This window comes from Spermophilus citellus, assembly GCF_964194105.1.
Source record: "Spermophilus citellus genome assembly, chromosome: 5".
Lineage (NCBI taxonomy): Eukaryota > Metazoa > Chordata > Mammalia > Rodentia > Sciuridae > Spermophilus > Spermophilus citellus.
Genome location: NC_138186.1, coordinates 37,804,192 through 37,876,280, shown reverse-complemented (window position 1 = coordinate 37,876,280; position 72,089 = coordinate 37,804,192). Strand labels below are relative to the sequence as shown.

General features: G+C 35.3%; 1 protein-coding gene across 1 annotated transcript; it reads left to right on the top strand.

Annotated features, from left to right (window-relative positions):
- The first annotated feature begins 15,597 nt into the window (after nucleotides 1–15,597).
- LOC308649114 (uncharacterized protein) lies at nucleotides 15,598–47,904 on the top strand. Its single transcript, XM_081294486.1, has 3 exons — nucleotides 15,598–15,718; nucleotides 34,489–34,615; nucleotides 39,323–47,904. Exons 1-3 carry the CDS (start codon nucleotides 15,659–15,661, stop codon nucleotides 41,182–41,184), a joined length of 2,049 nt encoding a protein of 682 aa, XP_081150612.1. The 5' UTR covers nucleotides 15,598–15,658; the 3' UTR covers nucleotides 41,185–47,904.
- The last annotated feature ends 24,185 nt before the right edge of the window (nucleotides 47,905–72,089 follow it).

Below are 72,089 nucleotides of genomic sequence, written 5' to 3'. Positions count from 1 at the left end.
ATGCATTGAAATATGGGTTTCAATATTTAAACATTAGGAAGTAAGCCAGAATTAATAAAGGGGTGATTATAACAGCTGCTTCTCTGCTTAGCATTTCAAATTTGCCTATTCATAAACCAGGAAACAAGAGCCAATATTTTAATGCATGTCTGTAATTTCAGTGACTCAAGAGGCTGAGGAAGAAGGATTTTAAGTTCAAGGCTAGACTCAGCAACTCAGTGGGGCCTTAAGCATCTTAGTGAGAACTTGGCTTGTCTTTAAAAACAAATGGGCTGGAGATGTGATTTGTGATAAAGTGTTCTGAGTCCAGTCCTTGGTACAAAAAAAAAAAAACCCTCTGCTTTTTTGTGTCACTATCTAACTTCTAAGACAATAATGAAAGATTGATAATTTATGTAGTCTAGAGGATGTGAGTTGTGGCTTTGGGATCACATAGAATTGATCCTGAATTCCAGTAACATTGCTTAATATTCATGAGACCTTTCAAATATTCTTTCACACTGAACAGCTATGTAAACCTCATCTATTACAAAAAGCAGAATGATACCAAGTGTCAACATATTAGCAATTCTTTAGCCTTATCTGTACACATAATGTTGACAATGTGTTTTTACTCCTCTTGTAGCCAAAGTGCAGAGTATATTTCCCAAACTTTGGATCTGAGCTCTTATTTTTTGTGTGTGATTTATGTAAATCTGTGACTATGAAAGTGTATTAGTTAGGAAACATTTTGAATACTTTGTTTTTGCTTTCATAACACTGTCACCTCCATGAGAATGAGGCCACCTTAATTTATTTGATTCTGAGAAGAAGGGTGCTTTTTTTTGGCAACCATATCTCCCTCTGAAGTTCAGTAACCTTACCAACCATCACCTAATGCAGTAAAAAGATCCCATATGAACCCAGCCTTAATTGATGATAAGCCCACACTTGAGCCAATAATTTTTACATAGTTTCTTCTTATTCAGTGATAGATATCTAATTCACTAAACATAGGCTGAATGTCAGGATTTAATCATATGTGGAACAGAAGTTATGAGAAAAACATATTGTGCCTTTGAAAGGGTAAAGTTTCTTAGCTGCAAAGCCTGAGTTAAAAAGTAAAGGACTAGGTATTGTAAAGTTTCTGAACTGCACACAGAACCTGAAATTCCTGAGGCAGTTAAGACAATGCCCAGTACTGACCATTTAGTTGTTTAATAACCTAGGACCCTGTGAAGTTTGGCACTTAGGCATTCAGGGCCCAAACCAATCAGTTTGAATGTATCCCCCTCCTTAGAAATGACCTATCACTCCAGCCCAACCTGTTCCTGCCAATGAATGTGCTAATCATGTTTGAGAGTTGTTGTTCAATTTTTTCTGCGCCTCATGATGATTTGTTCTGATGTATGCAAAGCCCCCGCCCTCCCCAAAAAGTGTACTTAAGCACTGCTCAACCCCAGCTCTGGGATCTTGGCCGCTCTCCCTTCTTGAGGGAGCCTGGAGCCCCAGCACACTGGTTTGGATCCTCAATAAATCCCCTTTTGCTGATTGCATGAGCCGGTCTCTTGGTGGTCTCTTCCTCTGACATTCACCGGACCCTTACACCTTATAGGTACTGATTAAATTTTTATTAATTTAAATGTAAACTTTAATCTCTTGACAGGCTTTATTGAATTATATAGAAATATATGTAGACATCTATGCCTTTAATGTTTGATAATATTCTCAGCATACCCCATACTAAAGAAGAAAATTGAAATCACAACCCTGCATTAGGCTAAAGACAAAACTGCAAAATAATTTTTTTTAAAATGTTTAGATTCCAGTTTCTGGGTTACTGATGATCTGATGACCTAGAGTCCTCTCTCTGGTGATACCAGTCTCTTTTGGTTAAAGTATGATATTTAAAAAGAAAATGGATCTGTGCCCAGAATCCTGTGAGAAACAGAGTCCACTTTTGTACACTTATGAGATGTAGATGGCTGCTCTCTCAAAGTGCAGAGTCTGTCCTGTTCTTTGGCCCTGATAGAATGTTGTTTGGTATGTTTATTCCATAACCTATGACACAGAACTGAGTTGTCCACTTTTTTCACCTTGTTGAGGTCAGGGTATTTATGGATCTCAAACATGGAATATAGCTGTGGTGAACATAGATATCCCTGAGAGGTCAAGAGTAAATTTTAGGATGAAGCTTGAAAAATACATTTATTTATTAGTCAATTTATATTTTCAAAAATAATAATATTTTGGATATAGTGCTTTAAATTATTAAATTGATTTAAGCTGTCCTTGATTTTTATTATGAATACTAGAAATTTTTAAATGATACTAGTGCATTATATTGTTTTTCCCTCTGGGAAAATATTATTGCCTTAGGTCATTGCTTAGAAGTTTAAATAAAATTTGCTTTCTCATAAGACCAGACAGCACAAAAGTTAAATGAAATTTTAAAGTAATTTTGATAATTTTTTTTCATAAAAATATATATTTTGGGTGTGTGGGAGACCTTGCCTCTTGGTTTTATTTTCCCCATTGGGTTTCTCCCCACTGAAATTAAGTTTTCATCACATGAGAAGAACATCACATAGTCTTTTACCTTTCCCCCTCTCACTAAGGTGTGGCTGTAGAGGTTTAAGAGTGGTGAGGATAATGCAAATGATGAGAAGTGATGAGATGTCGTTCCAACTCCTCATCAGCCTCTCCAGCTCAGGTGCCTTTTTTATTGAGCTGGCTAAACAACTGTCCATTTGCTCTATTATTTATACTAAATGTATCGGTTTTTTAACCCTTTTTTCCATCCTTGTTAGTTACTGCCAGATTTTTCCATGACATCATTTACTCTAGGGCCAGAAACATCTGGTCTGGTGGTCTTCATCTTGGTCTTCTCACCCTTTCCTCTTACTAGGTGAGGACAACCTGCCAGAGGCCTCACTCTGTTTATCAAGTTGAGAGGAAGTAATTTGTTTATATCTGAGGGCAATATTGCAGGGATTCTTTAGGCATGCCTGGTGAGACTGCATGTTTCAAACTGAAGTTTTTAAAATGGAGTTTTTTAGGCCAGGCCTAAGGCCATCCTCACAATAGTGTAGTTAATTTGTCCAAAATTAAGGGTTTTTTTTTTGTTTGTTTGTTTAATGTATTTGTCCTCAATTGAGTTTTTTTCTTCTCTCTCTCTCTCTCTCTCTCTCTCTCTCTCTCTTAACCAGGTATTTAACTCAGGGGCACTGAGACACATCCCCAACCTTTTTTTTGTATTTATTTAGAGAGAGGGTCTCACTTAGTTGCTCAGTGCCTTGCTTTTGCTGAGGGTGGCTTTGAACTCATGATACCCATGTATAATTCTTCTGAACCACAAGGGTTATGGCCTGTGCCACCAAGTTTGCTTTCAACTGAGTTTTTAAATATGTAAGACAACTTTATTAAAATGACATTTAGAAGCATTCCTAATAATAAAGCAAACTCATTTGTCCTGGTGTGGCAGGAAATAAAAGTGGAACTGGACTTTAATTTAAATAACAAGAAAGTTCAGTTGCAAGGGCTTAATTAGAACACAGTTAATTAGAAGATTATAGGCCATAGCACTGTTGTACTTTTTTAAAATATTTTTTTCTTAGTTGTAGATGAACAAAGTATCTTTATCTTTATGATGATGATGATGATGATGATGATGATTAATGTGGGTCCAGTATCAAACAGACTGCCTCATGCATACTAGCCAAGCACTCTACTACTGAGCAATAACCCTGGACCCTTACCTGGTATTTTAAAAAATATTTATTTATATTTTATTTATTTATATATGGTGCTGAGAATTAAGCTCAGGGCCTCATATGTGCTAGGCAAGCACTGTACCACTGAGCCACACCTTCAGCTCTTTCTTGGTACTTTTTAAATACCTATTTTACATAAATTTTAATTAGTAGCTTTGACCCTTTTTCCAATATCTGTTTGGATTAAATCAATAACCTAGAAATCAGTCAAGCAAAGTCTAGTTTTATCTCAAACTCTGATTTTACTTCCTCTTTCTTCCCCAGACTCAGACACCTTATCACAGTGTCCGAATTAAGATTCCTGCTTGAGGAATTTACTGTATGTTGTTCACATTCCAAACTCCAAAATTTACCTATTCCTTAGTTTTAGAAAAGTCTTACACAATTTGTCCAGAGTTACCAAAATCTCTTGGAGTACTCAGAAATATCCTTATCTGAGTCTTTCCTTTTAGGGAGCAGTTTGAATTATAAGTATGCAGCCTTTAAGGCAAGTAGATAAAAGGAACCTTTTCATCAATACCTTGTATCTAAAATGCACTTCATTTGATTCCTTTTATTAGATACTGTGAATAAACCTACAGTAAAAATGGAAATAAAGTAATATCTTTAACAAAAATGCCCCAATTTCTTTAAATATATATCCAGAATTATAATTACTGGGTTATAGGATATTTTTAAACCAAGAATTGTTATTTATTTTTATTTATTTAGGCACTTATCCACTGTGATAATCCCTATTTTTTTTAATAAGACAGGATATCACTGAGTCACTTAAGCCATTGCCAAGTTTCTGAGGCTGGTCTTGCATTTAAGTTCCTCCTGTTTCATCCTCCAGAGCCACTGAGAGTACAGACATTCACAATAATACCCTGCTTTAAAAAATATTATTAGTGGATTATATGACATTTTTATTTTGAGCTCTTAAGAACCATGATAGGGGCTGGGGATGTGGCTAAAGCAGTAGCGTGCTCGCCTGGCATGCATGTGGCCCGGGTTCAATTCTCAGCACCACATACAAATAAAGATTTTGTATCTGCCAAAAACTAAAATGAATAAATAAATATTGAAATTCTCTCTGTCTCTCTCTTTCTTAAAAAAAAAAGAACCATGATAGTTTTTTCAAAAGTATCTTTATTAACTTTATATTGTAACCAAAATTTTTATCCATACATATACACATATACTCTGGAGTCCCTACTATCTTTCAGGTATTTGTTTGGTTTGGTATGGTTTGGTGGTAGGAATTGAACTCTGGGGGTGCTTACCACTGAGTTATGTCCCCAGCACCCCCCCTTTTTTTAGACAGGTGATATATCACTAATATCTCACTAAGTTGCTTATAGCCTTGCTATGTTGTTAAGGCTGTCTTTCAAATCACAATCCTCCTGACTCAGCCTCTCCAGCCAATAGTATATTTACCACCACACCTAGCTCTTTCATATTATCATAATAACCTTTTCAACAACACTACCCAGGCTACAGAAAATCTCTTTGACTTATGCATTTTATCCCTGTGGAAAGTTTATATGAAGTAGCCAATGTAGGACAATTCTGTCAAGATTTGTTGGAATAAACAGGGATCATTGGTTTTCTTTTTTTTTCTTTTGTTTAGGTAAATATATATTTTTATCTATTTATTTATTTATTTTTATTGGTTGTTCAAAACATTACAGAGCTCTTGACATATCATATTTCATACATTAGATTCAAGGGGGTTATGAACTCCCATTTTTACCCCAAATACAGATTGCAGAATCACATCGGTTACACATCCACATTTTTACATAATGCCATATTAATGACTGTTGTATTCTGCTACCTTTACTATCCTCAACTATCCCCCTCCCCTCCCCTCCCATCTTCTCTCTCTACCCCATCTACTGTAATTCATTTCTCTTCTTGTTTATTTTCCCATTCCCCTCACAACCTCTTATATGTAGTTTTGTATAACAATGATGGTCTCCTTCCATTTCCATGCAATTTCCCTTTTCTCTCCCTTTCCCTCCCACCTCATGTCTCTGTTTAATGTTAATCTTATCCTCCTGATCTTCCTCCCTAATCTGTTCTTAGTTGCTCTCATTATATCAAAGAAGACATTTGGCATTTGTTTTTTAGGGATTGGCTAGCTTCACTTAGCATAATCTGCTCTAGTGCCATCCATTTCCCTGCAAATTCCATGATTTTGTCATTTTTAAGTGCTGCATAATACTCCATGGTGTATAAATGCCACATTTTTTTTATCCATTCATCTATTGAAGGACATCTGGGTTGGTTCCACAGTCTAGAAATTGTGAATTGTGCTGCTATGAACATCGATGTGGCAGTATCCCTGTAGCATGCTCTTTTAAGGTCTTCAGGGAATAGTCCGAGAAGTGCAATAGCAGGGTCAAATGGTGGTTCCATTCCCAACTTTCCCAGGAATCTCCATACTGCTTTCCGAATTGGCCATGCCAATTTGCAGTCCCACCAACAATGTACAAGAGTACCCTTTTCCCCACATGGTATATTTTTTCCCAACCTTTCACCTTCAGCCTTTGTATGTCTTTTCCAATCAGATGTGTCTCCTGGAGGCAGCATATTGTTGGATTTGTTTTTTTAATCCATGTTACCAGCCGATGTTGCTTTATTGGAGAGTTTAAGCCATTAACGTTTAGAGTTACTATTGATATATGGTTTATAATTCCAGCCATGTTTGATTATTTATCTTTTTTTTTTTAATTTAGTTTGTTTCTCCATGATTAGCTTTTCCCCTGCCCTCTGTCTTTACTTAGGCACTTCCAACTGATGGTTTTGGTTATTGTTTTTCATTTCTTCCTCATGTAGTGTTTTGCTCAAGATGCTTTGCAATGCTGGCTTTCTGGCTGCAAATTCTTTTAACTTTTGTTTATCACGAAAGATTTTTATTTTGTTGTCGTACCTGAAGCTTAATTTTGCTGGATACAGAATTCTTGGTTGGCATCCATTGTCTTTCAGTGTTTTAAATACGTTATTCCAGGATCTTCTCGATTTCAGCGTCTGTGATGAAAAATCCGTTGTTAACCTTATTGGTTTACCCCTCAATGTAATCTGCTTCCTTTTCCTTGTAGCTTTTAATATTTTCTCTTTGTTCTGTATATTGGATATCTTCATAACAATGTGTCTTGGCATTGGTCTACTGTGATTTTGTATGCTCGGTGTCCTGTATGCATCTACAATTTGTATATCTGTTTCCTTTTTTATTTCTGGAAAGTTTTCTGTAATTATTTCATTCATCAGGTTACTCATTCCCTTGATTTGAATCTCTATACCTTCCTCTATCCCGATGACTCTTAAGTTTGGTTTTTTTATGTTATCCCATATCTCTTGGATGTTTTTCTCATGATTTTTTACCAGCCTTTCTGAGTTGGTTAGACTCTTTTCAAGATGATATATTTTGTCTTCATTATCTGATGTTCTGGCTTCTACTTGCTCCAATCTATTAGTGATACTCTCAATTGAGTTTTTAATTTGGTTTATAGTTTCATTCATTTCTAGAATTATTGTTTGATTTTTTTATAATCTCTATCTCCTGATAAAGATGTTTAACTTCTTCTTTTATCTGTTTATGTAATTCAATTTCAATATGTCCTTTCACTGTTTGAATTTGCTGTCTCATATCCTCTTTAAGGTTCCATTCCATCTGTCTAAGGTATTCCTTGAGTTCTTTATATGACTATTTTTCTGATGACTCTAGGTCCTCCTGAATATTTAGGCTGTCCTGCATTGTTTGTACTCCTTTTCTTCCTTGCTTTTCCATGCTGCTCATGTTACTTCTTGTTCTGTTTGACTGCTGAGTTACTGTTTACTCCTATAAATTTATTTGATGCTTGGGAGGAAAGGTATTAGAAGGGAAAGGAAGAAGTCACTACAGAGAATAAGAGTAAGCAGGTAGAAATCAAGGAAGGGGGAATAAGAAAATTGAAAAGAAATGAAAAGACAAAAGAAAAAAAAAATAGAAAAGAAAAAAAGAAAAAAAATTAAAAAAAAGAAAATAAAAATTTAAATTAAAAAAAAGAAATTTTAAAAACAACAACAACAACAACAACAAAATGAAAATGAAAAAAACCCACATTAAAAAAATTAATAAATGCAGTCTTAGAGTTTGATTAACTTCTCTTCCAGGAGGTGGAGCTGTGCCCACCGGGCCAAGCTTCTCCTCTTCGTTCGCGGGAACCAATCACTGTGCAGCAGCTCCTCCTCCCAGACTGGGCAGGTCTCCAATTTTGCCTAGGGCCTTCTCTTGTGTCTAGTCACTTCCCCACTTTTCCTCAAATCAGGGCCCGCTCACCGGTGACTCTCACCACCATACTGGCTACACGCCAGGTCTGCTGCTCCTGGGAGCCCTGTTTTCATGAACTCTTGGGCACACTCTCCCTGTTTGCCATTCCCTTAGACCCTAAGTTTGTAGAACTTGGGGCTGAGAACACTCAGCGAAATTTGCTTGCCCTCCGGTAGCCACGCCCTCGGTAGCTGGTGCATGAGACCTCAGTTGTCAGCACTGGTGGGAGCAGTAGCCAGGAGTTCTGGGCTGCGGGTCCCATGCCACTCCTGATTCCCTCGGTCTGGCTATCGCGCTCTTGGCAGAGCTGGGAGGGGCCCTTAATGTTTCCCCGCTGTATGGAGAGGGAAGGCTAGGGGATTACACACCTGTCACTGCTGGTTTCAATGAAGTCATCTCCTCCACCGCATTCTGGTGACATCAGTTCTCTTCCATAGTGGTATCCCATGCAAATGGCGACAGTTCGTTTCCCTTTGCCAGGTGGCCAATGCAACGCGTGGGTCCTGACTGGTTCTCCCAAGCCCCGTTTCAATCCTGTGGCCACTGTCTATGAAGGCTCGGTTGGCATTTACCTCCATAGGTGCAGAAAGGCCGACCAGTTGTTTCAGCGGGATTGTTTATTGCTGAGTCACAGCAGTTTGTCTGTGAGAAGCAGGCAAACGGGAGCTTGAATTCAGCCGATCCGGGCTCCGTGTGTGTTCTGAGAGGCCCAGACTGTTCGCCCCAGACCCATGTCAGCTCAGCATTGCTTCGGATCATTGGTTTTCAACCTCCTTTTTGAACTACTGTTTGGTATCATAGTTCATAAAAGTGCTGGGAAAAGAATGGAAATTCATTTGTTTGAAATCTACATAAGCTCAGTCACCTTTTGCTCCAGAGTTTGGAACTTCAGGACGTAGTAATGTAAACAAAATATGTTAAAGTTGAGACATTCAGTACACACATCCACACACATACACACACACACACACACACACACACACAAAACTTTCTAGGAACAATTGGTATTTCTGGCATTATTACTATTGTATCAGGGACATAGTAATATAAACAAAATATGTTAAATTTGAAACATTCAATACACATATACACACACCCACAAAAAAATCCAAAAAATTTTTCTAGGAGGAATTGGTAGTTCTGGCCTTATTACTAGTGTATCAGGGTGGGGGCAAGATTCAGGAAGTGCTAAGATCTCACTCAAGCTAAGAGTAGTTTACTGGAGGGCTGGGGATGTGGCTCAAGTGGTAGCGCGCTCGCCTGGCATGCGTGCGGCCCGGGTTCGATCCTCAGCACCACATACCAACAAAGATGTTGTGTCCGCCGAGAACTGAAAATAAATATTAAAAATTCTCTCTCTCTCTCTCTCAGTCTCTCTTAAAAATAAAAAAAAATTCTCTCTCTCTCTCTCTCTCACTCTATCTTAAAAAAAAAAAAGTAGTTTACTGGATTCCTCCCTATATCACCTATAATACAAGCTGGAGTGAACTTCGTCTGTCAGCAATAGCAGTTGGGAAAATATGTTGACAGATTTTTTTTTTTTTGAGATAAGTTGACAACTTTGGTATTTGGATATTTTTGTGTCTTGGTCACAGCTGATGAAACACTTGTGAAGGTTTTATGGCTCCTAGATATCACCACATTTTTTTTGGTATCATTTCTTTCATATTTCCTTCTTTTTTTTTCTTTTGTGGTGCTAGAGATTGAACCCAGGGCCTTGTGCATACAAGTCAAGCACTCTAAAAACTGAGCTATATCCTCAGCCCCTCTCTCACATTTCTGTTCACTAGAGGTGATGATGGTAATTGGGGATTTTGTCCCAAATGTGGTACATTTCTTAAGACAGGACTAATATCCAGTGTATGTAAATCTCTCTACTCATTCATGATTTTGCCAAAGAGACACTCATAGTAGTTTTCTCTTAAATGTATCTATAGATGGAGGGAGAGTGTCTCATTTAATATTCTGCTTTATTTTCAACATCATTCCCTCTTAATATTTGCTTTTTATAGTGTTGCTAAGGTTGAAACTGACTATCTTGCACATTCTGCATACACACTCTAACAGTGAACTTTGCCACTAACTCCCAATTCTAACTTTAGGTTGTATAGATTCATTCATTCACGTCTAATGTTATTTTTATATGATCAGTTTTATATATGCCTTTCTATTGCTCTTAACAATACTATTGATCTACATATGGTTTCAGATTTGATTAATATTATGATTTATTGGTCTGAATTATTGCAATATAGTTTCATAGTATACATTAAGTGTGTCTCATAACAATAACTATATTATTTGTTTTTTTTTTATTAAAGGTTTTGGGTATTTTACATATATTTTATTTCTAAGATACTTTTTTTGGTCCCTTCTTTTCTTTTATTTGCTACTTGGAATTAAACTAAGGGGAATTAAGCCACATCCCCAAACCTATTTTGTGTGACATTTAGAGACGGTGTCTCACTGAGTTGCTTAGGGCCTCACTTTTGCTGATGCTGGTTTTGAGCTCACAATACACCTGTCTCAGCCTCCCAAGGTGCTGGGATTACAATTGTGCACCAACACGTCCAGCTCTCTTCTTGTATTTAAAGAAAAACATGCTAAAATTTTGATAGGAAAATATTGTATATTAAATTGGGTTAAAATAGTTGTCTTTGTAATGATTAGTTTTATTTATGTACATGGTATTTTATGTGCCTTTGTAAATTTTTTTTAGTTTGTAATAAGTTCCACATATTTTCCTTGAGAGCCATTATACATGTGATGTATTTAACAGATATAACTTCAGTATAATACTTATGTGGTATTTTGTTCTCTAATTAAACCAAAAATCTTTCTGGGCTCTAGAAACCAATCTTTCTCAAACTTTATTATTTTTATTTTTCTGAATCACCTCTTCTTTCCTCCTAGGCTTCAGATTTCCACTGTATTCACAAGTATAGCTCTAGATTTATGCTATCACATAACTGTACACTGTCATTGTACACACATTATAATTTCTACAGGTCTAAGCTGCTTGGTGATGAGTATTTCATCTATATATAAACAGTTTTCATGATGAAATAACAGCAATTTTTACTCCATCTTTAGTTCATGAGAATTTATTTTGTGTCCTCATCAATACTTTGTATTCTTTTTGTTGTTATTGTTTCTTACTGAAATTTTAAATCAGGGGCACACAGAGATTGGGCCACATATAGTTGCTTAGGGCCTTGCTAAGTTTATGAGGCTGGCTTTACACTCAGGATTATCTTGCCTTAGCCTCACAATCCAATGGGATTAGAGATGTGTGCCATGGAACCTGGTTCTATTTTAATTTTATATTGAAATATATATCACTTCTGAAAATAATTTATTCTTGATATTAAGAAAGCATAGAATACCATTTTCCCCCACAAATAGCCCTTCCTTTTTTTTTGGAAGTCATTTTTTTTTTTTTGGAAAAGATGTCAGTAGTGCCAGATGTATAATTTATTAATGTCTAAATGGCAAGGTTATTATTATTATTATTATTATTATTATTATTATTATGCTATGTATTAGTTACAAAACTTTATCTGTTCATATTATTATAAGGCATATACTCTTTTCTATAACTTCATAGCATACATCAGTGTGTATAAAAATGTCATTTTGGGGAGGTGAGGGGAGGGATCATGGGGTTAGAAATTATGGTGGAATATGATATATATTATTATATAAAGTACATGAATAAAGAGGTGAATTCATGTAAATATAATTTGTATAAAACCATAGAAATAAAAAATTGTGCTCTATATGTGTAATAATAATTATAATGCATTCTGCTGTCATATATAATTTAAAAATAATTAAAAATTAAAGATAAATGATGACATTATGTTCTAACTGAAACAAAAAAAAAAAAAGGTCTGTTGGTCAGTTGTAAACTTTATAAAGTACAAAATGTATCCTGAACATTTAGTAATACATAAACCCAGATGTAGGTATTTATAGTGTTGTCAGCAAAATTTAAAAAAAAAATACTGTAGAGTTAATTTTTTGCAATGAATACTCATAATTATATGAGATGCATTTTTACATGTATATGTATATTACCATTATATATAATTAATAAATGATTACTACATCTCGCATTAACCACATTTATTTCAAATTAATTTGTCTTTTGAAAGCACCAATATATGACACTCTTTTATATATACACTTGGTGTGTCTTCAAATTTGTCACTTTTATGTATTATGTTCTTTTCTTTATTCTCCTTTTTATAGAATTTATTTTTCCAAATTATTGCAATTAATGAATTTTAGACACTTCAGTTTAACAGTGAAGTCTGTAGATTTTCTTTTTTAACCTCAGATAAAATACATTCCAATTTTAATAAGCTTATTGTTATGTAAATGACTTCTAAAAACCTGCATATATAACACCCTGGCCTGACCTTACTCTGGACTATTGATATCTGGGTGGAGGGGATCTCAAAGTGATTCATGGAAAAGGCAGAACAGGGATGGGTCAGGATGTGAGATGATAGATGCTGAGTATGTAGTAGTGAGTATTAATGAAAAAGTATTGGTAGAATAGGTATGGGTAGAGAAAAAAAGTGCTATGAAGGAAAGTGGGAAAGAATGACCAGCTCAAGAGTTCAGATTTAAAAAGTCTAATGGTGGATCAATGGTAGTATGAGGGTACGGGTAGTTTCTTTGGAGGCAGAAATAAGGTAGAAGTGAAAGAAGAAGGCAACTCTGACACAGTCCCCAAGAGAAAGAGTCAAATGAATGGGTTATGTGTTTATTTCTTCCCAACTTGAAGTGGAATTGATAATTCAGAGTATGTTTCAGTAGGTAGTATAAAACCATTTCCAAGTAGCTTTACAAATTTATATGGCCACAATCAACATTTGATAATTCCAGTCACATAAAATCTGTGTACTTTTTTTATCTGTTTTGTTTATTTATTTATTTATTCATTTTATTTTTTTTTCATTCACTTTTGCTTTACTATTATTGTGTAATAGAAAAGCAAAAGTGAATATATATATATATATAATGCACACTTTTATAACATTAAAGTCAGCCAGCCTCAGCAACTTAGTGAGGGTCTAAGAAAATCAGCAAAACCCTTTTTCTTTATAGAATAATTTATTAAAAGCTGAGAGTGTTTCTTAGTAAAAAAGCATATCTGATTTCAATTTGTCATATGAGAGAGAGAGAGAGAGAGAGAGAGAGAGAGAGAGAGTGAGAGAGCGAGAGATAGATCTTGCAAAAATAAAAAAAAAGTAATCAGTGACACTCTTAGTGTCAAGGATGTAAATAATTTCAAAGTAACAATGAGCTAGTTGGAAAACTCATCTAGGTTATTAACTACTGCTTGGGAAGTTGGTCTGCTCTCCAAAATATAAAAGTAAGAGAGGAATTCTTTATTAAAGTGTGCATAAGAAAAAAGAGGAGTTTTGACACACCTTTTAGTTGATCCAGACTGGGTCAACTTTAGCGGGTGATTAGGGTTCTGCCAAGATGATAAATCCTTGAGTTATTTGGAATAATATGATTTTATCTAGTCTTCATAAATGAAGATTGAGGTATAATATAAATAAGGCTTGGCAAAGGAAAAACATTTCAATGAAAAGTAAATGTATGAATAAACACATAAAACAATATTTAACAAAAAGTCAACATTCAGAATATTTATGCAATTATGTAATCACCAGTAATGTAAAAACAATGACAACTAAAGAAAAAGTGAATTAATAAAAAACAAATAAATAATGTAGTGAATGAATTAATTAATGAATAACTAACAAGTACAAAGATGTAATGTGACTGGAATTGTCAAAGTCAGCTTGTAGCCATGAAAAAGTGTAAAGGTACATAGAAATGGTGTTTTACTACTTACTGAGACATACCCTATGAACTATAAATTCCACTCCTAGGTGGGAAGAGTTGAACACAGAACCCATTCACCTGGCTCTCTCACTTGGGAACTGTGCAAAAAATTACCTTTTTCTTTCCCCTCAAATTTTATTGCTGCTTCCAAGAACACTACCCTCTATATTCACGCTATCATTGTAGACTTGTAGCATCTGAACCCCTCTACTGTTCAAGTTTTTCTTCTTTTTTTCATTGCTCTTTTTCTCCCTACCCCCATATCATCCACCAATACTTATTTTGTATAGAAAAATCTACATACTCAGCAATCACTAGTCTTATATCTTACTGTATCCATTTCCTACCTTGTGCATGACCACTTTGAGATCCCCTCCATCAAAACATCAGTAGTCCAAAGTGATCAGAATGGGGGTAAAATATGCAGAATATTAAAGGTCAGTTACACAACAAGAAAGTTATAAAAAGTGGGCTTCATTTAAAGGTGAAAATAAAAAGAAAATCTTTAGACTTCACTAGTTAAAATAAAGGATCCAAAATTTATGAGTCTCAATAATTTGAATTATACCTGTGAGTCACTTTATCTTGGGGAAAGGAAATAAGGACATTGCTAATGAGTTTAAAGCTCAAACAGTTTTTTTTATGAGACAAAAAACAGAAAAATTTTAAAAAAACATTAAAGTAATTGTAATATCCTTTTCATAAAAAATGCATATTTATTCACAAATTGCTTTAACCTTATAAACAGTTATAAGTGTCAGTACACTTCTCTCTGGGCTAGGTCCTATTATTGGGAGAAAACTTTACCTTAAAATAACCCCATACAGAGGCATTTAATGCAATTAACAGGACATCAAATAATAATAATAATAATAATAATAATAATAATAATAATAATAATAATAATCATAATTGAGGTGTGGGGGATTTCAGGGTTGTGAAACATACCTATAATATAAGTTACTTGAAAAGCCATCACAGGAGAATTTTAAACACTGTCTGAAGACATATATGTAAATATTATTTATAAAAAGTGTTTATGGGTTCTGTAGTCAGGGTGCACAAGTCCAATACACAGTCTTTGTTTTCTTGAATATTTTTGTTGTAGATGGACACACTACCATTAGTAATTTGTTTGTTGGTTGGTTTTTTAATGTGGTGCTGGGTGTTCAACCCAGTACCTCTCGAATGCTAGGGAAGCACTCTACCACTGAACCATAACCCTAAGCCCCCAAATCCTTTACTTAATTCATTTTTTTGGCGGGAGTGTATGTGTGTAGTGCAGGACAAGCACTCTGCTGACTAACCTATATCCTCCGCCCTGATCTGTAGTCTTTTTTTAATAAAAACAACAACAAAAAAAGCAAGAGAGTGTATCTCTGCAGACACAGCACCTTTGTTTGTATGCCCCGGCAAGGATCGAACCCGGGCCTCACGCATGCCAGGCAAGCGCGCTACCGCCTGAGCCACTTCTTAAGCACTTGTTTTGTAGTCTTTTAACAGTGATAATGGAGCAGCCTGTCATTCAGGCTTTGATTCTGCGCCCAGTTGGCTGAGGTTGGAAACAGTGCCTGAAGCCTTGGCCAATCAGTCTCTTAGGCGAGAACTGTCCAATCTTGGTGCAGCCGGTGATGAGGGGGTGGGCTTCCACAAACTTCCATTCCCTTTGCGTCCGGAGCGGCCATTGTTTCAATCTTTTTTAGGCTTTCTGTCCTGCATCCTGAGCCCAGGTTTCTGTGCTATGGAGAAGCTGAAAACAAACCACAGGGAGACCACTGAGAACCCTGAAAGCCAGGAAATGGTAAGTGTGCCTTGTTATCTTGAGACTGCGTAGGAAGGTGGCTTAAGGCTGACAGGAGTGGCAATGGTGGAAACTGGCAGTTCTGGCTAGAGACTTCTCCAGGTCCTCTCCAGAGTCTTGTGGCCAGAGGGTCTCTCTGTGGTAGCTTAGCCTTCACCTCCCTCTTACTAGTCTAGTGAGGCTTACATCAGCAGTTGAAAACCTGGGCATTTTGTTCCATAATTGTATGGTGTTTTCAGCTTCTTTCTAAAGCCCTTTGTGGGCTTCCATGTCCCATGAGTCCAGCATGACTCCAGATTGCATAGTGAAGACTGAGATAATTATCAGGAGAGGACCCCAAATCCATTTGTTGTACTCATGCATGAGATAGGCTGTTGATTTTAGGGCTTGTTACTCATAAGGGTTTGTTTGTTTGTTTGTTTGTGTGTTGTTATCTTTTTGGTAGCATAAATTCAACTCAGAAGTGTTCATTCACTGATTCACATTCCCACCCCTTTTTAAAATATTTTTATTTAGAGACAAGGTCCCTTTGAATTTCTTAGGGCCTCACAAATTTGATGATGCTGGCTTTTAACTCATTCTCTTCGTGAGTCCTGAGATTTTTAAATGTAGGGGAAGCAGTATCTCAAATCCAGAACAGACATCTGAAATCCAGAACTTCAGTTTAGCTCTCCATAGGTCTCAGAATAAACCCCTAGTTTTCTAGCTCTCTGTTCACACATCCAAAACTAGGATTCTCAGTTCACAGTGAATAAGTATAAAATAGAATAGATAGTATAATAAACCATGTAATGTGGATAAGGGGTCTCACTCAAACACACCTGGCCACTAACTGAAAGATATGTTAATGAGCACCATTAAGTCCTATTTCAAATGTAAAAGACCTTGAAGCCCACTTGTGGGAACACCTTCAACAAAGTCCTTTGTCCCAGGGGTGATTCCTGATTGAATTTGAAGATAAAAGAATTGGTCACAGAAAGAATGAAAGTGAACCCCTGTGGTAGTCAGGATGCCTTTTCCAAAGCTATTCTAAATGCATTATGCTCCACATTCTGCCCAAAACCATTAGTAAACTTCTAAGATGGCACATCAAGATGAGTTTTATTTATTTTTTTTTCTGGAATCATTCCTCATATCACATAGTGGGAATTCTATTTCTTAGATTTTTTTTCTTCAAAATTTATGAGACAAGCACCCAGATGCAATTGGCAAACTGAGAAATTTTGGTTCATCTCAAAACTCCACTTTCAGCATTATCAATCATTATTTTTTCATGTTTTATTTCAATTGGATGCATCATTTATGTTTTTCTACAAGAAATGAGGGCGTTTTTAAAAGAGTTTAATTTATCATTCTGAGATTTTCACATCATGAGAAGCAGAATAAAATTAGGTGACATTAAAAAGAATGAATCTCTCCTAAATGAGGTTTATGTGTCCCAGTTAATAAATTTTAAAAACGGTAATGGGTCATCAATTGATGTTTTATTTATTTATTAATGTATTTGTTTATTTACTTATTTATGGCCAGACCATGTTATTAAAATAACCCACAGAAGGGGCTGGGGTTGTGGCTGAGCTATAGAGCACTCACCTAGCATGTGAAAGGTCCTGGGTTGGATCCTCAGCACCACATAAAAATAAATAAATAAAAAACCCACAGAAACATTCCAAAATTTTAGGAAAAGCTTTTCCTGCCTGGTGTGGCAGGAAAAATAAAAGTGGGACTAACTTGAATTTAAATTACATGCAAGTTCAATTCTCTCTCTCTCTCTCTCTCTCTCTCTCTCTGTACTGGGAATTGACCCCAGGGCCTCATGCTTAGAAGGCAAGCACTCTAGAAGCTGAGCTATTTACTCAGCCTCATTTTTTTTTGGGGGGGGGGAGAGACCAGGGATTGAAGTCAGGGGCACTCTACCACTGAGCTACATTCCTACCCTTATTTTGTATTTTACTTAGAGACAGGGTTTGAGTTACTTAGTGCCTCAACATTGCTGAGACTAGTTTTGAATTCATGTTCCTTATGTTTTAGTCTTGTAAAGAGCTGATATTACAAGCATGCACCACCATGCCTGGCCAATTTCAATCTTACGGGCTAAAGTACACAGCAAATTAGATCAAAGTCCATATCAATAACTCGGTACATTATTTAAAAAACAAAAACAAAAACAAAACAAAACAAACAAACATAAATAAATAAATATATATATATATATATATATATATATATATATATATATATATATATATATATTCTCTTAGTTGTTGATAGACCTATATTTTATTTACTTATATGTGGAGCTGAGAATTGAACCCAGTGCCTCACATGTGCCAGACAAGTGAGCTACCACTGAGCCCCAGCCCCAGCCCCCTGGAACATTTTTTATGGGGGATATTGGAGATTGAACTCAGGAACACTTGACTACTAATACACATCCCCAGGGGTTTTTTTTTTTTTGTTTTGTTTTTTGTTTTTTTTGTTTTCTTTCTCTTCTTTTTTCAACTTTATTTAGAGACAAGATCTCACTGAGTTTCTTAGCACCTCATTTTTGCTAAGGCTGGCTTTGAACTTTTGATACATCTTCCTCAGCCTTTTCAGCAACTGGGATTACAGGCTTGCACCAACACACCCAGTCCCTGGAACATTTTTAATACCTGTTTTACATAGATTTTAACCAGTAGCCTTAACTTTTTTCTATATATGTTTGATTTGAATCCATAACCCAGAAATCAGTGAAACAGAATCTATTTTTTATCTCCAACACTGCTTTCAGTTATGACAGTGTCTGAGTTAAGATTCCCCTTAAAGTATCTACTATATGTTGTGTTCTCATTCTGACCTCCCATATGACCTAGTTCTGAGTTTTAGAACATCTGAAACAAGGTTTCCAGAGATTCCAATTTTTTTTTGGAATATTTAGAAAACACCACTCTCTGAGTCTTGCCTTCTAGGGACCAGTTTGAATTTTAAGTGTGTAGCTTCTGAAGGGATGGACTAATTGGATGCTTTGCAGCTGGAAGGCATTTCTGATATACTTTTTATCTAAAAGGTACTTCATTTGATTCCTTTTATTAGATACTGTGAATAAAGATACAATAAAAATAGACACGTGGCAATATCTTTAGCAAAAGGATTCAAATTCCTTTATATATATATATCCAAAGTTGTTATTAGTGGATTGTATGACATTTTTTTTCAACCAAGAATTATTATTTGTATCTTTTTATTTATTTAAATACTGGAGATTAACCCCAGGGCACTTTACCATTGTGCTACATACCCAATCTCCAACACTTTTATTTATTTATTTATTTATTTTTGAGAGAGGGTTTCACTGAGTTTCTTAGGACCTTGCCAAGTTCTTGAGGCTGGACTTTAACTTGAGAATAAACCCCTAGTTTTCTACCTCTTATCCTCCTAAGCCACTGGGAGTTCAGGCATGTAGAATTTTGCACTGCTATCCCAAATTATTACTAGTGGATTATGTGGCATTTTTATTTTGGGCTTTTAAAGAACCTTAACACTTTTATAAAAAATATATTTATTGGTTTTATATTGTCATCAATATTTTTACATATTTGTGTACCCTGGAATCCCTATTAATTATGAGATATTTACTTGGTTTTGTTTGGTTTGGTGCTGAATATTGAACCCAGGGGTACATACCACTGAGACACATCCACATTACTTTTTATGTTATATTTTGAGACAGGCTCTCACTAAGTTGATTGTAGCCTTGTTATGTTAATGAGGCTGTCTTTGAACTAACCATTCTCCTGCATCATTTTTCATAGCTTCTAGAATTTCAGGCATATGCCACCATACATGACAATTTTAGATTTTTATAATAACCATTCCAACATTTTCTGCATAGGCTGCAGAAAATTTATTTGATTAATGCATTAAATCCCTGAGGCAAATTTATGTGAAGTAGCCAATGTAGGAGTGTTGTGTAAAGATTAGCAAGGATTGTGGAATGTGATAGACATTATTATCTAAAGTACATATATGAAGATAGGAATTGATGTGAACATACTTATGATGTGAACATACATATGAAAAATTGTTCTATCTGTGCAATAAGAATTGCGATGCATTCCGCTGTCATGTGTTTAAAAAATAAAACCAAATTAAAGATTTCTTTATATGTATTGCTGAGAATCAAACTCAGTGCTTTGCACATGCTTGCAAAGTAGTCTACCGCTGAGACACAACTCCAGTCCATGTACCCAGCTTTTTATACTCTCTTTGTAGTAGTCAGAAACAACTTTAAAAATTGCATTTATATCACTTTTCCTAGTACAGTAATGTATTACTAACTAAACTTATTCTTAGTATTTTTTAAAAAATAATCTAATGGATGACTGTTATTTTTTTTCCAGAGATTATTTTATCACTTCTTTAGGGCTTGGTGAAGGGTCTTCTTTTTTTCAGAATGTAGATGTCTCCTATTATCAAATGGTTCCATGCTAAGTGTGTTGAAAATAATGATTCTAAAAGTTTACAATTCACACATTTTCAAGACTATAGGGGAAAGGGAAAGGACAATATTCACAACCAAGAAACCATTTCCCATGGAAGCATAGTATCAGTGTCCATCCTGGAGTGTAATCCAGATCTTTCAGTGATAAGGTTGTTTAAGAACTACAAATGTAGATTTTTGGGATCCTCTAAAGTACACTGAAAGGCTTTAAATCATTTACTCTTCTTCAAAATAAAATTTCTACTACCTACTTAAATAATAAAGCACTATGAATGAGAAAGGTGAATGAGACTTAAGTTCTGTGGAGGTACTAAGATTGACCTTTAATTATAGTTTATAAATAGTCAAATAAGAAGGGCCTTCGAGTTGTCTCATCTTTTCCAACGCATGATATGGAATACTTAGATAAACTGACATGAAATAATGAAAATGCATTTCAGGGAAGTGATATCACAGAAATTTTCAGGGTAGAATCTTGGAAATGTGGTAAAAAATATATTCATATACATATGCATTTCTATTGAAAAAATAAGTGATAAATACATGAGTATGAGAGTAAATTCAGTGTGCCTCATGCATTGTATGTTGAAGGTAATGGTAAAGGAGTAACTGAGGGATCCAGAACTCTATAATTGTGGGAGATATTAATAGCAATTTAGAAAAAGAAAATATAGTTAAATCCCTTTAGATTTGCCTCTGTCCTCTGTTCTTCTTATAAATTTAATTCTGTCAAATGAGATTATGTGGGTATGGTTCTCTCTGAATTTATGTTTTCTCTTTTTTTTGGAGTTTGTCAGTTATGTCATGTAAAACCCTGTCCTAAACTCACTTTGGGGCTCTTTTGCCACCTGTTCTGGACTGCAGAGCAGAGACTCACCTCACTCATTCTGTGCAATGAATTGACTTTTGTCAATCTTTGCAAACAATGATAGGGAGAACAAGGATATTGGAGGTCTTTTATATCCTATAATATGGTTGTCAGACGCTGTGGGTTAAAGTGTAGTTTCTTGCTATGTTAGAAACACCTTCCCTATGAGAAGGGTTTATCTATATTTTATGTTTTGGAAGCCCTATAAACACAGAAGAGAAGCATTTATGGTCACAAACCAAGGAATGCCAGAAGCCATTAGATGTGAGAAAATACAAAAAAAAAAAAAATTGTAGAGCTTTCAGAGGTAAAAAGTTTATTTCTGTTTTCTGTAAGAAAACTAAAATTTCTCTTTGGCCTGACAATATTTTGATGTTTTAAACTTGCTTGCAGTTTCTACCTGTGTTTTGAATTCACCTATGCCTGGCTATCCCTTACCAGATATCAACCCTCTCTAAAACCTTACTGGTGCCTCATAAATCCTGGCTCCCACTGACCAAAATACAATTCTCTCGAAATCTCAGTGGCAGCTCATAAATTCTAATGTCTGGAGCTGAATTTATTCCCTCCCTTGAAATGTTAGCCATGTAGATCCTTAACCAGCTATCTGCCTTTGTATTATGATTGTCAAAATATTGTTAGCTGTAAGGACCTTAGACACCCACCTCCTTTGTAACCTTTTGTGCTGTAAAAACTTTTTCCTGAAGATCAGGGGGATGATCTCTAGTATAGAATCTTGTAAGAGACAGTCCTGGCCAGCTTTTGTGTACACAATACAATCTTGATTTAATTTGATTTAAAATTTGAGTTGGTGGTCTTTTCTTTGTGTTTTGGTTCAACATTAACCTTTTTTTTTTAAACTTCACTGTAAATAAAACCAGAGAACACAACAAAACTCCTGTAAATGAGCCAGGTGCATAATAATAGTCATTCTTTCCTGAAAGCACAGTAGTCATTAAAGAAATAATATAAGCTTAAAAATTAAAAGATAGCTCAAATATCAAGGGAGTTTAGGAGTTAGAAATTTTTTTCTTTCAGAATATAGGTAGTAAAATAGGAAGAAAGATAAAATGTGAAGCATAAATATTAAATAATATGCGAAGAAATCACCAAAATATTTATTACAAGAAAATCATATCTACAGAAATGGTTCAAGAGAAGCAGTCTTTTTGTCAGGGAATAAACATTTGGACACGAATGGAAGTTTTGGTTCTTTTTAAGTAGTTTTACTCATAGTGAATAATCTTTACACTATTTCTGCATTTTACTGGTTGGAATTAATTATAATTCATATATCTGCGAAAAAGATACTGAATGCAGAAAAATATTATTGCTCATGTTTAAATCACCTACATTATTTGATCTTTTCCTTTTTAAACTAAAAATCTGCATAAAACCATCTCTTAATAAATATCTCTATCTGTATATTAGCAGCAACTGAGTTATAAAATTTGCTATGATAACTTGTCTCTTCATGTACTTAAAGACTATGAATTTGCTGCTTAGCATTTAGGTATAATTTTTTATAGTGTTCTCTAGTTATTTACGTCTCTGTGCCAAGTTTTATACCAAGCTCTTAGTATGTGCCTTAATTACTCTGTGTAGCAGTGTAGAATCCATGTCTTATTTGTGACACTTTGTTCCCAGAACTGTGTCTAAAGGGAAATATGTACAAGATGATTATTCAGGAAAAAAAAATCTATCTAATATTATATTTTATTTTATATTTATTTATATATTTATGTATACATATTATTTTTATTATTTAGAAACACAGTTTGGTCTCAAACTACACTGATTCTAGTGTATTTTAGCTTTAATTGGTTGTGAAAAACAAACTAATGAGACTTTTCTCTTTGTTGTTTGGTGATTTCTGCAACCTCAGGAACCTAGTGAATAATGGGAGAAATAAATAAGTAATTCTCTAGTTTGAGGCAGAATCATCAAACTAGATGATGTTTTGCTTCTGCTTTCTATCTTGATCATTAGACACATACCTTTAAATTTACATGGAACACTTTTGGAATTCTGTTTTGCTTTCTATCTTGATCATTAGACACATACCTTTAAATTTACATGGAATACTTTTGGAATTATATTCTGTTAGTTCTTCTAAAAAAAATCAAAAAAAGTGAAAAATAATGTAGGAAAGGTAAATGATTAATTTAAAACAATTCATTTCTTAAAATAAATAATTTTTTTTAATTACAAAAAATTCTGAAAAATTAGAAAAGTTAAAAGATTTAGAAATAGCCTAAGGCAACTTCTCTTTTGCTCAGGACAGTAGACTATATCTCCAACTCATTCCTCTCTAGAATTGGACTGTGTGCAAATATGAAAAAAAAAGTACTAAGATGCCCCACATGGCTTATAAGGTTTAAAATCCTGACAGGAGCTCAAATCTGTCATTTTTCTACTTTACAAAATACAAAATCTTAAATTTGTATACTTAACAAACATTTGCAGAAGTGTAATTTAAAATGGCCTAAAAAAATGAAAAAATCATTGAAGGACTGACCCACTGAACATGAGGGACTTATAGTATTGAAGCCCTTATATTAAATGTCTTTTTATCATTGTCAAAATTTTCCACGTTTATATTATCAATATATTAATCAAAATTTTTATGCATTTAATAACAAATAGCTTAGTTCCTGTTTTACTCAGTCTTTTAAAAAATTAGTAATAATTAATATTAATACTTTAATGCTCATGCTTGTTAAAGTATGAAACATATACTTTAAAAGCTATGGCTATAGCAAGTGAAAAATCCAGCCTAATTTCCTCTTAAGATTGGAAGCCATTTCATCACAAAGGCATGAAAAGTTAATTTCTGCTTCATTATAAATTACTGTGATTTGTAAACTTGCTTGAAATGCCTGCCAGAGCCTTGAACTCACCCATGTCTGGTTTTCCCCAATGAGATAACAACCCTCCCTGAAACTTTAGTGATGACTCATAAATTCTGGCTTTCCCTGACCAAATAACAACTCACTCTGAAACTTTATTGGTGCATCATAAATTCTGATGTTGTGATCTAAACTTACTCCCTAAGTGCTGAACCATTTAGACCATTAACCTACTACATGCCTTTGTATTATGCTTGTCAAAATCCTGTTGTCCATGTAAGGTCTCAAACACCCCCATTTTGCAAATTTTTGTGCTATAAAACTGCAGTCCTAGAGAACTGGAGTGCTGTCCTCTTTTCCCATGGGTTTCAGGAGAGACTGTTATGCTCAAATGCGGGACCCCCAAAAGACCACCAGAGACCAAGATAGATGTATGCAGCAAATAGGTGTTTATTGTGAGCTAGCTCAGTCCTCCACACACACAGCAACTGGTGGCTTAGAGGCCCTGAGCCCGGGGTTTGCAGCAGTTTTACACTCTTTGGGGAAGGCAGGTACCCCACATACATCATAACATCTCTTAGCAAATCATCACACACCTTGGGAAAATCATAAACAACTCTAAAACATGATTAGCATATTCACTGGTGGTAACAAGTTGGGTTAAGGGTGATTGGTTAGTACAAGATGGGGATTCATTTGAACAGATTGGTACAAATAATTATGTTTCTTTTTTCTTTTTTTTTATACTGTGTTTCTAATAAAAATGTTCTCAGCTCCAAACCTATATTTCCCATGTCGAGCTATGTTTAGAATATGACATAGATAATTGTATTTGATAATTTATAATGGAGAGTTGAGAATATCTCTTGCTTGTGTCTCCCTTCCTTAGAAACTGAACCAGAACTGTTCTTGGTCCTGAAAATAGAGGACCATAACCAATCAGATATATTAAAAAAAAATGTTGATTGATTGCATATTCTCTTCTCTGTTCAGATCCTTGGCCCATTTCTCGATTGGGTTATTATTATTATTATCATCATCATCATCATCATTATTATTATTTGCTTAGTTTTTTGTTTTCTTTATGTACCCTAGAGATTAGTGCTCTATCTGATGTGTGTGAAGTAAAATATTCCTCCTAAAATGTAGGCTCTGTCTTCACTTCACGGATTGTTTCTTTTGCTGAGAATAAACTTTTTAGTTTGATTCTATCCCATTTATTGATTATTTGTTTTAATTCTTGTGCTATCAGTGTCTTATTATAGAAATTGGGGCCTAATCCCACATGATGAAGATTAGAGCCTGTGTTCAATTCCATTAGACATAGAGTATCTGGTTTAATTCCTAGGTTCTTGATACACTTGGAGTTGAGTTTTGTACATGGCGAGAGATAGTGGTTTGTTGAAGAGGCTATCTTTTCTCCAGTGCATGTTTTGACAACTTTGTCTAATATATAATAATTATAATTTTGTGGGTAAGTCTCTGTGACCTCTATTCTGTACCATTCGTCTGCAGTCTTTTTTTTTTTTTTTTTTCCCAAATGCAATGCTGTTTTTGTTGCCATTGCTCTGTAGTATAGTTTAAGGTCTGGTATAGTGATGCCACCTGCATCAATCTTTCTGCTAAGGATTGCATTAGCTATTCTTGGTCTCTTATTTTTCCAGATAAATTTCATGATTGCTTTTTATATTTCTATGAGGAATGCCATTAAGATTTTGATCAGAATTGCAGTAAATCTGTATAGTGCTTTTGGTAGCATTATCATTTTGATAATATTAATTGTGCCTATTCATGAGCAAAGTAGATCTTTCCATCTTCTAAGGTCTTTTTTGATTTTTTTTCTTTAGGGTTCTGTAGTTTTTTCTTTAGGGTTCTGTATAGACCCTTCACCTCTTTCATTATGTTGATTCCCAAGTATCTTTTTGGTTTTTTTTTTTTTTTGAAACTATTGTAAATGGGGTAGTTTTCTTCATTTCTTTCTCAGAATATTTTCACTGATATACAGAAATGCCTTTGATTTATGGGTGTTAATTTTATACCCTGCTACTTTGCTAAATTTATTTACTAGTTTAGAAGTTTTCTGGTGGAGCTTTCTGTGTCTTCTAGGTATATAATAATATCTGGCATTTGCAGGTAAATGGATAGCATTGGAGAAGATTATGCTAAGTGATGTTAGCCAATTAAAAAAAAATGCCAAATATAAGGAGCTGATTCATAATGGGGTAGGGAAGGGGAGCATGAGAGAAATAGATGGATTCTCAATAAAGAAGAGGGGTGGGAGGAAAAGAAAGGGGGCAGGGGATTAGCAAGAATGGTGGAATGTGATAGAGACCATCATCAAAAGTACATGTACAAAGACACAAATTTGTATCACCATACTTTATATGCAACCAGAGATATGAAAAATTGTGTTCTATACATGGAATAAGAATTGTAATGCTTCTGTTGTCATTTATTTTAAAAAATCGATAAAAATATGAAAAAAATGTTCATAAATTATATACATTAAATATGTGCATGTTATATATAGAATATATGCATATATATATATATATATATATATATATATATATATATATATACATACATACATACACACACATATATGTTTATATATAGATCTAGGGAAAGGCAAGTCTCTTTCCTGAATTTTTAAAAATCAATTTATTAATTTGTTCTAACTTGCTAATAGAGCAGAATGCATTTCACTTCATAGTACACAAATGGAGCACAAAATTTTATTTCTCTTGTTGTACAGAAAGTATAGTTACAAAACCCATGTAACTCTACTTTGTGTACAACAAGATTTTCATCTCATTCCACCATCTTACCTACCTCTATACCATCTCCCATCACCTCCCTCCACTTTGTCTTATTCAAAGTTTCTTCATTTCTTTCATGCTAGCTTTCACTTCCCTCGTTGTGGATCACCATCAACTTAGCAGAGAAAACATTAGGTCTTTGGTTTAGGGGGATTGGCTTACTTGCCTTAACATGATATTCTCCAGCCCTTAAGAAAAGAAAATGTTATAGACAGGCCATTGGGTCTAAGGCCATGTCATAAAATAAGAAATATACCATTAATCAATTTAAATAATAAACTCAAATCTTTGGATCTGGGGAAAACACACACACACACACACACACACACACACACACACACCCACCATACACTTTCTGGTTAAATCTCCTTGCTGTCAATCAGGGCAGTTTCTCTCTAGTTTATATCTCAGGAGAAATATTGGTTTAAAAAAATGTATCTTTCACCTGTAGCATAAAAAGAAGTGATCATGTCCTTCATCTTCCTGAACTCAGGACAAGCATAACTCTCAAATATGGTTCTGTGAACTGAGATTTTCTGTAGTCTTGACATAGTTTTTGAGGGTGCTGTTCCAAAAATACATATACTTTATTAGTAATATTTTAAATACATAATGGTAATTTTCACATAGTAGAAATTTGGGGTTATACTATAAAATTCAATTTTTTCTATTTTTATATGAATTCTAAAAAAATAATTATCTTTCCACCTCATATAATTTTAATGTTCAATCTGTTTCCATACAAGAGAAGTGAACTAAAATTTTACGGGGTTGTGATTGTATTATTTCCATCCATAAATAATGTATTTACATGTATAATCTACAAATTCAAAAGGCCTCATATGCAAGTTTAAATGCAAATACTTTTCTGGGTTGGCTAGATTTTACTTCTCCAAGGATACCTTGCCTTAAATTTGCTGCAGCCTGAGGATCTGGATTTCAATTTCCAGAGCCTCAAAAGAAAATAAATAAATAAATAAATGTACAGACAAGATCCTCCAATTGTGACACCATTTATTTCTGGATTTAAGGTTATGTCCTGTCTCTCAAAAAACTCACTAGGCTCAGATTGAGCATATGAAGACATAAGTTGTGTCCAATCAGGAGCCCTTATATAAGTATTGTCCAATCTACACATTTCAGTAAAGAGAAGCAAGTTTTGACCATCTGGTGTAAAGTCTGCCAGAGTGGGTATCCATTTCTAGGCTCCCTCACTTATGTTCAGTGCACCTGATTTTTTCTCCTGTATAAGTACTTTGTGATTTATAGAGAGGACATGTGGTTCCTAAAAATACAGTAAATGATGAGTGTGCAGTGAAATCCTGAGACTGGATGGTGAGTCTGGTTGAAACTGGCTGCACTGACTATGGTGGGAACTGGCAATGGTGGACTAGAATCCCTGGTGTAATCTTTGGTTTCTGCAGTCCTGCATCTTCTGAGAAAGGTCAACTATGAGTCTCCACTGGATAGTCAACTGGACCATATATTAACAGTAGACCCAGAAGTCCTATGTATCCTATAGAATATCTTCAGCCCTACCTTAAATTCTATGTGAGAACATTTGTGGCAATATTTCCAAATCTTCTCAGATTGTGTTGTGGATTCTGGAGTGGGGAGATCATCACAATCACAACTCCATGTATTTTTTCCTCCAGGAGGGGGGTGAGATACTCTATAGGTATCTCAGTTTTTCTTTCCTCCTGAATTCATTCTCCTTCTTTTTGGAGATTGTGGTATTGTGGATTGAGCCAGAGGTACTGTACCACTTAGCTACATACCTGGTAGGTTTTTTTTTTTTTAATCTTCAGACAGTTGCTGAGTGTGATTTTTAAATTTGTGCACCAGTATTGTGAGTTGTATTTATATATAAAACTTTAGCTTCCTGTTCAATGACAACTGCCCCCTTTCCCAGTATTATCAGTTACATTTTTGCAGTATTATCAGTTACTTTACCCATCTTATATTTCAAATGAACATGGTATTTTCAATTGTTATACCAAAAACTGGATGAGACTTTAAAGTATTTTTTTCTCTCTGAGTGCAATGATGCATGCATATTAATTCCAGAGACTCAAGTGCCTAAGTCAGTAAGATTTCAGTTTCAAGGTAAGCATCAGGAACTTAGGTAGACCAATTAGACAATTAGAAAAACCTGTCTCAAAATTTTAAAACATGGCTGGGTATGTAGGCCAGAATTAACATGCTCCTGTTTCAAATCCCCAGTACCATAGAAAAAAAATCAAAAGCAAATTTTTTGTTGTTGTTGTTGTTGTTTATGAGCATTTTACATGATTGAAAAGTAAAGAAGAATTGCTTGATCTTGGAAAAATCATGTGTTTCTATTCTTCCCTTGTGTCTCCAAAGGCAGACAACCTGTCAGAGTGTCTTTATGCTCAGATTTCCTTTTGTGGAATGTATATGAGAGCATTCTCATTCCATACTCTGATATTTTCCTGGAACTGTGTTTCAGAACTATGTAATATGAGGACCCCACAGCTGGCAAATCTAATGTCTCTCATAAGTCCAGACCAGTACTTGGGGCTTTTCTTGTTCAAGAGCAGTATAAATGTAGACAGCTTAGTTTCTCAAAGAAGTAACTGAGAGAACCCTCAACTTCCATTTTTTAAAAAATGTCTTCACTAATTTTATAGTCTAGCACAGTGTTTCTTTCTTCCATATTCATATAATTGGAGTACTACTTACTCTTCCACTTTTTCAGAGTAACCATTCTAACAGCTGTTCTCAAGCTGCAGAAGATCTTATAGTTGGCTGGTGCACTAAAATTCTGATGCAAGCTTTTTAAATTCAAGGGTGCTTTATGCTCACTGGAAAAAAAAATTGATGTGCACCTATTTTAGAAATAAAGAGGGATCTATGATTGTAACCATTTTTCTTCACTAATATTTGAGATTTTAGCCCATTACAATGTTTGCACACCAATGTGAAACCACTCCTTTTTGATCTAGGGAGATTTACACCTGCACAGTTACCAGTGCTTTCAATGCTTTGAGGTTTCAGTTATATTCCATTGTATGGAAAAAGTTAATATCAGCACAAATTACTTACAGAAATAATTTGTTAGGTCTGGTGTTATTAGTAAAGTGGGCTGGGTGAGAGAGCTCAGGAAGTGCTAAACTGCCACTTTGGATTTCAGTGGTGGTCTGTATTTCCCTGTTAATTTTTTGGTACTGTCTAGATAAAAGTTCAACTGTCAGCAACAGCTCTTTGCATTTTTAGAGAATGTTGGCAAATCCCTCTAAGGGATTAAGGGGTTCCCTTAAGATTTAACACCTCTTCCCCTCTGGTCTAATGGAAAAAAGCCCATGGATCTTGCATGGCCATAGAAAACCACTTATTTTTCCCCCCTGGAGTTGATACTCATGCATATCTTATTCCTTCCTCTGTGTATACAGATAAATTAGCATTCAAACTACAGGCAATTTAGAGTTAAATAATATATTTCAAATTCAAATCAATCTTCCTTTATTTATATTAACACTGGATTCTGGCATTTCGTTCCAGTAATTTTGCATATTGCTAAAATCATGAAAATCTTCAAGTGCATTCTACTCATCTCTTGGTAGATATTTTTTTTTCCAGTTTTCCAATGTGTGTGCCTCTAATTCCTTTACAGTTTTAAGAAGGACTCAATACAGGAGTATATATTTATTTGGTGTATCCATAAATGGAGGGAGATTTATATTCTGCTTTTATTTATTTTTATTTTATTTTTTTAAAAATTATCTCTCTTTATATCTGCTATTTGGTGGATGCTTGTGTATGATACCAATGTCACACACATTCTGCACACAAGTCCCTTCTTGTGATCTATGCCTTTTATTCTAACATCTACCTTGAGGTTGGATTGTAGCATTCACTCACATTAAATATTTTATTTATATGTTTTGATTTATATACTTATAATAATTAACAATAAAAAGATATTTGCATACATATGAATTGCCCTATGTACTTTTCTATATTGTGATTTCTTTATGTTAAAATTACTATACTCTTGTAATAGTATAACATGCATTAGTGTCAGGTAATGATCACTAGTACATTTGCTCTTATTTTTGTTTTTTAATATTTATTTTTCAGTTTTTGGCAGACACAACATCTTTGTTTGTGTGTGGTGCTAAGGATTGAACCCGGGCTGCATGCATGCCAGGCGAGCGCACTACTGCTTGAGCCACATCCCCAGCCCACATTTGCTCTTATATATGAGAGAGTTCTTGCCTAATTTTATATACATTTATCTTTCCAGGAAAATTTTAGAAGTTTTTGCTTTGATTTCTTCTTTAACAAAAAGTAAAGAATGGTAAAATTTTGACCAGTTATTATTAAAGGGTACCTTGGGGAAAATGATCATTTTTATAATAGTTTTATCCTTTGTAAATATGTTGAGTATTTGAGTCTTTTATGTTATTTTCTGTATTTTTATTTTCTCAAATACTGCATATTCCTTTTGTAAACATACTTGCGTATGAAATGCAACATTCATGTGACATCAACATAAAACATACATGGCATTTTATAATATTTGTCAAACTGGATATATTATATCAACAAAAATTCTAGCTCCTAGAATTTACAGTTTACAAAATTTCATAATTATTTCTTCCTCTTTAGCCATGCCCCTTGGTTTCACCTCTGGAAGAATATGGCTGTATTCTCATGTACAGTTGCTGTAATTTTAGTCTCTGTTTCCTGTGTGGGTGTATCATATACATTTTATTATAAAATAGTTTCTACAAATGGATAATAAAAGCTTAGTTATTATTTTTCTCTTTTGTGAATGCATTTATTCCACATATTCATCAATGCTATTTAATTCATCTATATGATGTGATTTTATTCAATATTACCTAATTTCTAAAGATTTTGAGTTTTTATGATTATTGAACACTTAGATGTATCCTTTTTAAAGTGACTCTTCAAGAACTTTTTCTGTTTTTCTTTTGCAATCTGTATTATTTCTTCTTCTTATAAGCGTTTGATTATATGTGAGGAAAATAGGATTTTTTATTACCTTGTCAGTTTTGCACCTTTTAATGTAATCATTTGATGAATATATTTTTTTGTATTAATATTTTGTAATTCATAAGTTTAAGCCTATTCTATAATTTTGAAAAAAAACTATTTTTTTTTCTTTTGTGATATTAGGGATTCAACCAAAGTGTCTTAATGCTGAGCATATGCTCAGCTCTGTTTTAAATTTTATTTCTAGATGGGGTTTGCTCAATTTCTTTAGTTGGCCTTAAATTTTGAACTTTATGCCTTAGACTCTAGAATAGTAGATATTTCAGGTGTGAACCACCATATGAACCCTATCTTTTGTATGTAAACTTTTGAGCTTTGTACTTTCTTAAATATTTCAGTATTATTTATTAATAACTTATATTCACCATTTAGTGTGTCAAAATATGTTGTTATGTTTTATGAGTGAAGGGATAAAATAGCATTTTATTATTACACTGTTTTCCCAATATCCCAGCATGTTTTAAGAGTTTTTTTGTTGTTGTTTTCTGTAGTTCCATCATTTATTTTATTATGAGGTTTACCCTGATTGATTTTACTTCATAACATCAATCATGTGGCATCATGGTATTTTGGAAAACAGTAGACTTTATGTACAATCATGGATCTCGCAAATATTTGAGCCATGTACTAGTCTATACCATCTAGATTCTGTCATTGCACTCAGAGAATTGGAAAATTGCACAAGATTCTTAGGATAAATTTTCCAGAGTGTATTTCCATAAAGCGAGAAATCATTATATATGCCTATATTTGCAAGTATACACTGTATAATTGATATAATTTTTATTTGTTGAATTTTCAAATTTGCTAGTGCTTTCTTTTTTAATTGTATCTGCTTTTTTTTTTTAAATTTGTACTGAATATTGAACCCAGGGGTGCTTAACAATAAAGCCACATCCTCAGTCCTTTTTTTTTTATATTTTATTTAGAGACAGAGTTGCTAAGTGCCTCACTAAGTAGCTCAATACAATATATATAAGACAATATTATATATAATATTGTCTTAGAATTTATGATCCTTTTTTCTTATCCTCCTCAGTCACTGGAACTACAGTTGTCCATCACTAGACTGGGCTCATTTGCTTTTTAAAAGCACCAACATTGATATTGGTAACTCTGTGTTATGTTTATCTTTAATAGCTTCTAATTTTGCTCTTTTGCTTAAGACTTTCTTTACTTTTAGTTTTTAAATTTTACTTTTTATTGGGATGGATAATTTGATAATAAATTCTAATCATTTTGTGGATTACTAATATTTTTTATGTTTTATTTTCACCTCAGGTATAGATGAATTCCAATTTTTGCAGCTGTATGGAGGTCTAAGTGAAACATAATAACCTGTATGGATATTGTTAAAGAAATGGAACCACAATTTTACCCAGTTTTTCGACTGCACTGTATATGCCCAAAGGACATAAAATCAGCATACTACATTGACACAAACACATTAATGTTTATAGCAGCACAATTCACAATAGCTAAGCTATAAAACCAACCATTCAATGATGAATTAGTCCATTCAATGATGACAGGATAAAAAACTATTGCTTATGTACACAATAAACTATGAATCAGCCATAAAAAAGAATGACTTTATGACATTTGCCAGGAAATGGATGAATCTGGAGATTTTATGCTAAGTAAAACAAACCATTTGTTTAAAACCAAAGGTTGAAAGTTTTTGCTGATATGTGAAATCTAAAGCTCATAAAGTGGGGAAGGGAAAGAAAAGAAGATCAGTAGGTTGCACAATAGTAAACAAAAAATAAATAAATGAATAAATAAAAGGGACAGGGATAGAAATATAAAATATATATCTCTAAGTGAATGCTACCATTGTATCCACCAACAAGAACAGAATTTTTATTAGGATAAGATATATTCCATGCTTGCATGATACCATAAAAATTGATTTTACTGTCAAGTAGAACTAGAAAGAACCAATAAAATAAAAAACAAATTATATTTGTTTGAAGAGCTCTATGTATATTCTATATAAATATCATACAATATAAACATCAATCAAAGTTTATATATATTTGAACTTTATATATAAAGTTCATATATATATATATAGTATGTTAAAAATCTTAAATTATAAAAAGGAAAATTCAAATTTATTTATATTTTTATATATATATATATTTATATTTTTATATTAATAACATACATAAATACTATAAAATGTTTCAACTTAAATAAACTATTAAATATTTCCATTAAGTGGTCTGTCTACCTTGTTACATTTCAAAATTTTTCTTATACGATTGGTATTGGAATTACTAGAGATCTCACTACACATTCAGAACAGCCAACTCTATCAGAGAAATAACAAATAGGATTCTACACATTAGTAAATCTCTGATTAGTGGTTGTACAATTAAAATTTGAGGATTTCCTTTCTTAATTACCATAATTTTCTCATCTGAATAATATACATAATTTAGATCATGATATAGAAAATTAGAAAATATATATTTTTAGGGTAATGCCTGAGTTTTATATTGTGTTTCATAAATGTGGAGTATATATACTTTTTTGAACTTAAATCACTTTTTCTGCAGAAGTAGATAATAGTATCATGGTGTTCCAAAACACCACCTACATGATAGTCTACTAACTCTCATTTCAACTTCAATTACATTACAGACTGTGCAAATGTTCATGTGGTCAATGTGTTATTTATTTGCCTATTCTTATTTTAGGAACTGTTAACATTCAGGGATGTAGTCATTGATTTTACTGAAGAGGAGTGGGAATGCCTTCAGCCTGCTCAGAAAAATTTATATAGAGATGTGATGCTAGAGAACTATAGAAACTTGGCCTTCCTGGGTAAGTTTAATTTCCCTTTAAAATTTTTAATTAATAATTATTATTTAATTTACTTCTGTTTCAGAGTATCTTCTGGGAACTTCTCAATAAGAATGAGTTTCAGATTTTTGTTTCAAAGAAAAAGGGCATTTTTATACAGATATTTTACTCTCTCTCTCTCTCTCTCTCTCTCTCTCTCTTTCTATATATATATATATATATATATATATATATATATATATATATATAATTTTACTCCTTAATCTGTCTCTTTCTTTGTGTGTTATACATCCTTCACTTTAGATAAGTAGTACCTAGTATAATTTAGTGATGTAAACTATTGTAGACTACACATAGCAGGGGACACAGTTGAGTCATTCAAATGTCAAGGAGAAAACCAAACTAAAAAATGTTGAAAGAGTAGTTATCTAGCAGAAGAAATTTTCAGAAGCTTAGGTTTATTTATTTTGAGTGTAATCATTGAGTACATACTGCCCTATATTTATCACATTTTCAAATTCCTTGTTGTTCTCTATTTTCTTTTTTAGTGATGTCCCAGTTTATTCAGATTAACCACCAAAACTTACCTTTTGTTGTGAGGGACAGCATGACCTGTTTCAAATCCTCTTGTGAGGAAGCCTTTAAAGAAGAAAACAGAAGAGAGAGACACACAGTGAAAGGGGGAAAAAAAAAAACCTGGCCACCCCTCTTAACAGCTGCACATATAATACCCCAAAATTACATAGCTTCTGATACCATGACTACATTCTAACCCAGTGTTTCTTTAACCCCAAGTGCTAGATAACCAAGATTGGGTACAGTTAATACAAATAAAGAGCCCCTTCTCCCTGAGGACATTACCACAAAAACTAGATAGTGCACCTGTAGAGTTGTCTTAATAGCTTCAGGGAGAAACTGCTGGGCATTACAATTGTGGGACTCAGGGTGCCAGTTACCATCACCCCCACACTTTCCTGTCTATTTCCAAGGTCAGAATACCTAATGCCTCCCCTCTTTTTAAAGGCCTTTTGAATAAATAATATTACTTATCTCCTTAATGCTGATGGGGGCAAAAAATAGGGCAGGCATAGACAACACAACATCAGTAAACATCCACCTATGAATATTTTTGACCCAGATGAAATTGAGTAAACATGAAGTTAGCCATTCCAACAAGTCTAAACATCCATCATCTTGTTGAACCTTCTTAATTATATCTTTAAGGTAATCTAAGTCTTTTGAAATAAAATTACTATTATAACTTAAATTGAAGGAACACATGTTATTAAACTTCTGATATCCTTTATGATGTAACAATAACACAAAATCAATTGCAGCATGATTGTCAAATATGGCTTGACAACATTGTTTTTGTTCTTCATTAAGCCTATTTACATCCATGGAGGCATGATTAATACTGTTTATGATAGCATAGGCGAGTTTCATAGTAGTTTGCACAACTACTGAATCATTACAGTTTTTATCAAGAGGAATAGACCTTTTATGAATAAATTCCACAGGATGGTGACCTATTAAATACTATGTGGATGGTAAGGACACATAATTCTGCTAAGACAACAATGAATACCATGAGACATTTTTACAGGTATATAACAATTTCATGCAAGTGAGTCAAGATATTGTAATGGGTTCTAGAAGTCCAGGATCTGACAGTACTAAATTTCCCACAGCTGGTGTACAAAACACAGAGCAACATTGTTATTAAGACTATAAAGCATTTACAGAGTTTTGTGTGAGTTTAGCAATCAAAGAAGTAACAAAATTATCTAGAGTACATTCTAACCCCATTTTAGCCAACACCTGTTGAGCTGAGGCTGTTAATGGTTTTATACCCCCCCCCCAAGTAACTAGAATTCAAGTATCTTGGGGTCCTCTTTTAATGTATCTCCTCTTTTGAGAATGATTATTCTCTTGTTTGAATGGACTCTTCTCATCCAGGGTTAAATGAAACTTGGAGATCAGCTTGTGAAGTCCCTGATGTTCATTTATAATTGCTATTTTTCATACATGAAGCTAGAGTCCAAACAGGACATGTTGGCATGTGATCAAAGGCATAGGATCTTCTCATGCTGGTGAGGTGGAACCTCATATATTACATAATTTTTTTGGTAATGGCTGTTTGAGAATAAAATGTCTATTCAATGCAGATGACCAATTTTGAGTATTTACTTTATGTTGTATATTGAGCACATTAACTGTAAATAAAACAGTATTTAATACATATTAATATAAGAGAGGCTAGATCTTTGTTTCTGTTTTAAAAGGCAAGTATTAGGATACATTTTGCTCACTCAACCAAAGCTCGTCCAAAAGAATTATGAGAAATTTCATGATTTAAAACTATATCTCATTGATTAAAACTTGTGCAAAAGGATGAGATGTAATGGCAGGGGCATTATTCATCTTTAAACAAATAGGGCCTCTAGGAGCAGATCATGCTTGGTTTCTTTCCATGCTCTCTGCTGGAACTGACTTGACATTTTCTTTTTTAAAATTCAATTCTGTTAGTAAATTTTTTTTCTTTTGTTTTGTGTTTTGCAATAATGCATTAGTAATCATAAATATTTTGAAGTGAATAAATCATTATACTTCTACTTTGTAATTTTTTTATATTTTTGTTTTTTTCTATTTTGATTACTGATTTAATTTCTGGATCATTGTTTTTTTTTGTTGTGGCATGCTTAGATTCTTTTCACACTTTATATATATGAATGAGAGAGAGTGTCTTTGACTATAATATCAATCCTACACAAAACGCAGTGATTTTTAATTTTTACAGTATTTTACAATTTGCTTAGACTTGTCTTAAACTTGGTACTGCTTGATAAGCCTCTCCTATATTGGTAGAATTTCAGATTTGCACACTAGAAATGCCCCTCTCATTTTTTTCTTAAAGAATTATTCACATAAACATTGTGCTCATTGATGTTAATATTTTTCAATTTCACTCTCTAAACTTTTTAAAATAGTTATTTAGTTTTCTTTGAGTAATTCATAACTGTCAGTATCCTAATGTTAAATTCTTAATGTTTTTTTTTCTTTTTTTGTCACTTGGATTTAGCCATGCTTCTTGTTGTTTATATTTGCTGTACTATTTTTTATTTGTTCATTAAAGGAGCCATCAGTAAATTATATAGTCCATTTTTGGGAAAAAAAGTATAAAAACTTTTAAATAAATAAAAATAGGCAAGAACAGTGCTGCATCCTTGTAATATTTGCTAATTGGGAGGCCATGCAAAAGTACTTCATATTTGAGAGAAGTCACAGAAATTTAGAAACAGCATGGCTCAAACAATTTTAAAAAGACTTGTGTTGTAGTTCATGATATAGAATTTTTGGAGTAATCTCAAGCGTTACACATGAAACATTAAAAGTTGGATGACCTAAAGACCCAGAATTGCCAGTACTAAATATGTATCCATGAACAATTAAATCTGAAAATTGAAGAGATACCTCTGCTTTTGTGTTAGTGCAAACATTTTTCTCAGCATTAAAGCTAGGGACTCAATGTGTGTGCCCATCAATGTCAAATGTGTAAAAATATGTACTTATATACTATTATTATTTAGTTATAAAATATTTTGTCTCTTGAAGTGTTATAAGAAATATATGCAGGACTTTCAATTAAATGAAAGGTGGCAGGCAGATATTAAGTTGTAGGAGCATTTGATTCACATGTGGAAGTCAGAAATTTAGTGAGCAAAATTTTGCTCACCACGTACTGTGTTTTGTGAAGGGTTGATATTATAGTCAAAGTTTCCATATTTTTATTTTATTGAGCATAATAGTGTGAAGAGTTTTATTTTACCTAATGGTGAGTGTATTATGTTCTTCATAAATACTAGTAGAAGGAATACAATACCTTGTAAGAACAAAACTGATAATTATGTGAAATAATGATTGTGTTAATTCATTCTATTTAGTCATTTTACCTTGTATATATAGTATAAAATACTATGATATATTTATAAATAAACAAAGTTGTATTTGTCAATAAGGGAAATTCTCATATCACACGAATGTAAAAATATAAAAATCAATTTATTATACTTGATGGTCATGTGTTGAATTCATCCAAGTATTGTGGCCATAGGCTATGCAAGGTTTTTATAGTCTTTTAAAATGTTTTTATGAAAAATTTTATAGACATATATGTATATATTTCTTAGTAAATTTTTTGTTCATATTTCTTTTTAAGAGTCCATTGCATCTTTACCCTTGTTGAATATTTATGGTATTATCACTCAAAATCTACTAGTTATTTTCATGTCTCTATGTCACAGTAGACAAAAACCATTTTTTGGACACTGCTTGAAAAATCCAGAAATGTTTGTATATGTTTTACATTTCTCTTATTCTACTGACAGTGAAGGTAGCTGGTAGATATTTCCTAAATACACAATACTATCTTACAAAGGACAAAAGGCTGTTAACTACACTTTATTATATTACTCTTCTTAATGATGTACTCCTCTTGGATACTGTGGTCTCTACAAGAATTTGGGTAATATTCTCAAGGTAATTTTGTCTGTACATTTTTATTGAAGTAATATATATTTTTTTGGATTTATGGTGACTTTGGACTTACTAATCTGCTACATTCCTGATGTACTTATTTTACCTTAATTTCATGTTATGTATGCAAAATATATTTATCCCAGTCTAATAGGTATTGTGGGTTTTTTTTTTAATTTTTGTTTCTTTCAGCCATGACTTCTAATCCCACCCAAGAATATTCACCAGAAAAGGGCCTAAAACATATATTTCATGACGTGATAAGTGCAAAATATAGAAGTTGTGATCTTGACTATTTACAACAAAAGAAAATATGGAAAACTACCAGTGAGAGTGAACACCAGAAATCATATAAAAAATCAGGCCTTGTTCACCACCAGAGAATTTATACTGGAGAGAAGTCCTACAAATACGAAAAATGTTGCAAAGCTTTTAGTAAAAAAAAAGGTCTTATTTACCACAGAGGAACCCACAATGGAGAGAAGCTCTACAAATGTAAAAAATGTGGCAAAGCTTTTGGTCGAAAATCAAACCTTATTCGCCACAGCAGAACTCACACTGGAGAGAAGCCCTACAAATGTAAAGAATGTGGCAAAGCTTTCAGTCAAAAAGTAGGCCTTATTTGCCACAGGAGAACTCACACTGGGGAGAAGCCCTACAAATGTAAAGAATGTGGCAAAGCTTTTGGTCGAAAATCAAACCTTATTCGCCACAGCAGAACTCACACTGGAGAGAAGCCCTACAAATGTAAAGAATGTGGCAAAGCTTTCAGTCAAAAAGAAGGCCTTATTTACCACAGCAGAAGTCACACTGGGGAGATGTCCTACAAATGTAAAGATTGTGGCAAAGCTTTTCATCACAAATCATACCTTGTTAACCACAGCAGAACACACACTGGAGAGAAGCCCTATAAATGTAAAGATTGTGGCAAAGCTTTTGGTCGAAAATCATACCTTATTTACCACAGGAGAACTCACACTGGAGAGAAGCCTTACAAATGTACAGAATGTGGCAAAGCTTTTGGTCAGAAATCACAGCTTATTTGCCACAGAAGAACCCACAGTGGAGAGAAGCCCTACAAATGTACAGAATGTGGCAAAGCTTTTGTTGCCAAATCAAACCTTATTCGCCACAGAAGAACCCACAGTGGAGAGAAGCCCTACAAATGTACAGAATGTGGCAAAGCTTTCAGTCTAAAATCAATCCTAATTTGCCACAGGAGAACTCACTCTGGAGAGAAGCCCTACAAATGTAATGAATGTGGTAAAGCTTTTGGTCGAAAATCAAACCTTTTTAGGCACAGCAGAAATCACAGTGGAGAGAAGCCCTACAAATGTAAAGATTGTAGCAAAGCTTTCAGTCTAAAATCACATCTTCTTCGCCATAGCAGAACTCATACTGGAGAGAAGCCCTACAAATGTACAGAATGTGGCAAAGCTTTCGGTCGAAAATCATACCTCACTTGCCACATCAGAACTCACACTGGAGAGAAGCCTTACAAATGTACAGAATGTGGGAAAGCTTTCAGTCTAAAATCAATCCTAATTTGCCACAGGAGAACTCACTCTGGAGAGAAGCCCTACAAATGTAAAAAATGTGGTAAAGCTTTTGGTCGAAAATCAAACCTTATTTGCCACAGAAGAACTCACACTGGAGAGAAGCCCTACAAATGTAATGAATGTGGCAAAGCTTTTGGTCTAAAAACAGACCTTTTTAGGCACAGCAGAACTCACAGTGGAGAGAAGCCCTACAAATGTAAAGATTGTAGCAAAGCTTTCAGTCTAAAATCACATCTTCTTCTCCATAGCAGAACTCATACTGGAGAGAAGCCCTACAAATGTACAGAATGTGGCAAAGCTTTCGGTCGAAAATCATACCTCACTTGCCACATCAGAACTCACACTGGAGAGAAGCCTTACAAATGTACAGAATGTGGCAAAGCTTTCAGTCTAAAATCACACCTTATTGGCCACAGAAGAACTCATACCAGAGAGAAGCCCTACAAATGTAAAAAAATGTGGCAAACCTTTTCGTCAAAAAACAGACCTTTTTAGGCACAACAGAACTCACACTGGAGAGAAGCCCTACAAATGTAAAGAATGTGGCAAAGCTTTTGGTCAAAAAACAGACCTTTTTAGGCACAGCAGAACTCACAGTGGAGAGAAGCCCTACAAATGTAAAGATTGTAGCAAAGCTTTCAGTCTAAAATTATACCTTCTTTGCCACAGCAGATCTCATACTGGAGAGAAGCCCGACAAATCTAAAGAATGTGGCAAAGCTTTCAGTCAAAATTAGGCCTTAATTACCACAGGAGAACTCACACTGGGGAGAAGCCCTACAAATGTAAACAATGTGGCAAAGCTTTTGGTCAAAAAGAAGGCCTTATTTACCACAGCAGAAATCACACTGGGGAGATGTCCTACAAATGTAAAGATTGTGGCAAAGCTTTTCATCACAAATCACACCTTGTTAACCACAGCAGAACTCACAGTGGAGAGAACCCCTACAAATGTACAGAATGTGGCAAAGCTTTTGGTCAAAAAATAGGCCTTATTCACCACAACAGAACTCACTGGAGAGAAGCCCTACAAATGTAAAGAATGTGGCAAAGCATTTTCTCAGTAAACAGGTTTTATTTGCCACAGAGAACTCACACTAGAGAGAAGCCTTACAAATGCAAAGAATGTGGCAAAGCATTCAGTCAAAAATCACACCTTATTTGCCACAACAGAACTCACACTGGAGAGAAGCCTTACAAATATAAGGAATGTGGCAAAGCTTTTAGCAATAAAACAGGCCTTATACACCACAAGAGAACTAACACTGAAGAATAGCCCTACAAATGTAAATAATGTGGCAACACTTTTAATAAAAAATAAAACTTTATTCACCACAGCAGAAGACATCCTGGTGAATGTGAAATGTGAATAAAGTGATAATAACTTTTAAAGAAAAACTAAACCTTGGGGCTGGGGTTGTGGTTCAGTGGTAGAGTGCTAGCCTCGCATTTGTGAGATCCTGGTTCAATCCTCAGTACCACATAAAATAAATAAGTGAAATAAAGGTATTGTGTCCAACTACAACTAAAAAATAAACATTAAAAAAAGAAAGACTAAACCTTATTAACTACAGAATTTATACAGAAAAGAACCCCTACAAATTAAAACAATGCAGCAAATATCTTAATAAGAAATCAATTCTTTTCACCACTAGGCTATTTATTCTGGAAAGAAGACATGTAAATGTAGAGAATGTAGAAACATTTTAAGTTATATATCATACATTACTAGACATCAGAGAAAACACTGGAGAGAAGCTCTACAAATGAGACCATTGTACCATTACTCTAAGAAAGGGACAACATTTAATCATCACCACAATAACCATAGCATAGAGAAAGTTTTGAAATGTGAAAATTGACAATGTGACAATGCCTCCAAAATTTATTCACCAATACTCAGAACCTGTGGATACATACTGGTTAGAGAAAATACAAATGGGAAAAAAAATTGTAGCCACATGTTTATTAAACACTGCTTATTTTTGGAGAATTCATTGTGCCCAGAAACCCTAAAAAGTTAAATAATATTTCCAAAATGTATTTAAATTTTAAATTCATTGAACTTCTGAAAACTCATACTAGTAGTGAACATTGAACAGATTTTGTCCAAAATCTATGCCTTATATAACAATGAAACATTTATAATAAATGTGAGAGTATAGTAAATTTATTATCTATATATTACACCTTGATGTATATGAGGATCAGTAAAATACAGAACTCAAAATTTAAGTTTAGAAAATAAGTAGTTGTCTTTAACTTTTGCTTAAATTTATTAAGCATTATCAAGTTATTTTGTAGAAATATCAGTCATAAATACCATACATGAATAGTGAAGAAACCTCATCTTTGAAAGAATATAATTGTTTTTCTAAATCAATATTTGCTTTTTCACTTTTGAATACTGAGAAAAGAATTATATGAAATTTATTTTTGATGTTTAACACTGAAGTGTAATATTTTAAACTTTATTTTTTTTAAATTTCAGTTTAAATTTAGGTATTTTTAAACACTGAGCCACATTCCTAAGCCCTCTCCACTTTTTCAAATTTTGAGACTGTCTAAGTTGCTTGAAACCACACTAAGTTGCTGAGACTGAATTTAAACTTCTGAAACTACTCAACTTCACAATTTGATTGGATTACAAGCATGGACCATCATGCCAGGTTTACAGTGCATTTTTTCACCTATATTTACCTTATGTAGGCAATATGTCTTTATAACTGAATATTTATTTATATGTTAACACTCATGTATTGCATCCTATTGTTAAATGACAGACATCACAGTGTTCCACTTGACTAAATGTTCTATGTAACAGTAAAACATACTATTGAGTAAATAATACTCTAGCATCTCTTAATACTTTTACAGATTTTAATCAAACTTAATGTGGAATTCAATTTGCATAAGTCAGATTATTATTTTTTTCTGTTTGTATTTATGGTGAAATTAAGAGTTATAAGAAGGATATAGATATAGGAAAATAAGCCCCAGATTTTGATATCTTGAATTATAAATTTTAATTTTTTAACATTTTAACATTTCCTAGTGATTTGAATAGACTGAATTTCCACAAACTTAAAGGTAGCTCTTACAGGAAAGAAGAGCTTTATCTTTCTTGTGTGTGCATAATGGCCTTCTAGACTTCAGCCTCATTGGAGACATTTCATTTTTCTGTGAATGAGGTCAGTGATTAGTGTTTTCATGTGCATTAGTAAATTGTGACATCATTGTTATTCTATAGGTAGTATTATTTCAGGGCAGGAATCAGAGAAATGGATGTGGAGTCAAGGTTGAGTGAGGCCTTATACTTATGACAAAATAATCCATGAGCTATGTTTTATAGTCTCATTTTCTGTGGACCAAGTAATAAGAGGTTAACTGAGAAGGTTGTATGTAAAGATTAAGTTTCTTATCATAAAATGTTGGCTTACCAGCTACAATAGGGTAAAAGCTTCTTATACATAGAATTCATACAAAAATCATTGAATATCATTCACAATTTTATTAACATTACATAAAATTCATGAAGAACTGAGTTTACAACAACATATGCCTAAGAACAAGAACTGAGGACATTGTACACTCTCCAATATAGACATATTTTTACCAATTTAATTATACATGAAGCTACACTAAATGAGAAGAAAAATCAATTGGATTAACACACAACAATATACAAATAAAAACTTGTAAAGACTTAAGCAAAAGACCAATAGTGGATGAAGTGTGGCTTCCAAATGCTAGGGAAAAAATGGACATATAATCAGTTAAAGGTAATTGAAGAAATATAAGTTACCCACTTTGAGCTAGACCAGCATTTGAAAGAAAAAGAGTCACAAAAAAGCAAAGATTATTCACTTCCATTTGTATGCTTTGTAATATTTTCCAAAAGTTTTCTGCATATTTTATTGCAGTCAAATTGGAAACAATCCAGAAAGTTAAAAAAGACAAGTATTGCTCCTATGGTTTTAAAATGAAGAAAATGAATAGAGCGATTTATTGAGCTAGAAAAATTTACTAGTTAGAGGTTAAAAAAAATGAGATTATCAGTCTAAGTATAATGTATTTCAGCCATCCCTGGCTGCACAGGGCATTTTTGCTTAACAAAGAATTTGTTCACGTATGTACAGCTTAAATAACATTGCTGTTTTTACTCAGTCTTTTTCATTAATAACAATGATGCACCTTTCAACAGTTTCCAGCCACAAAAATACACCATTTCAGAAATCTTCTGGTTCATATTCCATATATTCTGCCACAATATTCACCAGGGCAAGATAATATGAACCTTTTGGCAGCCCCATCAAGGCATTCACTTCTTTTAATTTTAAGGCCAAACATATACTGCATAGAAAAGTATGATACATAGAACAACATAATTTTACTTAGTTTTCATGAAAAATATATCCCAATTCCTTTGTCTTGGAATTACATTAGAAAAATATGAGGTAATTATACTGTGTACTATGACCTTAGGCTATGAGCCTTAAAATTACCTTAAAATACAAAAAAATAATGTTTATTTTTAAATATAGTTTTTATATTTCAAAACATTCAAATCAAATCCCACAGCAATCAATGATACAAAAAAGATGAGAAAAACAACTGCAGTTTGGTGTCTCATCATGACATTACAATATCTGCTGTAAATTGCCTGTGGCTTCCACTTTTAATTTAAAAAGTAATTATTTTTCCATACAATTTGGGTGAAGTGGAGGACAAAATCTCCTGCATTGCTTTCCTGAGCAAGCCATCATACTTAAAACAACTGAACCCCAAGTCAAAATATGTTTTCTCTACAATCTAATTATACCAGTTCTTAACTCATCTAGCATAAAACAAATCCACTTTCTTCTGGTTGAATATATTGAGCCCAAAGATATGGAACCTGGCAGCTAAAAGAAGTATGACATAAATAACGAGGTCTTTTTTTGCATAAGGCAAATTGCACTTTTTGTATTTGATTTTTCTGCCTGTGAAGATCTACATTTCTCTTCCTACAATGGTATTATGATTGATGGTGACTTGTGTGATAACAGGAGGCTTAAAATGCAGCTACATGTCTTTGAGTCCTTTCACTGGTAAAAATTACTGTAATTTGTACTTTAATAGGAGACTCAAAATGGTGCTAGACAAACCTATTTTTTTAATCTGCCTCTTTATTCATGGTTTTCCAATGATTTTGATCTAGTCAGTTCAGACCATTTCTGATTAATGGATGTCATCAAGGTGTAAATTCCCTCTGATCAGTAGCAATGAGACAATTCTTCCCATTAAAAATAAAAACATTCTCATAGAGTCTTTGCTATATTCCAAGGAACAACTCTTGCTTTTGCTTTACTAAACAAAATAAATTTCACATATTTGAGTCCCAAAGTAAATGGCAATACATTAACCTAAGCACCATGAGGAATATAAGAAATACAACATATCACCTTTGAAATATAAAAAAAAAAAGAATCATAAATGCTAAGCCATTACCATCTAAACTATCCCAGAGCTTTTAAATTGTAATCTTAGATGTTCTACTCACTCTCATAGTAAGAGGCCTTAAATTCAAAGATATTTAATCACTCACTAAAGATCACTCAGTGAAAGCATAACACTTCTTATTCTAAAGCTTTTACAGAATTTTTTGATAATACATTGCAAAGTCTCACCTGTCTTCTTTAGAAATAAGGCACAGAAGTTTTTTAGTCTGTTTTATAATGCTATACAAAATGCCAGAAACAGGCCAATGTATAAAAAGAGATATAAATGCATAAAATATTTTCTGAGGGGCTGGCATTGTGGCTCAGTGGTAGAGTGCTCACCTGTCACATGCAAGAAGTTGGGTTTAATTCTCAGCACCACATAAAAATGAATAAATAAATAAAATAAAGGTATTGTGCTCAACTACAACTTATAAATAAATAAAAATATTTTTTGAGTACATAGTTCTGAAAATTTAAGTGTATTGTACCAGAATCTTCTCAGCTCCTGTGACAGCTCCTTCACCTGCATTACATTTGAGATGGCATTATGGTGAGGGCTCATTTGAGAAGTAGAGAGAACATAATGAGAAAGGAATTCAGAGAAATTCAGAAAGAAGACTTGCTCTTTTCGTAACAACCGGCTTTAATAAGAACTATCTTGTGTCCCATGAAAGTTCCATTATCCCTTTCCAAGAGCATCTCCCCCAATGATCTAACCACAATTTACTAGATCTCACTTCTTAAACATTCCACTATTTTCCAACTCTCTCCCTTTGAAACTAAGTTCCAAACACATGAGCATTTGGGGGACATACTCAAATCATAATGAAAGTAATATGAGAGAGATAATGGTAAAAATGAGACATAAAATGTCATTTCTTAGTAGTTATAAAGATTCTAGATACTACAATAAAATGCTTTAGAGTATAGAAATTATTTTAGGTTGATATTTTAAAGACAATAGAGAATTTCACTAAATTACTTTTTGAAGAATGAATGAATTTGAATGTGACAAGACTAATGGGCTAGGTATATTAAAATAAGGGAAAAGTCTGTGCAAAAACTCAACGGATGTTTAGTAAACCATGCCTAGGTATAAAAAGAGAATGCTGGGCTTTCTGATTATGCTATATCAAGGCAAATTTTACTGACTAAAATCTGGTGGCCCTCAAAACCAGAGCAAATATTCATATGAAACATGCTGTGGACATCAGTCTCAAAAACTTCCTACTTAAAATATCTGCTTCCAAATACTACATGATTCATAGTAATTCTCAGGAGTATTATCTTTCTTTCAATTTCAATTTTTAGCTTTCTATATAGTTACCTCACCATCTCATGGCCAGATCAATATTTTCTTGAACTTCTTCATATATTAATCTATACACTATCTCATATATGTTTGTTTCTAGATTGTCAGGGATCCCTCCTAGTGAATTCTGAGATGTGCGAGAGGTTGAACAAGCATAGAAATTTGCTTATGAAAAATAAGCCATGTAGTAGGTGGGAAGTAAAAGGAGAAAAGATGCAAAAGTCCTCATCTAAACTTGTATGTGCTGATACTACACAAGGTTATTCCAATGATGTCTGGTTTGGGGTAGGGAACTAACTTTTCTTATACACTATGACACAAAGTTCATCAAAAATGGTTGTTTCAGACATTTTGAGAACATCTAAATTTATCTTAGTAATTTCTACATTGAAAAACTACTGTTACCTTTAAACAAAACTATCCATTGCAATAAATTTGAAATAGTTCTTTAATATTGCAGAACAGAAAGTTGATGGCATTATTCACTAAATGCCAATATTTTCCAATAACACCTCACACCACAGTATATGTACCTTATATAGTTTAACACCTATAGGAGTTCTTAACAAAATGGATAGATAATTAAAGTAAAGAGTGAAATGAGACTCAAACAACTAATTATAGTAAAAATTATTATTACCTTATTTCAAATACTAGTGTACCCTTTTGCTTTTTTCCCCCAAAAGTTATTTTTTTTAACTTTTTGGTATGATATTTCAGTTCATTTATATAACATGATAAATAGTACTGTTTTTTCACATGTACTCTCTGATGCATCTCAAATATATTTACATACCCCAAGACCTTAGCAGATTTCTATACACATTATTCACTAGAGAAACAGTAGTTACTTCTTAAATCTATATTGCTCTTTTCAAATGAGGTCTTGCAGTTTTTTTTTTTAATATTGGAAATAATTATAATGAACTTATTTCTAATTAGCATATAGTAAATGCCTGATAGATATTTGTGAAAAGGATGAAGAAATAATAAGAGCATTTATATAATCTATACAATATGGTATGTGGTATTTCATGATTGTAGCAACAAATTATTGAATATTATAACAATCTTACTATGTGAGTGAGATGTGGGTATGATGAAACAATAATATATAAAAATTGCATGCTGCATTGTTAGTAATTCACCAAAATATATTTTCAAAAACAGAAACTCTGATATGTGTTTTTTTTGTCAACTATTATATTATGAATGAATGAATCTCAGTAAATGAATAATTGGAACTACATACTGGCTTAGGGTGCCTATCATTCATTGTTAAAAAGCTTTTAGCTATATAAAATTTTAATACTGTATGTCACATTGTGATAAAATGGAATTTTGATAAAATGTACATTAATAATGCTGAAGTCTTTCATTGAGTCTTATATCAGTTTATGAAATAAACTTGCTATACGTGATTTACTCAATTCTAAGTGTCTTTTGTTTTAAGAAACTGTATGGACAATGCAGATTAAAGTTAACATACTAATATTAATAGCAGAAGCACCACAGGAAAAATGAAAACAAAGAATTGGGAGATTCCACCATTATAGATGTAATTTTCTCAACATCTATTCAATGTACCTAACCCACTATTGATACCAAAATTAATGAGCAACCTCTTCTCATGCTGAATGTGTATGATGCTATTATATAAAATGAAAAAAATTACAAATGTGTCAGAGATGCATTTTGCAACATTAGTTAAAACTAAAATTGATTGATCAGTATCTCACTGTGTTTGACCCCAGCAAATACCCTCTCAGTGTGCAAGATAAATGGGTTAAAAATAAAAAAAAATTCAAGTAAAATCCATGTTAAAGAATAACAACTATTTTTTCATAAGGAAACTGTCAATGTCTTTTGAAAACAACATGAAAATAAACTGTGCCCTATCGCATAAAGGAAAGCAACAATTCTGGTAAAAATCTTTATTTTATTCTTTGAATATGCCAAGTATTCTTTGGCAAACTGCCAAATATATTGTTTCAATTTCACAGGTGTAAATTATATCTGGTTTTCTCTAAATTGTTACTTATTTAATATAAATTTGTTGAGGAATTATTTCTGCATGTGCTGATTATTAAAATATAGTGAGAAATGTAAGTCATTTAAAGTTCTATGAATTACAATCCCAGAATTGTGGGAGGAAGCTGTATATAATCATGAGAAACATATTGAATATGATTAATTTGTTCCAGATATTTATTTCTCTTAGTATCCACTTTTTACATAAACTAGTGCTTTTAAATGGAACTGACTATTAAATATCATAGGAAAGGCCACCCCAGTAATCAGAAGAAGAAATTTAAAAGAAAAACCATCAAATCATAAACACCTGTTTGAAACAAGAACTGGTTAACTGTTGGATCTTAGCTTTTGACTTTGCTAAATTTCCTCCTATCTTTCTTTTGATGATGACTAAGAGGAAGGTACTTCTATTAAGAGTATGACCAGAAAAATTTATGGCAATTTGTTTTTCTAAAACATATATAAAATTGACTTGCTAACTCAAAATAGAATCTAATGAGTATATTTTGTTATGGTCCAAAAAAAAGTATAACTACTCAACATGAAGATTGGCCTTTTGAAGAAAATAATGTGAGGGTGAAAACCAATTTGGAAAGGTAATATGAAATATTTTATATAAAAGTAAAGGCAGGAATAATTAAAATCATTTTGTTATTAGATGCATGTAAAAAATAAAAATGTAGTGTCCAGGCCTGATACGGTGGTACATACCTGTAATCTCAAAAATCATAGAGGCTGAGGCAGAAGGATCACAACTTCAAGGCCAGCCTTGGTAACTAAGTGAGAAGAGCTCTCAAAATAAAATATCAAAGAACTGTGAATATATATGAGTGATAAAGCACCCCTGAGTTCAATCCCCAGGACCATATAAAACAGTAGTTTCCAAAATTTACACACAAATCAGCCACCTCCACTCTATCTGAAACAATGTAAAGTTCTCATAGGCAACTAAATTTAGCCATAACTACTACTAGTTGTCTGATATTGACCATAATCTTGAAATGTATACATAGAAGACCCGTCACAATGTATTCGGTGTTCCCATTATTTTTTCCAATTATAATAAGAGAGGGAGGAAAACCAGTTTAGCTTATGGGGCCACTTCTTTCTCTTCAGGCCTAATGAATCAAATATTAAAAGGCTTTAGTGTTTAATTGATTATCATTTATGTAATCATAATGATATGTGTTGTGATTTCATGCTTAATCTACATTGGAAACTATTATTTCTGAGTATCAGCATCTGTACAGACCACCACACCCCACTCTATTTTTTAATAGTTACAATTCCCTGCATTCATGCTTCATCAGTTAGTTCTTCTCTTTTAAAAATAATTATGTGTTGCATTCTTTGTCAACAGAAAATTTATGAAGGTTAAAAAACAGTAAGCATTTTCACAAATTTGACTTTAAAATAGTTTTCATCACAAAACACACACCAGAAATAAGAATAATTTTTTTCCTCTAATTTATTAGCCTTTTTGACATCCAATATCAGGACATGAATGCTGCTCATGGAGGGATGTTCTTACCATCAAGAAAAATCAACACTACTTTCTTCTATTCCATTAAATGTTACAAAAAGTGCACATTTTACTGGGTTTCATATGCAGAACTTGACTTTTCATTATTTGTGTTTAATGGGTTTTTGCTTTCTTTTTCATCACTTTGTTTTTCCTGTATTTTCTAATATTCAATTTTTTTTGTGGTGAGGAAAATAGATCACTAGAATCTTCTATCTTTTACAACATTCAATCACTTGACTACTCACTAGCTAATATTACTATTAAACCATCATTTTAAAGGTAGAACTGAGATATGCTAACACAACTATTTTCAAGGTCTACTGCAGAATCAGCATAACTTTATTGAGCTCTGAAGTTAGAGCCATTGTTTTTGTCCACAAACTCTGTTCCCTTTGTTTTATATTTCTTCTATATTGAGTAACTCTCTTTTAAATGAGGCACAGAAAATAGCTTTTTAGAATTTTATCATTTATGAAAGTCTATTTTTATTTATCATTGATGGACAGTCTGCTTCAGTTTAGAATACAGGTTGAATACTATTTTTCCTTTAAATCTTGAGGTTATAATTTATTTATCATCTATATGCCATCATTAATTATAAGTACTTGGGTTCTATTCTTGCTTTCTTGAAGCTGACCATGGTTTTTCTTTTCAGAATATTCTCTTTGTTTTAAGCATAGCTACTTGAGAAATTCTGGATATATATTTATCATATTTAAATATTATTTTCTTGATTATAGCATTCAATCAAAATGGAATATTTCCAGACCTGATTTTCTTTCCAGCATACACATGTAGGAAACAGGATAAAATATGGAAAATAATATGTCTGTTTTTCAGACACCAAAAACAGGGATAGCAGGTGAGTGAAACCATAAGCAATAAGTGCAGACTGGTGAGGGGAACTATAACTTTATTTTTAAAATTGTTCTTAATAAGTGCAGTTTGATAAAATGCTGTTAAAACTTATGGGTAAAGGTGAAGTAAGAATAATCAAAGTATACCACTGTAGAAAAACTTGAGGTCTGGCACCTGAGAGCAGACTATGGGGGAAATTTCCTGTTATGATCGTAAAGAACCCCCCACTTTCCTTTCACCCTCTCACCCACTTAACCTCACAAGAAACCACCAAGACTCTCAAGTTTCAAGTTCAATAGTCACACTCTCTCCAAATACAAAAAGCAGTTACAATTCAACTGAACACAGAAGCTTGTGTGAAGAGTTACGGGGATCTGAGACATCATATAAAAAGTTAGGTTAAAGATAATTCTGGGGCTGGGGATGTGGCTCAAGCGGTAGCGCGCTCGCCTGGCATGCGTGCGGCCCGGGTTCGATCCTCAGCACCACATACCAACAAAGATGTTGTGTCCGCTGAGAACTAAAAAATAAATATTAAAAATTCTCTCTCTCTCTCTCTCTCTCTCTCTCTCTCTCTCCCCCCCCTCACTCTCTCTCTAAAAAAAAAAAAAAAAAAGATAATTCTGTGCTTGTGTGTGTGTGTCTGAGTGTGTGTTTTATTTTGTTCTGAGGGTGTGGCTATTCCTTGGTCACCTGAGCTCAGCAAAGAAACTGTTATTTTGATGAACTATCAGTGGCTGACTCACAATTAAAAACAGACAAATGTTAAAAAAAAATTTAAAAGCCTAATTATCAAAAAATATCTTGCTGTTTTCTCCCTCCATATTTTGCCTTTTAAATTTTTTTTTTAATTTTTGATTTTTTTTTTAGTTCTGAAAAGTAGACAGTAAAACAGCTTCTGGAAAAATTTACAACCACTTGCATGAGGGTCTGGGAAGCTGAGAGTCTGGAGCAGGGCTGGGAGGAGCAAACAGGAAGGGGTCTTTCCCTTAGTCACTGGAGTCCAACTATAACTAAAAAGAATCAAAAATCAATAAATGTTTGTAAACCAGGAAATGACACAGATTATCAAGTTAGAATCAGTTATAAAAAAATTATATAATGAATAAAATAGAGAAATCATTAACAGGATTAGAAAAAACTTGATGTAAATTTTATTTTTAGAAGTTTATTGGTGATACATAAAAAATAAAGATGAATTTTATATTTTGATTTTAAATGGAAGGCAGAGAGATATGCAAGTCATATAGTACTTCAAAAACCTTACTTCAGTTACAAAAGTATAATCTATTGATAGCTTCTACTTATTTTACTCTCTATCTTCCTTGGCATTTCACCTGAGGTCACACATGTATAATGTGACCAATAACTAAGCAAATAACTAACCAAGAAGATAATCACTGAGGTTACACTCTTTCTCAGAAAACATCAATCAATTTCAGAGCAAAGAAGTGATACAACACCTATTCATTTCCTTCTTTTGGAAAAAGTCCCTTTTGTGAATCAGATAGAAGAGGAAATTGGGCAACCTTTATCAAAATGTTACTAGAAATAAATATGAGTTAGCTTCAATTTAGAAGTAAACTGAAATAAATAACACCATTGTACAGTATCTTTCAGGGTTAACCTTGAAAGATAAAAAAATAAATTAATTAATTAAAAAAAAAAAACTCTTTCCAAAGAGCAGAATACTTGGCAGCACACTTCCTCCTTAATTTCACATGGAAAAAGAAGTTTCCTCAGGTAAGAAGGTATGTAAACTAATAGGAAGTTCAAGACCTGGTCAAGGGTCTAGAAGGAAATTTTGAAGTGTATAAAATTTGGAGGGTACAGTAATCAGGTTGGTCTCTGAGAGAGACAATGCAGTGTAAATATTATGGGATTTCATGCTATCACATACCAAAGCACAAATATCATGGACATTGTACAAGAAAACAAAATTGACAACTTGACTTTACTAGTTGTTTTTATCCAGCCTCGGATGATGCACAGGATGAATGAGGACTGAGTACCATAGTGATTTCCAGTCACTGCATTTTATCTATCAAATGATTCTTCCAAATATCCAGCCAGCTAGGAGAAGTCTATCTCTTGGTTCTTGTGACAGCATCATTCTTTTCATCATTCTCTCATAATAAATTAACAAGTGGACCTCTTTTAATGCAGAAATAATTTTAACCAGAAAAACCCAAACATTTTTTTTTACATTTTGCTTTTACAGACAATAAATGCTAAGCAAGCACCAATAATAAAGTACCAATGGATCATGCCTAAAATTGAATCAGACTACACTTACCAAAAATAAAGATATTAATTACTATTGGTCTACGACCATGGTATCCACTGTATTATCATCTACAAAAGAAACAAAAAGCTGCTGGCCTGGTAGAATTCTGGAACAGGTGATGGTGTTGCTGACACTTCTTAAATTTTACACCAGTATATCAGGTTTTGCTACCAAGATATAGACTACATAGATCCAGGAACCAGAGTATGAAATTTGAAGAGTCTTCATTCATGATCACTTCCATTAACCCACTAGGCAATTATATTTTCTTACGCCATGCCTCTGCATCCTTCAGTTTTAGAAATCTTAATTATTTAAGAGGTCACTTTTCCAACAGGATGTCTAACAAGATTCCAACTAAAATTTAAACTGCAACTGAGGACTCTAAATTCTATGTACAAAGAAAACATAAAGCATGAGGAGAAATTACAATCCTAGCTAGGCCAATTCACTCTTTTACCAGAAGGACATTGATTCAATGTTGCAATGGAGATAAAAATCAGATGATTCAATTTGAAAACAGATGATCCAATTCTCTAATTTTTAGTACTCACTTGCCCTACAGGAATTGTAAAAGGACCAGTACAGTAGTTGTGTCTTGAGAAAATTATGGTGAGGAGGCTCAAATGATTTGGGGATGAGTATGAGTTTCACTCAATTAGCTAAATTATAGAGACCAAAAGAAATACATTTAGGGGATTTAAATGAACAGCAGAAGAGACACAAGATGACCATTAATTTGACATTCAGTCTACACAGCTGTCAAAAGTGTACTTAATTGCAGTGTTTTCCCTTCTTATAAGTTTTTTTCAGGAATAGAGTCTCACGAGACCATAAACTAAGTACAGAACTTAGACTGAAAAGTGAATTTTTGTGGTGTCACTATAGGGAACTGTGCTTTATGGCACCATTAGGACTGAAGGATCCATTTTCCAGACAATTGATGAAAGTGGTCTTTTCAAAATATTTTCATCACTAGAAGAGAGTTTTTCTGGCTAAGACCATTCAAGGCTTCCTACACTCAAGACTGTTTGAGACTCATGTAAATCACACTCCATGTCTCAAGTAGGAACAAATATTAAAGTACAAGACAGGGCTGGGGATGTGGCTCAACTGGTAGTGCGCTTGCCTGGCATGCGTGCTGCCCTGGTTTGATCCTCAGCACCACATACAAACAAAGATGTTGTGTCTGCCAAGAACTAAAAAATAAATATTAAAAAATTTCTCTCTCTCTCAAAAAAGAAAGAAAGAAAGTGCAAGACAGCTCCAAAACTTCAGTTTGAGTAAGCAGAAGCCTCCTTTGAGATTAGACTGCAACCCCAGATTCTGTGCCCACAGGCCTCATAAACACCTGACCTCATGTATATGCATCTACCATCTCTCTCCTTTACCAGGATGCAACCCCATATCAGCAGAGACTTGGATTAATTTCACTTGTTGCTGTCTGACTGGAGCCCAAGAGAGTTTCTGGCATGCAGTAGGTGGGCAATAAAAATAAATGAGCTGCTTAATGAATTATGAGATTGTTGTGAAAAAGAGAGGGAGATGTTTCTGTCAAGGATTTCACAGAGTACCAGGCCTGTGCAGATTCTCCATACAAATTAGCTATTTGTATTGCTGTCATAAGACTCCAGGGGAAAGACTGAGCTGGTGACTCCACTCAAACCTTAGCTCTGTAGGATGCCTCCCAGGTTACAGCAGAGATGCACACACCACCCAAGGCATTTGCCGTGGGTGTAGTCTCAGTATTTCTAAGATCAGCACAAGAAGTGGAAAACCAAACACAGTTTGAATTACAAATCCCTGTGGTTCCAATGTGTTCCCCAAGTTTCATGTTTGGGAACTTGGTGACCATTTTCACAATGTTCAGAGTTGTGGCCCTTGGGAAACAGAGCCCTCATGCATGGGTTAATCCATTCCTGAATTAGTGAATTAAACCATTCCTGAATTAATGGTTTAATGGGTTAGCCTTGGAGTGAGCTCTCTCCAGCACCTGTCTTGCCTGGGAAGCCATCTGCCATGTCGTGTTGCAGCCAGAGATGAATCAGATACCACACCTGGGAATTTCTGGCCCCTGGAACTCTGAGATACATCAACTACTGTTCTCTATAAAGTGCTCAATCTGCGGTATTCAGTTACAGCCACAGAAAACCAAATCAGTCATGCTTGAAGCATCTTGAAGAAGAACTTACTGAAGACTCACCTGATAATTTTCTCTAGTACCAGCCCAGGTGTTCCTCCATATTAAGAGACTGGTGGTTCTTCTGTTGAGTAACAGATGGAGCAGTGGGCCTGTGTTAGGAACACGGATGTACCAAAAGTGGTGACAATAGTTGAAGCCATTATCATGGTTATTGTGTAAGTATCAGAATGGTTCTCAGTTGGGCAAAATGTGGTCTTGGACCCAACGTGGGAGATGAGCAGTCTGTGTCTTCTAAGGCACCTTGTTTGGTGTGCTCTCATAGATGTCAGGCCCAGTGGCCATGGTGGCTTCACTTGTGCTCATTCTGCCTGCTGTGTCCCTCTCCACCCTCCCTACTCTTTCTGCCACACATGTGGTTAAAGTAGGACCCACATATCCTCTGAGGAAGGCAGTGCTGTCCTTCACTCTGGCCCTGCCTCAGTCTCCACCCCAGTGCTTCCCCAGGAGTGGCTAGATTTCTTCATGGCCTGCAGGAACTGCCCGACTGCTCTGTCAAGGAACCTGTGTCCCCCGTTCCCATCCTCCAGCAGCCACCATCATGCTTGGTAGGGAACATCACCCTGGAAGCCCCTGTCATGGGAATCAGGACAACACAGGCCACAGGAGTCTCCTATTTTCTTTTGGAGTGGGGTTGAGCAGGGGCAACTTCATCAGAGCCCAAAAGACACATCCAGACAGACAGCCCAAGTGGGATAGGAGGAGGACTCTGAGACTCCAGCCATGTAAACACAAGTGCATTTTAAAAATAATCAGCATTCACATGGTAGATGGAAGATGATTGCGGTAGATTAGATTGTGGTAGATTAGAGTGTGGCTAGAAATGGCCTCATATCACAGAGTTGCCCAGAGGAGGCTTCTCACAGGGCAAGACATAATACAGAGCAACAGTGTGTTGCTGGAGAGCCAGCAGAGTTCTAGAAAATGTCTGACCACTGATGAATTGGATTCTGCTTTTGTGTTTAGACTGGGGCCATTGGACCACTTTCCCAGTCCTTCAAGCACAAATCCACCAAGGTCACCACCATCCACCTCACTCCCCCCATTCACAACTGCCACATGCCACCCACACACATATGCATGTGTGTGCAAACTCACACAAAATCACACACAACAAACACAAGAATTTTCTTTCCTTCTCCTCTGGTTTTGGCCTCTTCAGTCTTCTCAAGGGGTATGACCATGTAGGAAATGACACTAAGAAGGAGACACCGAGAAGTGAGAGCCAGTTGGAACAGGGCTGCTCATGGATTTCCCCAGATCCTTTGATGGCGCTAGGTGTTAGTTACCCAGCATCCTCTTCCCCCTGAGTTCTTTTTCTTGGGGATCCCATTGGAGACAAGACCTCCACATTTCACTTACAGCTTCCCTGTTTTACCCTGAGAGTCATTCAATTAGGGAAGCAGGGAGAAAGACAAGGGAACCTTACAAGGTTTGTATCTGTCGGAGTCTTTGCCTTCTGAGGCCTGAGTTGGCTGTTCTCACCACCTTGAGGTTGAAAGTAAAGTCAGTGTGTTTCAGCAGGTCCCTCTCCAGGGTGACTGACAATGACATTTTGTGTTTTGAATCAATCTGGCTCCAGGGGTTTCTTCTCCAGCCATAATATTGGGGAATCTTGATGATAGAGAGCAGGGACACAGACAGCTGTAGGAATCCCCTGTGCATGGTTCTATAAGAGTATCATGATATAGTTTGTCTTAGAAGCATTTCTAAGTGTGAGGAGCTGAGGCTCTGCCATGATTTACTGACACCACAGGGGACATATGTGACTTTCTAGTTTTCAAAATGACATGACATAGAAACCCTTGATTATTTCCTCCCTTTTTAGTTACTTACTAGATTACTGCTTCAAACCAAAAGTCCATCATATACTCTTCCTGGTACCCTGCTGTCCTTGATCAAAGGCTTGGAGCCTGGGGTTTACATGATCTATGCACCAAGGTGCTGTTCTAACAGAAATAAATTAGGTCCCAACATCTGAGAGTCATCAAATCTATGCATACGTGGCAATTTTCAGGAAAATTACAAGAGGATCAAAAGCAAGATTAAACTACATCTGTTTGGGTTTAAAGGACATTGTCTGTGTAGTTAGTTGTTTCCGTGTGTGTGTGTGTGTGTGTGTGTGTGTGTGTGTGTGTGTAAACCTGCCCAGCTGTTTTTTTATCTTAAATCTTTAGTCTTTATTAAAGAAGTGTTTCCATTGGCTAGCCAGTGTTATTTTTAAAAGTTAAAGTATTTCGGAAAAGGGGCTAAGGAAAAAATCCTATCCCAGGAGTCCTTTCTGGCTTCACAGAAAACTGATACAGAAGTTTCATTGAATTCTAAACAGAAAGGATTTTCTCAACTGTGTGTCTTTGGAGATAAATTAGGTCCTTCCACCTTTTTCTACAAGTGACTGATTACAGTTGATGTTGATAAGAAACTCAAAGCAAAAAAATATCCCAAAAGACACACATGATATAATAAACAAACATTTATGTGAACGTGTGTGCCATTGAATGGGAATAGGTTGCTTTTGAAAACTGCCATCTATTAGTACATAATCTCATTTAAAAGGGGTAGGGGTGTGACTACCCCACACGGTGTTTCTTTTGGACATATGACACCTCCATCTATTAAGAAATCACATCTGATTACAAAATCCTCTGATTTTTTTCCCTCCCTTTTTAGTTTCTTAACTGGAGCTATACTAGTTGGTTCATTAAACTGACACTCAAAAGCAAAAAGAAAAGAATGAATCAAAGGAATGGGACACAACAACCAGACCCTTCTAAGCCCTTGCTCAGCTGCTTCCTGGGAGATGGTCATTTGTGCAGTTTCTAGCTATTTGGAAAAGCCACCAAAAGTTTTACACACATGCATGCACACTCGCCTGTACGCCCACATGCCTGCCCGCCTGCACACACATGCAGAAGCTCACACAAACACAGGCATCGACTGTTGTTCTCACCACATGTCAACCAGCAGCAGGCAATGGGAAATCGGATGTTGTCATCAAATAAATAAGCGTTCATTGTGACGCCTGCAATCGGTTCTCTGTTGGACACAAGCAGGGGGTTCACTTTCTCTTTCAGACAAGGATGTCCTAGAGTTTTGGTTCATGTGCTTCCCCCTGCTAGGAGGCCAAAAGAAGTGGTTCCACTCCTCCTCAATTTTGATGGCCATAAAATTCTGTGTTTGAAAATAAGTGACTATTAAGTCCATTGCGTTTTTAATTCACGGGGTGCTTATGTGCTAACTGTGTCTTTCATGTGTTCAGAAGGCTCTGTGTGGGCAGTGCTGGGCTTGGCCATCCTACCTGCCTCACCTCCAACACTGAGGAACATGGCTGCCTTTGGCTCATTCTCCTGTTCACAGGCTGGGGTTGTGCCGTGGCTAACATCACAATAGTGCAGTCAGGATTAAATGAGAAAGGTCATGGATGTGGCTCACAGTGTGCCTGCCACAGAAGAAGGGTTCAAGAAATATTTGGAATTGCTGTGTTTGGATCTGGAATGTATCTCCAAGGCCCATGTGTTGACAGCTTCATCCTAGTGTAGGGGAATCTGGGAGGGGGGGTAGAGCCGGTTAAAGCTGGGGCTGATGAAAGGCTTTAGGTCAATGGGACATGCCCCCAAAGAAGACTGTGGGGCCCTACTGTCTTTCTCCCTTGTGATTACCCAGGAGGTGAAAAGACCTTCTGTGCCATGTTCCTGCCATGATGTGCTGTCACCTGCTGGGGGGGTAAAAGAAAGAGTCCAACCACCAGCTGACTAAAAACTTCAAAACTCTATCTAAACTAAACCTTTCCTCTTTCTAAGTTGATCATCTCAGGTATTTTGTTACAGGAATGGACCATTGGCTAACACAGATTCTTTGGAGACTGGCCTAAATCTGTCTGCTCCTCACCTGATATTGCTCCATTCTATCCTGTGTGCTTAGATCAGAGGCCAGGTTTCTTTTCTGAACATGGAATTGAGAGTATCTGGTCTTTCCATCTTGAGATTTCTCACTCAATTCCCTCTCTTTCTCTTTTTTGTCTCCCACTCCTGGAAGAGCCATGGTCTTTCCTTCTGGAACCTATCTCCTCTAGAGAGAGCACATGGGTGGTGCCAAGTGTCAGTCAAAGACAGTGACCCTTACATGCTCACTCAGTGGAAAAGACTGCAATGACTTGGTCATGCTGCCCTTGTTGGCCCAGGGTAAATCCCCGAGCAGAGTGGGCCGTGGATATATAACAATAAGTCCTGTGTTCTTGGCCTGGTCCTTCTGGCCTTCCTGAGCCTGCACTCCATCACTGTGATCTCTCATGGCCCTTCACATGCCTGCCCTTGGGGGTGATTAAAATACTGCTTTTCCTGAGTCTCCTAGCCAGGGCCTCCCCTCCTTGTCTTCCTTTCCCACATTCATCTTGCAGTCACTCCTGTTCAGGAACCTTTATGGCTCCTGTTAGAGCTAGGTTGGGGATGGTCAGAGTGAGTCCACTCTTCTAAAAGCAGAAAGAGAAGATATCAGTATGTTACTATGGAGGAAAAAAAATTAAATTGTCTTCTAAAACACAGATAAAATTTACAGAGCTTACTGTGTACCAGACACGGGGCTCGATGCTTTGTCCACACATATCTCTCAGTGTTCCTGAAAATTTCATGAGGTGAGTCCTATTCTTCCCATTTATTAATAAAAAACTCAGCTTGAAGAAGTTAACCTTGGGGGCTGGAGATGTGGCTCAAGCCATAGCGCACTCGCCTGGCATGCGTGCAGCCTGGGTTCGATCCTCAGCACCACAAAGATGTTGTGTCCACCGAATACTAAAAAATAAAAAAAATATTAAAAAAAAAGAAGTTAACCTTGCTAAGCACATGTGGTCTGGGTGCGTACCACGACCTAATCATTTTTCTTGCCCCTTTATCTGTCTATGAGTTTATTGGCACCAAAACAAGCATGCTAAATGCAGAGTAGGTTCCCTGCTAAATTCCCCCAGAAGCCAATCGGGCCACGCATTGCATACTAATGTCTCTCAGGCCCAAAGTGCAGCCACATGGCTCCCGGGCATACCTTGGTTTTACAAGGATTCCAGTTATGTGGGGTCTCCCACTCATCCCCACAGCCTGTTCTTTGATCCTCAAAACCACCCTAGGATCCCAAACTGCATAAGTTCCAATTTGAAGCTGTAGAATGAGCAGGGGTGTTGCTGGAGCAATTAGCCAAGGATGTGGGGTGCATATGTGGTTGGACTGAAAAACAGACCCATGTTCTCCCAGTTTCTGAAGGCCTGCAAGCGTCACTCAGAGGCTACAAAACTGGAAAGTCACATTATTTTTTCAGCACACATAGCCATTGAAGATCTAAATCCTGAGCTTATAATGGAACAGTGAGAACTCCATGTTTTGTTTGTCTGCCCACATCTTTCCCAGGAGGTGACTTGAGGACAGAGTCCTGCTTTTAATAAACACAGAATGATAGAAGTTGGAATTGCAATGCCTATGTATATATAATTAGAGGAACCACCCTCATTCTTGTATTTTAGTCAATATTTAGATTCAATGTATCTCAGAGCATTTGAGAGCCTTACAGTGACTATTAGAATCAACTGGGACAATGTAACAGAATTAGTCCATTGGGACTTACATGCAAGACAAATTTATAAATGTCTCAACCCTATCATACCACTTTATTTTGACTATATTGTAATTTTAATATCCCTGGGTACATTGCAAACACTTTGGCCTTAACCAGATGTAATTCAACTATGGTCACTACTGGTGATTATGGAACAATGCAACAAACCACAGTGAGAAGTGACTTTTGGACATATGTGAAGTCCAGCCTTTGGCCAATGGAATGGATGATTCACAGTGCCAAGCTTAGGCACCCCTTCCCCAGGATGTACAATGTGAATCAGGTGGATGAATGGTGAGAATGGCCTTAGGCCTGAGCCTAAGCAACTCCATTTTAAAAACACCAGTTTGAAACCTGAAGTCTCACCAGGCACACCCCACAGATACCTCCAGATGACCTCAGACAATTACTTCCCCTTACTCTGATAAACAGAATGAAGCCTCTGTCAGGCTGCACTCTCCTGATAAGAGGATAAAGTGAGAAGATAAGGGTGGAGACCACCAGACCAGATGTTTCTGACCCCAGGGTAAATGATATCCTGGAGAAGTCTGGTGGTGGCTGATAAGGATTTCAAGGGGGCTCATAAAGCCCCAAAATTTAGTGTAAAAAATAGAGCTAATGAACAGGGATTCAGCCAACTGAAACAAGGATGCGCTCAGGCTGGAAAGCCTGGTGAGGAACTGGACTGACATCTCATTACTTGTCATCATTCCCTGACCCTCTTTGAGATCCTCCTCACTCTCAAACTCTATAACCTCATCTGGACAGTGAGAGCCTCAACTTCTTTCTATGACCCTCTCCTCAACAGGTTATCCATCCACTCCATGCCAGGAAAAATCTGCCTTGGTTCTGAACCTGATTACTGTAGTTTGAGTGAGTGTGCATCTGCTGGACATAAAGCCTAAGGCTTGAGACTTTTGAACTTAGCATGCAGAGGGAATGTCTGTCACTATCCTGTCATCATTAAGTGTGTTTTTCAGTTCCTAGAATAAAACTGCAAAATAATCTAGAATTTTTTTCTGTGATTAATTACTCTGAATTGTTTGCTGTGAATTTGATAGACCCAACCTGATTTTCTCTCAAAATTGGGAGCCATCTCGCCACAAAGCCATGAAAAGCTAATTTTGGCTTTACTATAAATTTCTGCTAATTCTGAACCTGCTTGGAATGCCTGCCCGTGCCTTGAACTCACCCATGCCTGGCTCTCTGACCAGATAGCAGCCTTCTCTGAAACTTTAGTGACTCCTCACAAATCTTGGCCTTCCCTGTCCAGACAACAACCCTTTCTGAGGCTCTAATGACCTTCATAAATTCTGATGTCGAGGCCAGCAAAAATGTAAACTACCATTTGTGTGATGCTCGTCAGAGTTCTGTTATCTGTAGCCCCCCTTTGTGTAACTTTCTGGACTATAAAGCTGGGCTGCAGGAAAGCTGGGGTGGCTGTCTTGTTCCCGTGGTTTTGGGAGGGAGAGACAGCCCAGCCAGTCGAAATAATAAGCTTGCTTTAATTTGATTTTAATTGGAGTCGGTGGTCTTTTCTTGCATCCTGGTCTAACATTTTGGAGTTCCCCAGGGAGATGACTCTGCCAGCCCAGACCACAAGAGCAGACTGCTGGACATTCTGAAGCCGGCCTTCACTTTAGGGCTCCGGGCTGGAGAACCACTCTAGGGGGTGCACACCTTGAGACGTTCCAAGGCCTCAGAGTGAGCCTTGGTCCCCGGAACCCTGCAGTGAACTGCCGCACTAAAACAATTAGCAAGCACCTGGTGGAGGAGGCCTCCATAGGTAAGTGGCACCTTTATAACATCTGGTATCCAGTTAAGGGAGATCTCTTCTGATAACAGAGAGGTGGCCTGGCGAGGTTCACATATACTTGTGTCTGGGCAGTAACGAGAAATCGTTCTGTCCTCTGTTCTGTTCTGTAGGAATTCCTCTGGAAGGGTAGAGAGGTGACGATGGGCATGCATGCGCTCCTACCCCAGAGCTTTAGCAAGACATTGTATTGCTCCGCTGTTTTTCTGTTTAGGTGCTGGGTTTCTGTTTTCTTGTGTTTTGTTCTGTGTTCTATATGTTTTGTGTTTGTTTGTTTTTGTGCTTTTTGTTGTGTGACATCTTTGGTAAAAACTTCAGGATATTGGACGTGAAAATGGGTAATAAAGCAAGTTAGCCTGACACCCCTTTGGACTGTGTTTTAAGGAACTATGATGAACTTTACCCCCTTTTGTTAAGCAGGATGAGAGAAGCCCCTAGCTGGCTGCTGGGGCACACCCACTGCAGAGGGCAATGCCTGCTGGGGATCTAAGAACTGAGTATCTCCCAGGTTAACAAGTGAAACTTCTTTAAAACCCCTTGTCCCTCCAGATGAAGAGAGTCACAACCTCTGGGCAGAGTCCCCTGTGTTTCTCCTTTGTTAGCAAAGCAATAAACCTCCCTTTTTCTTTTTCTCAAAACCCTGTCCTCATTATTAAATTGGCATTAATTGGCTTCAAGGTCAGGAACCGAACTTCCAGTTATAAATTTTTATACCACCCCCCCCAAAACTTTTTGAGAGCTGACTATTGAAATGTTAGGAGATGGAGCATTCCTGGGGTGGAACCGAACAAGAGAAGCTAATCCTGTAAGTAAAAGGAGGGACTGAGGGACTCCCAGCAGCTGCCGAAGTCCTTTTTTTTTTTTTTTTTTTTTGCTTTGGGGAATTCCTGCCTTCCTTCCCTGCACTGTAAGGATTATGCCACCTCTTTCTACTTAAAAAAGAGAAAAAGAAATAGGGGACACTAAATGCAGTAAAGTCGCCACCGAGACCCTTGATTTTACATTTCAGGTTGCCCCTCTGTGAAAACGTCTGGTCCCCTTGTGGGGACATCTATGGTGCCACTGGTGTAGGAGATTTTTCTCTTATCTGCTCTGTTTTAAAGGTTCCTGTCTGTCAGCCACAGTCTGGAGCTCCTTTCTGTCTGTCTGTCCTGTGTCTTTGTTTGTTTCTGGCCCTTTAAGACATGTGCAATAATGTGTTCATACTATAAATTGTTTTGGGGAATGATCTTGGCTGAATGTGTGTCTTAAAAATGATGTTTTATTGTAACAATCTGGTACATGAATGGGTTTCTGAAGCATTGCACAATGTTGCAGTTAAAAGTTGGGTTTAGGTAAATGTTTAGTTTATGATTTCGGATATTTCATGCCAGAGAACTTAAATACTTAGGATGGAAAACTAAAGAACTCTACTTCCAAGTTGGAAAGTAACTCCCAGTCATTCCGTTTTTTTTTTTTTCCACCAATTTTGAATTGGGTAGCCTGGGAAAATGTCACTGTGTGTACGAGTGCATTAATTTGGACAAGGATAGTAAATCATAGTATGGTATCGGTTGGCAAAACAAGATGTAAAGATATAAAATTTTGTGAATTATATCTTAAACTTGTATTATAATTTTCAACATCCAAACCTGAAAATGATGGCTTGTTGTTAAAATGCCTTAGGCCTGATGTGTCTGCTCAGAATAGCAGTTTTTCCCTGCTCCTTCCAGACCTCAGCCAGGAGTTATGTTGAAATGCAAATGAAAGAAGCCTGCAAGCTCAGTAGGAGACTGATCTGAGGCCCAAGGGAAAAAAAATAAATTTTATGATATTTACTAATTACTGGCCAGTCATTTTTTCTAGGACTCTTGTTTTTTTCTTAGATTCTGTATTTTCTTGAGCTCATGATTTTGATCTTACAGACCTAGGTTAATTTTTTCTGATCAGTTATATCTTTGATCAATTATGGAGTTTTTAAACATTGAAATGGACATTTCACCTTCAAAAAGCTACAAGGCCTTTACTATTGTGTTATGTGTGCACACTTGTGTTATGTGTTGTATGTCTATATATCCATATGTCCGTATATCATATATATGATATACAAATTAACATATATAATAGTGCTCATAAAAACAAATTTTTAAAAAATAGATCCAAAGATCTTTAATTCATTTGATTTATATGGTTCAATTCAAATTGGATAAACAGATAAAAATAAATGTCTTTACATTTAAGCTTACAAGTTTTTCTAGGTGTTCAAAAAAACTAATAAAATATTAATGTCTATAAAATGTCTAATATGTCTTTGTTCTAGGAATTTTCCTTCAACAAAAAATAATGGCTAGCACTGTTCAATACACTTGTCTGATATTTTGATAAAATAAGTAAAGTAAATTTAAAATCGGATTACTCATTCATTTGTACTTTTGTTAAATATCTGATTGATTTACTAAGGTCTGTATAAGTTTGTTTTTACAATGAGTCATGTGTTAAAAAGACAAAAAATTCTAAAAATGTAAGTTTACTCATAACATTGTGTTTATTAAGTTTTTTTTTTTTTTTAGAGCAAGCAACCATAAAAATTAAACAACTGGTTAAATAAGAACTGTTATTTTAGAGCATTGTACTGTCATTTCTTTAAAAGATAAACTTGGTTAATATAAAAACATCAATGTAATTGTGATGCTATTAATGTGCTCATATCTTCCAGGTATACAAGTCTGTAAGGTAGAAGCTTTAAACATCATTATATCAAGCTGGTGTTCTAAAGTTGTATGGTAAAAAAAAATATTTTGGGGGTTTATTTACCTGTTATTAATAAGATATGTAAAGTTTTATGTTACTTTTTACATTGGGGAACAATTTAAATGTATTTTTAAGTTGATGAGAGCCTAATCTATGTAAAGGTTAATATTGTAACACAAAGTATTTTGGTACTTTTCACAAAAGGTTAAAAACTTTCAGCCTTTCTTTAATTCATGTTTTAAATGTGATATCATATGTGTTAGCTAGTGTTCATGTGACCTGAAACAATTTATGTAAACTTTGTAAAATGATATTTAAAAGGCAAAGATCAGCTTTAGAACTAGAACACTTAAGATTTATAAAGAGCCCTGCCTTACCTGAGATAAGGTTCTGTGTCCCATCTTACTACATGTGAGAATGACTATGAAAGCCATAGGCCAGATATTAGTTCATTTAAAGTTATGTTCAAAAGTTGTTGTTTTTTTTTTTGGTCAAGATTATTACTAGGATCTCAAACAGGGGATATAATGTATACCAAATTCAGGGTAGCTATTACACAAACTAAATGTTTTTACTCTTGTTAATTTTATTTTGTAATTTCCTTATAAGTGATCTAAAGATTCCCTGTTAGTGTTTACAGAAGTGTTGCTTTAAGAACACAAACTGGGTTAATTTAAGATATTAAGCCATCATCTACAAGACAGATAAGATAATACAGATCCCAATTAATAAAGAGATATATAATTGTAAAGTTATAAATATTAAAGCCCAATACTCTTAATATAAGGCTGTTAAAATTTATTTGCTGGATGTTTAAGATTAAGTTTTAAAATTAAATTTAAATTAAAAGGACCAGAAAAAACAATATTTGGCTCTTGCCCTCAGAGTCAGTCTGAATCCAGGGAACAGGGGACTTCTCTAAAGAGCTTTGCATCTCTGGGTCCCATAACCTCCTGATCAGGAAGATTAATGAGACCACTGAAGAACAGAAAGCCAATCAGTGCATTTGCTATGAAGAGAAGAGTCATCAGAGAAGGGAGACATCCCTGATGCTTCCAAGGGAAGCCACATGGTCAAGCAAGACCTGGACCCATCCTAGCGCAAATGGCACTAGCAGAACTGAGAAGCTGCTCTCAAGTTTCCCCAGGAATGACTCCCATAAAAGCTCAGCTGACCGTTAACAATAGATAGAAACAAAAGTCAGTTTGACTGCTTCATCTTAAACACTTAGCAAAGACATTAAAACCAAAACACAGCCATTCCTGGGCATTTTAAATAATAATAATAATAATAATAATAATAATAATAATAATAATAATAATTATTATTATTATTATTATTATTATTATTATTATTTAAGGTATACACTTTATGTTAGCCTCCCAAAATAAGTAAGACTGGAGACTACAAAGAAGGATTCTCAGACAGAAATGCCTGGTAACTATAAAAAGAGACTATCAAGAGGAGTTGCCAGAGACAGAAGTTTTTAGTTTAAGGCCTACAGATATTCCTAACCTACACAGGTAGACTTAGTGTTTGCTAGTATGATTATCCAGCCATGAGTAACAGAATTAAAGGTTTATCTATTAGAAACCGAGGTCATACTAGTAAAAGGGTTTTGCAAGATCAGGTGACATTAAATTATTAATCTGTATCTTATGGGGAGGGACAACTGTAATACTAAAAGTTAAATGTTATGCTTACAGTCCTGATAACTGGGGATGTTAAAGCCTGGTGAGGAAACTTCTATACAGTGACATGTTCCAGCTGCTGCAACATTTATTCAGTACTCATGGATTTTGTTTCTCTCACAGAAACACCCATCCCCAGATGACTTTACAACCTGTTCTTCCCCAACCAGACTCCAAACTGAACTGACTTTAAAGGAAACTCACATCCCTCATGCTATGCCCCCTCAGGTCACCCCCTCTCAGTGCAGAAGAAGCCAAAATGAGCGACAACCTCTTCTTACAGCAATGGAGCCAAAAATAAATAGACTGTCAATATAAATAATTAATTGTCAGGTCAAATCAGGGAGACTGGTTTTGGGTGTGTTCAAAGAAGTTGGAGACTGTTAACTGAGGGATTAAGATTCCCTCAGTGCTCTTCCCCTACCCTATCAAATAATTGAAAGGGACACATAAGAAAAGGGGGGAATGATAGACCCAACCTGATCTTTTCTTATTAAATTGGGAGCCATCTCACCACAAAGCCATGAAAAGGTAATTTTGGCTTTACTATAAATTACTGCAAATTCTGAACCTGCTTGGAATGCCTGCCCATGCCTTGAACTCACCCATGCCTGGTTCTCTGACCAGATAGCAGCCCTCTCTGAGACTTTAGTGACTCCTCACAAATCTTGGCCTTCCCTGGCCAGATAATGATCCTTTCTGGGGCCCTAATGGTCCTCATAAATTCTGATGTTGGGGCCAGCAAAAAAAATGTAAACTACCATTTGTGTGATGCTCGTCAGAGTTCTGTTATCTGTAACCCCCCTTTGTGTAACTTTCTGGGCTATAAAGCTAGGCTGCAAGAAAGCTGGGGCTGCTGTCTTGTTCCTGCGGTTTTGGATGGGATAGGTAGCCCCGCCGGTCGAAATAATAAGCTTGCTTTAATTTGATTTTAATTGGAGTCAGTGGTCTTTTCTTGCATCCTGGTCTAAGAGTTATGTGCCCCTAAATTCAAAGCATTGTAAAAAAAAAAGAAAGAAAAAAAGAAAAGAAAAGAAAAGAAAAAAATGAATAAGGTTGTGGGTTTTTTATATTACATATTACAATTTTAGCATTCATTTTTACCTGTTGTGGAGGCTGTGAAAATTCAGTCTCTCACACATATGTCCATGCCCATACCTGACATTTTGCTGTCAGGCTATTGTTTGATGTAAAGGTCTATACCTTACCTGCCACCTCACTTTAATTAGAAATTTTGTCAAATCTTAAATTTATCTGAAGGTAGGTTCATTGTCAGCCCTTGTACCCGGACTTCTTCCTTCTGTGCTCATTTAGATTCAAGTATTTTTTTGGAGCAGACCCACTTCAAAACTGGGAACAATAAGTCTTGCTAAAAGTCACTTTTCCAATGGCCCATCAGTGCAGGAATTGAGATTAGTACCAGTGTTAGTCTGTTGTGGAGACAGTTCTAAGGAGAGCCATGGGAGCCCTGAGATTTTGAACTTGAGTTTTGGCATTAAGAGGAAAGATACTCACTCTCTATGAACATTCTGGGGCAGGTGAGGGATCCTGGAAATGACTCAGGCCTAATTCTGCCCCAAGTGCTCAGATTAGGTACTATAGAGGTTTTGTGTTGTACTTCCATCTCATCCCCTGAGACCTGAAATAGAATTAGTGACAGATGGCTGGTTCTCTTGAACTACATTGTTCCTGAACCTGAGGACAATGAATAGAAAGTAGGACAAGGAGGAAAATCAATACATCTGTCTTTCCACTACAAGAAAAATATACCCATCAAATACTGAAAAAATTTCCTTTTACTTGAAAATCAAAAAATCCAGTGGTTGGTAGTCTGAGCTTCGATGGCTATTCAGTCATGCCATTGTGGCCCAGAATGCTTTCCGTTTTTTATTCTGCCATCTTTTTGATACAGCTATCCAGGGAAAGGGAACAAAAAATACCAAAGAGCTAGAGGCCCAATGACTTCCACTGATATCTCATTGGCTGGCACAGAACCATAGAGACTTCTACCTGTAAAGGATACTGGGGAATGCAGTTTGTTTTTCACTCTTAGTTTGGGTTTTGTTTTGTTTTTGGTTGTGGGGACTAAATGTAGGGTTGCTTAAGCACTGAGCAACCATTTCCAACTCTTTTTATTCTTTAGAGACAGTGTCTCTCTAAGATCTTTAGGGTCTCACCATGTTGCTGAAGCTGTCCTTGGATTTGTGAGCCTCCTGTCTCAGCCTCCATAGCCACTGGGATTATAAGCATGTGCCACCAGGCCTGCCTGGCTTTTTTTTTTCTTTTTTAGGGTTCTGGGTTTGGAACCCAGAGCCAGGCACATATGAAACACTTGTTTACTACTGAGCTGTACCTTCAGCCCTAAACCTGTCATTTTTAAATGTTAGCAACCCATTTAAAAAAATATAAGGTCTCAGTGGAATGAATGAAAGATACCTGTACCTAGACCTTAGCAACCAGTTGAGCTGGGGGGACTCTGTGCAGAGCCAGTGCAGGCTCATGGTTGCATGGAAGGATAGGCATCAATTGAGGATAGACACAGATCTGAATGGGTCCTTGTGGACTGTTAAAGGAGAACTGCTGGATAGGTGGCCATGCTGAGACATTGTTCTTTCATATGTGTTGGGTTGGGCATCCCAGGTGGAGAAGAGATAGAGGGGGAGTGCTGCGAGCCAAGGCCGAGTCTGTATGGCCCCTGGCATTTTGCCAACAGTATTGATTGACAGGCGAGGCATTACTATCCACTACTTTTGAGTTCTCACACTATTTTGGAGTTCTCGTGGGGATTTCTGGGGATTCCCCAAGAGTTCCCATTGGTTGGGGAAGTGCAGGAGGAGGGATTTCCGGGAGAGATATTTCCAGCTGGGGGTTTCTGGACGAGCCACGTAGCATTCGGGAGAATTCCCCAGGAGCGTGTGTGAGGTTTTTTCTTGCAGTTCAAAAATAAAGTTTGTTCCTGCTTCAGTGGCTCGTGATTTGTGCCCAGCCAGACTGCGGCAATTGGCGGCCCATGCGGGGAACGTCTGAAGCTTTGGGGTAAGTGAAATTGCTTGCCCCTAAGGGAAGGCGAGAGAATGGGTGACCATTTTAAAAAACAATGTGTTCTTGTTTGATTTGTTTTGTGTTTGTTTCAAGCTGCCTATCCCTAGAATTTTCTCAGGCAAAATGGGAAAAATGGTTGGCTCAAGGTTTGAAGTTGTTTGCCCCTGAGGAAGAGATAGAAATAGACCACAAATGCACATGTCAAGAAAATAGGAAAATTGACACAACGATTTTTTGTTCTGTTTTTGTTTCATTCTGTTTTGGTTTTGTTTTGTGTTATCTTATTGGGTTGCGTTATCTTTATAACAGATTAGAAATTAGTAAAAAACAAACTGAAAGAGTGTTAAGTAAATTGTTAGAGATTCAGACCATGGAGAAAGACATTTTAGATCAAGCAAAAGAGAAGGTCTCTCAAGCTAATCAGACAGAGGAAGAAAATTTAAAGGAAGAAAGCTTAGAGGAGAAACAGCTATTAGGGGAAAAGCTACAACAGGAGGCTGCTACTAACAACGTTCTATCACCAGAGGGCATAATTCAACCAACAGCTCCACCGATGGAGATAGCTGAGTGGCCCTCAAACCCCGTAGTTGATAGATGGGATCCTGAGACAGGACCTCAAAGATTAGCATGCCCTATACTTGAGCAGGCAGGAGGGCAGTGAATTCACCGTGATTTAGATTTCAAAACAGTCAAGCAGTTAAAGGAGGCTGTAACAACCTATGGTCCTCAAGCACCCTTCACTGTAAGCATGGTCGAATCCATTACCAACTTGGACATGATGCCAGCAGATTGGGCTAGTATGTGTAAATCAAAAGTTATTAGGAGACA

What these genes read in the sequence shown, in the direction of transcription:
- LOC308649114 (XM_081294486.1), top strand. Translation starts at nt 15,659, where the DNA reads ATGGAGAAGCTGAAAACAAACCACAGGGAGACCACTGAGAACCCTGAA. An exon ending in ACCCTGAAAGCCAGGAAATG is followed by an intron (nt 15,719 to 34,488) that starts GTAAGTGTGCCT and finishes TTCTTATTTTAG; the next exon opens with GAACTGTTAACATTCAGGGA. An exon ending in TAGAAACTTGGCCTTCCTGG is followed by an intron (nt 34,616 to 39,322) that starts GTAAGTTTAATT and finishes TGTTTCTTTCAG; the next exon opens with CCATGACTTCTAATCCCACC.